Genomic DNA, 63555 nt, shown 5'->3' on the forward strand with positions numbered 1-63555 from the left:
AATATCAAATGTGCTGAACTACTTTTCCCTGGAGGTGTTAGAGGAAATATTTGTAATAGCTGTGATGTAGAAATATTCTTAGGATGGTCAAGGACCTCCATGGAAATTTCAGTCCTGTCCTATGCTAGACACCCGGTGTTTCCCAAGGACTTAGTGCAATATATGTAACCCTTCTAAATTAATAATGCCCAGAAAAATCCCATGAAAAGATTTCTATAAGGTGTCATGTCTCAGGTTGCTTTTAATAAACACACCAAAGCTTCGACATCATGGTTTGCCATGATGCAATCTGTTTGCCAGAAGCTGGGAATGGCGACAGGGGATGGATCTTTTGATTACCTGTTCTGTTCATTCCCTCTGGGGCCCCTGGCATTGGCCACTGTCAGACGACAAGATACTGGGCTAGATGGACCTTTGGTCTGACCCAGTATGGCTGTTCTTATGTTTGATGTTAGTCTGTTTGTTCTTTACATACGTTCTGGATATGTGCAGAATTGCTGGTGGTCTACACGCAAACCAAAGAAAACTTTCAGTGTCTTGTCCTGTGAGCTCGTCTTCTATCTATCTAGGTATTAATATGTTCCCCAATGCCATAGTGTCTGATGTGTTCTCTGATCAAACCTGGGATGGATCCTCTGAGGATCTTATTTGGTTTCTTATTTGGTTGTTCCAAGGACGTGATCAGGAACAAAAGGTGAGATCTTGCTCCCTTTGAAGCCAATAGCAAAACTCATACACTTCAATGGTGCAGGACCACAAAGGGTATCTTTCCAGGGTACAACACAAGGCATATTTGTTTGCAGCAGAGTGGCCATGCTAAGGCCATCATTTCTTTTCAGCATCTGGCTGGAATATGGCGAGCAGTGAGAAAGAGAGAGGGCAGATCAAGACCATACCCACTGAGAGCTCTAGAAGCTAACCAGAACAAATCTCCAGTAGAGGCACAAAAAGGCCCATTACAGCTTCTGAATAGTTATCTATTGAATGTAACCTGGCAAGCAGGAAGGATCTTTTCTTTTCTTTTCTTTTCTTTCCTTCTATAGCTGATCCCATTCTCCTCTTTTCTGGGAGCCGGGTTCAAAGATATGTCAAATGCATTGATACCTCAAAAATAATGCTGCCACCATGCCAAGAAAATCTAGGAAGCATTTTGGGAGCTCTCAGAATGTTTTTCAGGACTAGGCATGGCAAATCATTTGCACAGCTACCATTAACAATGAGGCAAATTGTGCATTTAATTCCCTGGAAATTAAATCTTCAGCTGTTCAGAGGAAAACAGGAACCAAAAAAGATTAAAGATTGGAACAGGGAAAATCTTTTTAAAAACATGCTGTCTTTTCAGATAGGAAATCTCCCAGTCCATCCACTATCCAGCTGTTGAGTTTACTATTTGAATCATAGACTTAATTCATTGTTTAAAATGAATTTTGCGATACACTGCTCAGAATGTGATAACACGAGATTAGGAAAAGTATCCGGACTCTTTCAGTGTCTTGAAGTGGTAACGATCCACCACGGGAGCTGAATAATTAAACAGGAGTTAGCGTGGGTAGGGAGCCCTGTGAGGGTATAAATTCCCTTCTTCTTCATCTTGCTCCTGGACCTCATAGCCGGAAACTTTTCTGTGCTTGTGTCTAGCCAGAAGAAAGATATTCTCTTTCTGACCTTAAACTCTGTTTCAGACTCACCTTCTGGACCCTGATGCTCATCCTCTTTTTCTATTAGTGAAAATTTTTGCTTCAGAGCTCTGCACCCAGTATAGGTGTGAATGGCTCTACCGCATTACACCATTCCTACCCCATTAATTTCAGAGGCATTCCAGTGTCAATGAGGGCAGAACTGGGATGGAAATGTTCTTACCTCTATTATTATTATTTATTAAATATTTGTATTGAGGTAGAACCTGCAAGTCCTGATCAGGGCTCAGTTGTGACAAGCACCAGACACATACAAAATAAAAAGACATTCTCTGCTTCCTAATATCTCTATTCTTCGTAGTGCTTCTTTTTAAATGATGAAAGACAAAACTATAGTACTGTTTTCTAAAAGCAGTTCCCCATGCATTTTACTGAAGAAGCCTAGAGCTTCCCCTATATGCTTTATTTTTTCTCTTTCCTCAAAAACGATCGTTAGAAGCAGTTTCACTGCTGGTTAATCAGGAGAGTGATATGACCTTGCATTTTAATGCTAAACCAATTAGCAGGATTTGACGACATGCCATTCCACTGCTTGAAACAAAAATCAGGGAGAGTGCAATGCACCTCAAAAAGAGTAATAACTCTCAGCAATGCCCTGGGGAAGGGGAAATCAGAAATTTGGCTGTGTGTGTAATTTCCAAACCTGCTCCCCACAAACCCTATGCATTTGAGATGAAGCAGCTAAACAATAAGGAGATGTGTAATTCTTAGTCCCAATCAAATTATCTTTAAACACATTGACTTCTAACACAGAAATCACCATTGATGTTTCTGAACCAGCACAAATTATTCACTTTCTAAAACCAATTTGAGTCAAAATGGTCCCCGAGAAATGTCCATTGCATCATTTTCTATCCTATATTTACCCAATGTTACATGCAGAGCATTACACCTATAGGGAGCTGTTGTGCTGTCAGTTTGATATCTAAAGGAGCTGTACCATTAATCTAGTTTATCTTGATCAGTGGTTCTCAAACTTTTGTTCTGGTGACCCCTTTCACATAGCAACCCCCCCTTATAAATTAAAAACACTTTTTAATATATTTAACACCATTATAAATGCCGGACGCAAAGCGGGGTTTGGGGTGGAGGCTGACTGCTCACAACCCCCCCCCCCCCACAATGTAATAACCTCACGACCCCCTGAAGGGTCCCGACCCCCAGTTTGAAGAACCCCGGATCTTGATAATGCACCAACATTTGGAATCCCCAAGAAACAAATTAAAGTATGTGACAATGTGTTCTAGGTTTAAAGCACAATCTCAAAATGCAGTTGATTTGTTTAAATTTATTTTAATCTAGTTTCCTTTTACTTTTCCTTGCAGAAATGTGTTTTAAAGTTCATTAAGGGCCCGTACCCACAGACAGTTGCCACCAACAGGAGCGTTGTCTACAATGAGTAGTCCCTTCCGCCAACTCAGTAGGGACAACTCCAGTAGCAAGCAAGCAAACACGATGCTCTGGGTAACCCGAAGATGTCTGCAGTGCTGGGAACCCAGCTGTATGAACATGCTGTACATAGGTAATAACCTTGCTACAATGTGCAGTTACAGTGAAGCATAGGCAGACCCTGGAGTGTGGTATTTGAGGCACGAATGCCTCCAGCACACAGATGACTCTACTCCTCACTATGGCCACATGGCGCGGAGACTGCTGCTATACAGCTTGGCCATAAGTAAAACACAATAACTGCTCATCAAGCAGCATATGGGTAGAGCACATATGGATAATTTTTATGTTCTGTGCGATACTTCCACTGATATTTATTGTGATTTAATTTAGCTAATGTGAGGTAAAAATTAAATTGCCAATGTGCTTTTTAAGACCTGATCGGATCTGAACATTTTTAGTTATTTTTAGCACACTGGCAGCAATTTGTACAGTGGGTGCCAACTGCAAGTGTTCAAAAACCCTGAGTCAGGCCCCTGAAAATCATGGGATTTACTTAAAAAGAATTAGATTTTAAAATAGAGTCAGTGTTGGGTTCTTCTAATAACCTTCCGGGGTTTGAGTCTTTTGGAGTCATATTTTCAAAGCTTTTCTGTACAATCGTGAGTGCTAGAAACTTACTTCTCCTGTTAATGAAAGCTGAGACTCTGCCATAATCACAGGACTCCAAGGGCACGGAGCTTTAAGAAAAGCACCAAATGTCATGAGCATCACAATAAAATCGCCAGAGGTGACAACACTCACCACTTCCAATTCTGACAGAATGGTGACTGAAGATGGGGTAGAAGAGCAGAGGACAGATAGTCCAGTGGTTAAGGCATGAGTTTTGAGGCCGTTGGCTCAAGGCCCTGCTCTGACACAGACTTTTTGTTTGACCTTGGGTGATTCACTTAGCCTCTCTGTGCCTCAATTTCCCAACTGTAAAATGGGGATAATAGCACTTCCCTACCTCACTGGGGTGTTGTGGAGATAAACACATTAAAATCTGGGAGGTGCTCAGATACCACAATAATAGGGGCTATGTAAGTACCTTGGAAAGATCAGTGGCTCAAGAAGAATGCAGAAGTTTTTCCCAAAACTGGTAGCACTTAAAAATATCCTACTTCTTTCTCTGCAAACACACCTTCAAAGGTCTATCAAATCTCCATTTTGATAAGAAAGGATGAGAGGAAGCATGATGTTGTGGTTAAGGCAAAATGTTGGGTAGGGAGGTCTGCGTTCTGCCCAGGGCTTCCTTTATAAACTTCAGCAAGTCACTTAGGAACAAATTTTCAAAAACAGCCATTGATATTTGGGTGTCTAGCATAGGTGACTACCATAGTAGTCCTGTGCACCCTGCAGGCCCCAGGTGTCTCTCACTGACCATCCAAAAATGCAGGCATCCCAAATAGACTACTGATGAAAATGTGGGCTTTTATCTCTCAGTTCCTTCATCTGTAAATATGGGAGTGAAATATTTATTTACTTCTATAGGTGAGTTTGAGGCAAAATTCTATAATGTTCAGAAGGCATTTGGCTATCATTGAAGGGAAGCCACCATAGAACTATACTGTATTAGAACAATGTTTTTTAACATCTCTGGGAGAAAACTGCATTCTCTCTAAACTCAATCAATCAATTAAACACAGCCTCTTGACTTGACACTGCTGCCAGGATAGCAAAAAGAACTACAGATAAGAGGATTTCTCAGTGTCCTAAAGTCTGTAAAGTATTTGTTTAATTTGTGGTACATTCTAAAAGCAAATCTGTAGTGAGCACCTAGGTTAGATGTTTTGTTTGCTTTTCTTTTAGTAATAAAATCTGTTTACATGACTCTCCCTGGGTTTGCATAAAACGCTTTCTAACCATTTTTAACTCATGCTATTATTTATTATTTGTGGTATCGTTGCACTTGGGAACCCTAGTCATGGATCAGGACCTCATTGTGTTAGGCTTTGTACAAACACAGAACAAAAAAACAGTGTAAACCTGCCATCCAAGTGTTTACAATCCCAGTTGTTCCATGTTAATTTTGGCAGCATGCTGATAGTGAATGAGAACAAAATAACCATGTTCAGTCAACAGTCGTTCCCCTACTATGCTTAAAGAGACACTTCCTGCCACATTCATCTCTCAGCTACATTGGTGTAAATCTGGAAGTCAATGGAACAGAATTTCGCCCTCTCTGTATGATTCTGTGGCCTGGTAAAGAGGCCGCTGGTGTATCTTCTGAAGGGCAAGCAGTCAGCATGAGAATCTGCGTTGGTAGTTTTCAGTAGGCATAATCATATTAATGGATGATGCCCACTCAATGCTCACAAGAAACCTTAATTTAAAAAAGAAATCCTAGCCAATGTATCTTAGGAGGAAGAGTTTTTCCTGATCCCCAATATGGCAATCGGTTAAGGCAAGTGAACATTTCCTTTGTGTTCAGCACCTCAAAAAGCCCTCACTGTCATAACCCAAAGCAAAACACCTACCCATGGAAATCTGGTGGTTGTACTTTAATCCCCCATGCCTATGTTTTATTTGCTCCTGTCATTTAATTTCCCACCACAATATGAGGTAAGATCTTATCTGATAACCCCTTTCTTTCCTTTATTAGTAAAATAATAAAATAATAATAATAATACTTTGCACTTATCTCTATCTTAGGTGCCTATCATCAACACCACAGTGTGTATAGATAGCACATTTCCATCCAAAAATGACCCGTCAGTAAAGTTTCAGAATATTTAAAAGGTCAGAACACTACAGGACTATCACTTATATGAGGCATAAAAATTGTAACAGTGGGAAAGGTGTAAAATGTAAGCAGTGTCTTAGGGGTGTCACTGTGCACTCCCCTTTGGATGGCAGTTGTAATCTCTACCATGGTTTTAAAGCTCTCGTTTTTTTCGTAGATTATAAGGCCAGAAGGGACCACTGTGATCAGCTAGTCTGACCTCCTGCATAAAACAGGCCATAGGATTTTCCTCACTTTAGTGCCTGTTGGAACGGAGCATGTCTTTTAGAGAAACACCCAACCTTGATTTAACAATTGCCAGTGATGGAGAATCCAACACAATCTTTGGTGAGCTGTTCCACTGGATAATTAGTCTCACTGTTAAGTGCGTATGCCTTAGTAGAGGGCCATGATGTTTCATTCTAGAGGGTACTCCGTGCATGCCTATTAGTACTTCACCTATGTGCAACTTTTAATTCTTATAACTAATCTATGTCTTTAAATCATTTAAAAGCCATCAAAATAAGCACAAAAGAATTACAGCAACAGCTTCTGTGCTCTGGAGGAGAAAAAAAACCCCTGTGTCCTAAAGAGCTCTCTTTATTAATCTGATATGGCAAATGTTTTTTCTGTTTATTAAATCATATGAAAGGTTAATTATGGTTAGCGACTGTGGGTAGAAAACAATTCTTGGAAGATGCTTTTGTAACAACAGGTTGGCAGTTTGCCGAAGCCATCTGCTTCCTGCAAATGTGAAGGTACAATCTCAAACTTGTGAGGTTAAAAATTACAGATTGCATAGTAGTTTGGTAGAAGGAAAATCCATGTTGTGTTGATGTAAAGTTTCTGAATCTCCTTGACACACAGTCTGGAAGGAATGCCAAGTTTCCTAAAGGACTCTATTTGGTTGTAGAGGATCTGGCACAAGGGTATTTTGTACTCATGCTGACTGTCTCCTAACCTAATTAAACTGTTTTTGTACTATACTGTTTTGTTTTAAATTTGGTTTTGTCTTGACCCACGAAGGAGAATAGACAGTAGATACAATATTTGTTTCTTTTAAGCAAGAATTTGGTTTTCTCCATAAAGGAACATAAAATGTTGCTCTGAGTATCGAGGTGAATTGCTTATAAGACTTGTTGCTAGTTTGAGATGCTGTAAGCTCACCCTGGTTTGTAAACTCTTCAGGGAAGGGGTGTCTATTTAAAAGGACAGACTATTCATGCTGTTTTACATGGTACGCTGACGCAGAGCGAGATTAAGTGATTTGTACAAAATCACACAGAGAGTCTGAGGCAGGCTGGGAATTAAACCTGGATTTCCCAACTCAGTCAAAAATGCTAATGCTTCCTCTCTGTGGATCAGGTATGGTAGCTTCAAAATTTTACCTGGATCTTCAAAAATATGTATCTGCCTTCAAAAATCAAGTTAATAACACAAAATTTGAAACTTTGCATTAGTCCTCATCCTTAAAGATCCAGTAACAGAATTAATATTGACAGGTTTCAGAGTAGCAGCCATGTTAGTCTGTATCTGCAAAAAGAAAAGGATTTTTCTTTAATTAATTAATTAATATTCTCCCTCTTCTTTCTTTCAGAAAGAATTTGCAGATTCAGCACACAGTAAGACAAAGAATTTGTTACTGTGGCTGCCATGTGGCTTCTTCCCAGCATCCTCTCTGCACCTTTCTTGTGTGGGAAGAAAATCTTATCATATGCTCTGTACATCAGATGTCTCAAGTCTGGGAAAGGTAACTTTTCGCTCTCATTCACTGCAGGTCGCCTTTCCTTGCTGCTGTCTCTGATGCCTGAGAACTTCACTATACCTATCCTGCTGGTCTGAATGCACACTAGAATGCAGTAACACTGGATTGAGTTGAAGAGCACATTCCGTAACGTCTCAGACAACTCAGCTGTGGCTGCCAAAATGTTTTCCATGAAATGAAGAGGAACAGGGCCTCGTTTCTCACAGCACAGCTATGGTAGAGGCATGGTTTTTAAGTGTTCTTTTCCCCTAGTTTTAACCAGAACATTTCCAGGTGCAGATTTTAAAATTCCTTTTAGAGTACTTCTGTACCTCCTATTTCTGCTTTGTATCTGGTGTGCTGCTCCACCAACCCAACCATCTAATCTGTTTATTTTTTAATGACCACAAACCTGTTCTCCAGGAAAGTTGATACTTGCAGCTTTACTGTCCTTGCTAGGATCAATACCAATAAACCCTGCCTTAATCTACTGTATCCTTCAGTGCTGCAGCAGCCTTGGTCTGCTTGATCAGGATCGCTGAACTTCAGGTATGTGGCAGCTTAAGAAATCTTCCAAGCCTGGGCCAAATTCCCTGCTGGTGTAAATGGAAACAGCTCCATTGACTTCCATGGCTTTTCATCCATTTACACCAACAAAGTCTGGCCCTCTAGTTTTATTTTTGCTCTTCAATCGCCTTTTACTCAGAGATAACAATGGATAATACTTGGCACCCAAAGTGCCCCTTTCCTCCAAGGATCTCAACACACACTACATAAGCAGGTTTGTGCCATTGCCCCTTTTTACAGAGAAAGAGAAACTGAGGCACAGAGAAATCAGGGCTGAGATTTTCAGAGCTATCTCAGGGATTTGGATGCCCAATTTCCATTAATATTCATGGAGATTAGCTGTCTCCCTAGGTGGCTTCAGCGCAAGTGATAGCAAGTCTGTACCGGTTAACGCATGGACACGTGTGCTTTCAGCCTGCAATTCCAGTTCAATATGCTATTTTCAGGCAAACTGTGCAGCAGTGTCCAACAAACACATCTGCCCTGTTCTGCTGCCCTGCTCCAGCCCACCAGTTACCCCTCCTGTGGCAGCACAGGGTTTCTTTCATCTCTTGCCATTTCTACTGTACAGGGAGTACCATGACAATTGCTAATGTGTTGGTAAGTTAGTGAGTGATGTAAAAGGTTGGTCATCCATCATTATAAAGGTCCTTCAAAAAGCGACAAACAGTTGTGCAGGTCATTCTGCCTACACTATATGAGGACATATGAAGTGGAGTAAAAGTTTGGCATAATCATATGCATGGAAGGTATGCACACAAATCACAGCTGCTGTTAATTGGGTCCACAAATCTAAGTGGTCCCTCGTGATCAACCAGTGGCAACATGCTGATAATGCTAGGTCCATGGGGTTTTTCATAGCAGTTACTATTCTTGGCAGGACATGTGTGAAAGAAGTGCAGATAGATACAGTTGGGGCTACTTGTGCGCTGATCAGTAGACTTTTGGCTGCCAGGGGCACCTTTTCTGCATATCCAGGGGTTTGGGGCTTCCAAGAACAGCTTGGGTTGCTTTGTTTTTAACTCTCTGGCAAACTGGGCTGATGTTTGCAGGCCACACCATTTTGCAGAGGGCTTATTTAGTCACCTGGGGTTCACTGGGAGGGTCTGGCATTGGGACACTTAGAACAATGCCTAACCCAGGAAAAGTATGTGCAAAGGATAATAGATTTACCATCCTTGCAATTCTGTTTGTCATCCACAGTTAATAACTTATCCAATTTACTCTGGATCCATACAGGGACAATGACTCTGTAGAGTGCATGATCCCGTAAGTATCTTCAGAACAAAGAATTCATTGAACAGCCTGTGAGCAACTACACTGCACTGAGGGACACTCTTAATGAGCACCCATGCAGCTATGACACATTATAGTGCCCTGCTGTAAGTTTTGACCCACTGCTGACTCTGCTATGGGCCATTGTGAGCTGCGTATCTACTGAGAAGAATGTTGTCCTTTATCAAGAGTCTTCTTGTGGCTGAGGGTGATGTCACAGCTGCAGTAACTTCTTAGATTTACACGAGTCCAACATACAACATAAAGATCTGGAGTCAAACTTTCCCATAGTGTTTGGATCTAGGGTTTAACTTCGCCCAGTAAAGAAATGAGGACAGCCACAACATTCAGCCCCAATTCTATTGAAATGATCAGTTCAGATTCATTTTAATCTAAGGAAAAGGTTCGTGTCTATTCTTATTTTATGCAAATGGACTCATCCAATCCTATTTTTCAATAAAGTTGGTAAATCATTGTACCACAGCCCAGGACAAGGGTTTATGCTACAGTTTTTCTTGAAGTTGTATTCTTAAATGAATTACTGTATGGATAATTTGACTTAAATTGGGCACGGTGAACTCTCTTTAAAAGAAATAAAAAAACCCTTAGCAAGTTATAAATAAGCTCGAGGGGGAAAAGATGGATTTCTACAAATTGTCCATATTCTTTTTATAAGCAGCACCGTAAAGGTCAGGTTTTCAAAGGGGAGCTTAGCTTGCACAGGTAAGCTTCATTGTAGCATTTCCTACCTTGAAAACTTGACTTTGTAACCTTAAAAATATTCTTTTAATATATTATGTATATGTGTGTAATATGCACCTACACAAATAAATTTACCCACTGCTGAAGTGCAACCATTTCTGGGGTGAAATGTGGCAGCTGTTTAACACCTTACCACAACACAAAAACACATGTTTTATGACAGGAAGAAAATAAAAATACCATTCACTTGCTATACCCTTCTATCAAATTACCAATGACTCCACCCATTCTTCTTCTCCTTCGTGTTTGTGGATAGTTCTATAACTTTCTAATTGTTTCTTCATATGCATAACAAGAACCTTGATGCCCTCAGAACGTTCCTTTTAACTTTTGAGAACAGTTAACGTTTTCATGTACTTGAAATTAGAGCCTAAAGTTTATAGCAGAAAAACATTTTCAAATGCAGTTTATGTTCACATGAACAGTTAAAAGTGATGAAAGTTAAAAAAAAATGGACAACCCACTGGGTTGATTTTCTTCTTGAGGGGAAAAGGGGGTTTTCACAATGCTGCTAGACAGCCCTACCCTCTTGTATGTTTCACTCTATTTTTTTGTTTGGATCTAATGTCACTGGAAAGAGAACCCATTGTAAGTGGTGTGAGGATATGCCACAAAGGTGATAGCTTGTGGCAAGTGCTGCCTGACACAGCTCACACAGATATGAAAATTTAATGAGCCAGGCCTTTCAATTTGCTGTTTGCCTTAAGAATCAAGTTCATTTGGCAGACGTAGGAAACTATGTGCAAATCATCTGAGCAGCTGTTAACTTCTGATGTTAGCTGGTTCACAAACAAAGCAGAAAACACATCTCACGTCGTGCATCTGCGGGAAATTTGCATTGTGAAAAATACTTCAGGGTACATTTGGCAAAATTCTTGAGGCCCACTCCCCCCATTTTGCAAGGTACATTTCTACCCACAACCTGAATTGTAGGCGTAGGCGCTGTCAATCCGCACCTGTTTTGACCATTTGCTGGTGGCATCTCACACTTACACCAACCCAGGTCTGAAGCTCTTCACTGGCTCACTAATCTGGATGTGGTTATTTGAACGTTGTAGTCATCTTTACCTGTTCTATACCAACCATCAAGCAGATTGTAAATATCAAATTCAACTGTGAGTGCACAACTGCCATTCAAAATTATGCTTGTGAAGCCGGGGCTGCAAAACCTGAATCCAGTCTCTTTGTGCGTGTGCATTATGATTGAGTCGTTAGCTACATGATATTATGTAATAATTTTTCAACAGGACACGTGCAGTCTGGCATGGGCAAGAGCAGCAGAAGGATAGAGCATGCTCTGTGGTGATGGGGCATGCGCAGTGTGGTCTGAGTCTCAGTCTCCCCCATTACTCCCAGTCTCTCCTTCTCCCCATACTTAGTCCTGTCTTCTGGCTCAGCCAAACCCAGTTCTCCCTTCTCAACTCCTCTTGTGATCTGTCTCTCCCCTCTGCCTCCCTGGGTTTCTCATTCAATCTCAGTCTTTCCCCACAATCGCTTCCCTGGCTCCTTGGCTCAGTGTCCCCCCACCCCTGGCTCTTTGTCCCATTCTCAGTTTCCAGCCATTCCCAGTTCTCCCACACACGCCTTGTCAGATCTATCACCATTACCTGCATTGGTTCCTAATCCCAGTCTCCCTCCTCCCCCGGCTCCTCTGTCAGTCTCATTGTTCCTGTTCCCAGCCAACTGGCTTCCAATCCCCTCCCCCTTACCCTCCCCAACTCCAAGTCCCAGTCTCTCCCCGCATCCAGCTCCCAGTCTCCTTGCCCAGCCAGTCCGTGTCCACTCCAACCAATTCCCAGTCACACTTGCTCTCCTCCCCCTCTAGTCCCAGTCTCACCAGATTCCTTGGTCCAATCCACTCCTTTCCCTCTCCCCAGTTTGACTGTTTCCCCCTCTTCGTTGGAATCAAATGGCTTCGTCCTCCGTGTTGCCTGAGCACCAGCAGAGAGGTCACTGAGAGCCGAGAGGAAACAGGCTCCCTGCTTTCAGTACCAGTGTCCAGCCCAGAGCCAGCTGGGAGAACCAAACAGGGAGCCCTGGGCTAGAGCATGCTCAGCTGGATGGCGCATAAGCCAGGTCATCAGCACTAGGAGCTGTAAGTGGCTGGAGCATGCTCAGTAAGGATGGAATCTTCAGAGATTTTAGCTGCTAAAATGAAAAGTCTCTCCTGAGCATGTGTGAAGTGTGATCTTTCGAAGGCCTGTAACTCGGACAAATCTGGAAAGATTTTCATCAACGGCAAAAGGGGTAATACTCCCTTTCCCCACCGCCAAATGTCAAAGCATGGGTTGCTACAGCAGTTCAAAACATAGGTCTCAATAATTTTTTAACATGGTCAAAGCAACATATTTTTCCCTAGCCTCATTCTTGGAAATGGACCTGTTCTAAGTGAAATTTTCCAAAATAATAATAAAAATATTTGTTTGTTTGTTTTTTAAATCAATCTGAGGCTGATGCATGGCATGGAAAACTTCAGCCAAATGGTTGAAGTTTGCCAAAGTTATAAGCAACTGAAAATGGGGACTTATGATGGCAAGTATCACGCAACCTTAATAATGGACAAGGCTAGGTTTTAGTCACGGGTATGTTTAGTAAAAGTCATGGACAGGTCACGGCAGTAAACAAAAATTCATGGCCTGTGACCTGTCCATGACTTGTACTATATACCCCTGACTAAATCTTTCATGCTCAAGGGGCGGGGGGAGAGGGCGAGCAGCAGTGCGTGGCCTGGGACCCCCGCTGCTGCTGCTGGGGGGGGGGGGGCAGAGGGCCGAGACCCCCGCTGCAGGGGGACGGGGGAGTGCAGTGGCCTGAGACCCCCCACTGCTGCTGCTGGGGGATGAGAGGGCGCGGTGGCCCGAGACCTGCTGCTACTGGGGGTGAGGTAGCGGTGGCCCGAGACTGTCCCAGCAGTAGCTTGTGCAGCTGACTCCGGGGGTGCTTGGGCACCCCCTGAGCCAGCCGCACCAGCTGCTGCAGAAGTCATAAAGGTCCCAGAAAGTCACGGAATTCGTGATCTCCATGACAGACTCGCAGCCTTAATAATGGGCCATGCTTCCAATCCCACCTATGATATATATAATACACACACACACACACACACACACACACACAGAGTAAAGCAATTTAAAATCCTTTGGGGGAGAAAAGTACTATGTAAAATGTAAGATTATTTTATTTTGTCAAATGAAAGTTCAATACTTATTTTCAAAACATTCCCACCAAATATTCTAGCAAATATATACGTGGGAAATTATCATGAACAGCATCAAAGTGGTAAACTGGACTTTCAAAAGCAATGATATGCAGATCAATACTGCCCTTCAACTTTACGTTCCTGTACATGTGCCAAGGTAAAGCTGAAAAGGCTGTGATTTCATGGTTTATAAAAGATTATAACTGAATACTGTGTTTCGGCCACCTCTGAATTTCCAGACTTTTATGTATTTAAAATATTGTCTGAATTCAACTATCATTTTGTTATAGAATTTATTTTAATTTTCCAGGATTACAAATGCTTGGCAACCTTTCTGAGTAACTGCTGTGCTTTTGTAGTGAAAGAAAATGAGTTTTGTATAGAAAAAGCTAAATGGTTGCACAATTGGAGTGTACATTAGCTCCTTATAGATGTATTCTTTTGAAATGGGATTAATGAGCTAACAGTAGATTATATTGTTTATATATAAGTGCTTTCAATTAAGAAAGATTTATGTGCTGATGATCATAGAAAAATAATAAAAAATCATATGTTTTGGGCCAAGTATTTTATTACACGATATTTTTCTGTGGAGTAGTAACATACATACACAAAGAATCCAGAAAAGAAAATGATTTAAATTGCCCATTATTCATGTAACCATTATGTTTATCAAGTTTAGATCAGCAAATGTATCAAATGTTACATTACAATATTTCACATTGCATATGCCTTCATCAAATTCTAATCTGATTTTCTTTTTTGGTCGAAATTTCTATTGTAGTGCCATCCAGTGATCAGAACTAGAATTGCAGTTTCCAGTTTCATAGTTACAAACACTTTATTGCATACTTGCCACTCATTCAAATGTAATGTATAATAGACATGAGATGCAAAGGCATTTTCAATTAATATTGCATGGATTGGACCTTGACACTAAAAATGGCTGCATTTGTGGAAAAGGAAAAGCATGCTACCAAGCTGTTTTGTAGGTGTTCTGGGAAAATCTTAATATATGCTATTATATTTGCAATCTAATATTGATCCGGATATTTTTCTGGCAGGTCTGTCTCAGCTGATCCAGGCATATGACCTATTTTTTTTTTCTGGGGAGGGGATGTTGCCTCATTTTTATAGCAGAAGCTGCCTATGTGATTCCCCCTCCCCCTCCATGTCTTTTCTATAGTGTTATCATAGCTTTTCTATGGATTAGCAGACAGGAAGTATAATAAGAGTAACATTTTCCTGATTCAATCACCAGTGGTTCTCAACCTATTTTCCATTGTGGGCCACATATGCGGCTCACAAAGTGTTATGTGGGGCGCATCCAATACTACCTATATGGCCCTGAGGATGTCACATGGGCCGCAGCTCCGGGCCACAGGTTGAGAACCACTGAATCAGTCCCTGAAGGGCAGAGACTGGGAGGCAGAGTCATTCATGAATCTGTCTTCTCTATAAAACACAGGACTTGCTGTCCAGCACTCTGGAAAAGGACTGAACTGTGATTGCTAATGAACTTTCCTCAGATGCTTGGTTGCTCATGTCATCATCTATTACATTAGAAATGTCCAAAACTGGGACTGGATATAGTTTTGAAAAACTTCATCAGTTAGGGTTTGATTTTGCAAAATCAAAACTTGATCCTGTTTTATCTGAAACCCCAAGTCTGGAAGTTGGTGATTTGCATAAATGGTTCAAGTTGTGGCCCATTGCCGGCTGTATATATTGTGAAAAATAAATCATACTAATCTACTTAGACCAAGGGGAAATCTGGCCTATTGACATAGTAATGTAAGTGTTCACAACATTTTTATTTTACTAATTTGATAACTTTGGGCTGCACTGAAAGTTCCAGTAGTAAAAGAAAGAACTGGCTTTTAACAATGATCTGTTACAAGGGTGCTGGCACAATTTTTATAGTGAGGGTGCTGATGATGGAAACGGTGGAATCACGTATTTGATGTTTGTTACTACTACTACAAGCTAGCTGCCGCACCCGTAGCCCCCTTAGTTCCAACACCAGGGATCTGTTATGTCTGTTTGGCTATTATTATGGCAATGGTATTAGCTGCTTATCTGGAGGAAGTCAACGTGCCTTCTAGTCAGTGTTTCTGTTTAAGAAAAAAATGCACTTGTCAGGAAACCATTGCAAACTTACCTTACACCTTTGGCTCTCTGTGCATTCCTTACATGTATATGCTTGTCAAAACCTGGAATGTGCTGTGTTCTTTGCATTGTGGCTTTAACATCCGTGTTTGTTCACACTCAGCGCAGACTTCATCCCAGTGTGAAATATCCAACCTTTGAAATGGATCTGTAATTAAACTTTCTGGAAGAACAGTTTTCATAACTGCCTGTAAAGAAATGTGTTGGATTTTGACTTTTGTACCTCTCCCTAGGAGTTGGATTTCTTTTTATACCTAGTCAATTTCAACAGGAAAGGGGAGGTTTAAAATGGGCTAATTTTTAATTCACTTGTTACTACTGTTCATCTCCTTTCCTTTTAACAACACGTGGTAAATGGAGTGTGCTCAGTGAATGCTTTTTCCTGGTGACTTATAGTGATGCTGCTCCAGGTCAGGGATTCAATAACAAGGATGAGGGTCTATCCCTGGGCCCGATTCTGCATTCTTGTGCACCCCAAAATTCCCATTTGAATTTAGTGCCACTAATAACCTCAAGCCCTGATTCAGCCAGCGTCAGCCTCTGTCATAAATATAAAGGGAAGGGTAAACACCTTTAAAATCCCTCCTGGCCAGAGGAGAAACCCTTTCACCTGTAAAGGGTTAAGAAGCTAGGATAACCTTGCTGGCACCTGACCAAGATGACCAATGAGGAGACAAGATACTTTCAAAAGCTGGAGGGAGGGAGAAACAAAGCCTCTCTCTCTCTGTCTGTGTGATGCCGGGGACAGAACAGGAATGGAGTCTTAGAACTTAGTAAGTAATCTAGCTAGAGATGCGTTAGATTCTGATTTATTTAAATGGCTGAGAAAATAAGCTGGGCTGAATGGAATGGAGATTCCTGTTTTTGTGTCTTTTTGTAACTTAAGGTTTTGCCTAGAGGGATTCTCTGTGTTTTGAATCTAATTACCCTGTAAGATATTTACCATCCTGATTTTACAGAGGTGATTCTTTTTACTTTTTCTTCTATGAAAATTCTTCTTTTAAGAAACTGATTGATTGCTTTTTCATTGTTCTTAAGATCCAAGGGTTTGGGTCTGTGGTCACCTATGCAAATTGGTGAGGATTTTTATCAAACCTTCCCCAGGAAAGGGGGTGTAAGATTTGGGAGGATTTTGGGGGGGGAAAGACATTTCCAAACGGACTCGTTCCCAGTAACTGGTGTTAGACGTTTGGTGGTGGCAGCGAAAGTCCAAGGGCAAAAGTTCAAATAGTTTGTCCCTTGGGGAAGTTTTAACCTAAGCTGGTAAAAGTAAGCTTAGGAGGTTTTCATGCAGGTCCCCACATCTGTACCCTGGAGTTCAGAGTGGGGCAGGAACCTTGACAGCCTCCCTTTAATTTCTCTGGGCTCTGGGTCAGACCACAAGAGCAGATCTGTATGAACAGGTTTGTGCCTGGATGGGGGGGAGACGTGTGTTTTTGGTTCGGTTCCCTAGACGTCCCACCTGGGCGCATGCACGAATCCAGGCTGGTCCTGTCCGGGGGCGGCTAGTGCATTGGGTGGGCTGCCTCCGCTCCGCTGGCCGGCCGGCCCGCGCGAGCCCGGCACGGGCCCGGGGTGCCGGCGGCGGCGCGAGCTCCGGCTCAGCTGGTCTCCCCGCTGCCTCCCGGCGGCGCTGCAGCCTGGGCCCGGCCCCGCGCCCCTAGCAGCCGCCGCCTCCTGCCAGGCAGCTCCCGGGATAGCCCGCGCCGGCCTCCGCGGGGCGCCCGTCGGCTCTCCCCCGGCTCGGCGGCCTCTGCGGGGCGGCGGCCTCTGGCCAGAAGCAGCCAGCTAGGGGCTGCAAGCGCCTGGTGGGGAGGCAGAAGAAGCCTGCTGGTGAGGGGGGGTCCAGAGGTGTCTCACTGGGGATGACCCACCTGGGTCTGCCCGGGCCCTCCCCGCCCCTCTGCCCCGGGCCGGGTCGCACCGAGAACAGGCCAGGCAGCAGCGGGGCCTCTGTTCTTTCCTCTCGCGTGTGGGCAGGTGAACAGCTTGTGGGAGGGAGGGACTCAGGAACGGCCACGTCAGGGTCCCCTGCGAAGCTGAGCCTCACCTGTATGCCAGCTGCCTTTGTGCCCTGTAGTTTTCTTCCCAGGGAAAACCATTCCGTCCTCCTCCTACCCCATGAAACATCCTGATATGATCTTTGCTCAGCTGATTCCTCCCAGGGCTGCCACCCTGACTGCTGATCAGAACCGGGGTTTTGTTTGTTTATTTATTTATTTATTTATTTTTTCCCTTTCCAGACACTTTGGATTTGAATTGGCAACCCAGGTAGGAGTGAGTTTGTACAGGCACTCTAGGCAGCTGGTGTAAATCTGCATAGATCCGTCCAAGTCAAGGCAGCTACACCAATATACGCCAGTCGAGGCTCTGTCCCCACCCCATTTTCAATTCCGTTCATAAATGGAGAGAGGTGACTTACTCGATCCCGCCATCCCTCTTACCCGTCAAACACAGTTGGTGATGACATCTTGTTTAATGTTACAGGAGAGTGGGAATGGACAGTATATAGACTGATAGTTGTACTTGATGCCAATCATGTCTTCAGTCAGGAATGTTCCCTGTGGGGCTGATACACATACTGAGACCATTGTAAAAATCATTGGGAGCAAGTACGTCCGGTGCATCGTGGAAAAACCAAAAATGTAAGTATGATGCTGAAGAACTCTACAGCATATGAATGTAATTGTTTATTTGTTTCAGGAAGCATCACTGAAGGAATTTGAAATGCTGGATGGGTTTAAGACTACAATAAAAATAAAAACAAGACCCCAAATTGTAGCCTATAAGTACTTAGGGCCAAGACATTTTTTTTAAAGTGGGTGCTTAATGTTAGGCTCATAAGTCCCTATGTAAACATCTAAGTATGCATCCTGATTTTCAGATTGTGCAGATGTTATTAAATTCCAGGGGAGCTACTGGGTATTCAGCACTTTTGAAAATCAGGTGCCTTGCATGCCAAAATATGGTCCAGGTTACCAAAAGAGCTCAGCAAAAAATGAGGTTTTCAAAAGTATTCAGCACCCACCAGCTTCCACTGAGACCACTGGGAGCTGCCAAAAGCTGAGTACATTTAAGGAGCTGGCCACTTAATTTAGCGACCTAAATGGGACGTAATCTGCTCTGAAAATCTGGCCTTTAGGAGTTGAGTTTGCAAAGCTGCCCAGGAGATGTGGAAACCCAGGGCAACATTTTCAAAAGCACCTAAGTGATTTAGGAGCCTACATCCCATTGAAAGTAAGTAGGCGTTAAGCACTTTTGAAAATTGTAACCCCCATTTATTTCTAATGGGAATTAGGTGTCTGAATCCCTAGTGACTTTGAAAATCCCACTTCTAACTTTAGGCCTCCATTTTTGAAAACCTTGGCCTAAAAAAAGAGACAGCTGGATGACAAATAGGAATTAGCTACTTAAAAAGAAAATGAAAAGAGAGATGTTAATATCTAACTTCTAAATCTAGCAATAGAAAACATTTTATAGTATGTGCAAGTAAAACTAAATAAATCAAGCATTAGTTAGGTAGCATTATAGGCAAAATAGCAGCACTCACAGGAAATATTATAGATTTCCTGCAGTTGTGCTTTAAGAAAACCCTCCACCGACTCGCTTTTAAAAACCCAATCCTATATTTCTCTTTGTGAACTAGACTGGAAAATGTGAACACCATGACATTTATTAAAATTAATGACTTATCACTGGTTCTTCTCATCTAGTTGATAATATATCACATGTAGTAATTTGATGGTGGTGTTTAGTTAACTTGTTTATCGTGCATAAAAAAGAAGGGCATTAATAATAGATTATCAATGGTAAGAATTTTCCATGAGCATTGCCTTTCTCCCTTTGCCGTAAGGGCTGGTCATCAAAAAGAGAAAACAGAAGAATTTGAGTGGTCTGTCTTCCAATTCAGTGTAACCTGCAGTCTTAATTAAAATACATTTGATGATCTCGCCCAGTCAGCAGTGAAGAGTAGTCCCTTCTTCCAGGACGTTACAATGGGGTATAATAAGAAATAACCTGCTTTACACAGGAAACCCAACTTGATGATTACTAACAGAATATGTGTCTGGTTGTTGAAATTCCAATCTAAAATCAGTGAAAGAGTGAGGGAAACTGTATAAACCCAAAGGAACATTTAAGCAAAGATCCATTTTACACTCTAGAACACCCATAGACAAGTGTGTTTGGCTAATCTATCTGTGCCATCTGTGTGAGGTCAAAATCTTTCCTGGGATAGGATTAATACCATTCCAGTTAGGTCAGTGGTTCAGTGACGTTCACTAGACCTGAGCCAAATTGACACTGGAGCTGAACTTGTCCCATGGTGCGGTAAATGTTCATTTGAGTCAGCCCTCCTAATACTGAATCCTAAAGCCATAGCAATTCCAGCTTCCTAACGTCTCCTCCTCTACAAGCAGAGGTGAAAGTAAGCTGGTACGGGCCGGTATGGTGTACCAGAAAGAAAGTGGCTGCCGGTATGGGCCGGCACACAGCCGATGTTAAAGTGCTGCCACGGCAATGCTTTAAGCACCGTACCAGCAAGGCCGCTGATGGGGGGAGGGACAAAAGAGGCAGCTGCCGGGGCCCGGCCATTTAAAAGGCCCCGGGGCTCCAGCCGTTACTGCAGCAGTGGTTGGAGCCCCAGGCCCTTGAAATTGCTGCCAGAGCGCGGGCTGGGCAGTGCTGAAGGGCTGGCTGGGGAACTCTGGCCCCAGTCCTGCCCCTTCCACCTGAGGCCCCGCCCCTTCTGGGGGCCCAGAGCGGCCCCCTCCACCCGCCACCTTGCCCAGGACTCCGGCCACCCTGCATACTGTTAAGTCCTTTAAGTAACTTTCACCCCTGTCTACTCAATACAGGAGTAACTGGATGAAATTCTCTAGCCTGTTACACAGGCGGTCAGACTAGATGATCTAATGGTCTTGTCTGGCTTTGAAAGATATGAATCTAGATTCCACTGATAATATCTGAGGGCTTCAAATCCAAGCAACTAACTTTCTAAGAACAGAATATGTATGTTACTGTCTAAATGCAAATGGAATATATATTTGCATAAGGCTATATCTCTGCTCCTGTTTTTCGCAGCAAGGCAAAGGAGGGCACGAAAGTGGAAACTCAGTCTGCACTCCGGAAATTGCCTGGTTGTAATACAAGACAGACACATGGAAATCCTCCAGGTCTCAATAACCCCCTTTGTCAACAAATCAGTTATGACCTAGATTATGAAAGACGGAGCACAGACAAACAGGAAGAACACGAGTCTAAACAAGCGCAAACAAGCAACAGCAGATTTTTGGATGGCAAAGTGAGTTGCTATAAACTGTAGCCGCAACAATTTGAATTGCACAATCAGTTACAGGGGAGATCCATGGATAATACTTAATATTGAAATAACCAGGTCTCTTTGCAGCAATATAAATATTATGTGAACTAGGAACCTAGTAATGCAATCCTTATGTTTGTGAGCACTTGCTCATGCAAATAGTCCTGCTGAAGTCAAGTTGAATAAGAATTTTGCACTCAGGTCTTTAGTATCTTGAGGATCTCAAAAGGCATTGCTGATGTTAATTTAGCTGCACTGTGTCCCATGATATAAATAAGCAGGATTATACTCATCTCACAGATGGATAAACTGGCTCATAGAAGTCTGAACAAGATTGAGGCATAATTTTCTGGTAGGGCTGTCGATTAATCGCAGTTAACTCACGTGATTGACTAAAAAAAATTAATCACAATTTAAAAAATTAATCTTGATTAATTGCTGTTTTAATCACACTGTTAAACAATAGAATACCAATAGAAATGTATTAAATATTTTTGGATGTTTGTTTACATTTTCAGATATGTTGATTTCAATCACAGCACAGAATACAAAGTGTACAGTGCTCATTTTATATTATTATTTTCTTACAAATATTTGCACTGTAAAAATGGTAAAAGAAATAATATTTTTCAATTCAGCTCATAAAAGTACTGTAGTGCAATCTCTTTATTGTGAAAGTGCAACTTAAAAATGTCAATTTTTTTGTTACATAACTGCACTCAAAAACAAAACAGTGTAAAACTTTAGAGCCTACAAGTCCACTCAGTCCTACTTCTTATTCAGCCAATCGCTAAGACAAACAAGTTTGTTTACATTTACGGGAGATAATGCTGGCCGCTTCTTATTTACAATGTAACCTAAAAGCGAGAACAGCCATTCACATGGCACTTTTGTAACTGGCGTTGCAAGGTATTTATGTGCCAGATATGCTGTACATTCATGTGCCCCTTCATGCTTTGGCCACCATTCCAGAGGACATGCTTTCATGCTGATGATGCTTGTTAAAAAAATAATGCATTAATTAAATTTTGACTGAAGTCCTTGGGGGAGAATAATATGTCTCCTGCTCTGTTTTACCCACATTCTGCCATGTATTTCATGTTATAGCAGTCTCGGATGATGACCCAGCACATTGTTCATTTTAAGAACACTTTCACTGCAGATTTGACAAAATGCAAAGAAGGTACCAGTGTGAGATTTCTAAAGATCGCTACAGCATTCGTCCCAAGGTTTAAGAATCTGAAGTGCCTTCCAAAATCTGAGAGGGATGAGGTGTGGAGCATGCTTTCAGAAGTCTTAAAAGAGCAACACTCCCATGCTCCCATCTTCATAAATGATCTGGAGGATGGTGTGGATTGCACCCTCAGCAAATTTGCAGATGACACTAACCTGGGAGGAGAGGTAGATACGCTGGAGGGTAGGGATAGGATACAGAGGGACTTACACAAATTAGAGGATTGGGCCAAAAGAAATCTGATGAGGTTCAACAAGGACAAGTGTAGAGACCTGCACTTAGGATGGAAGAATCCCATGCACCGCTACAGACTAGGGATCGAGTGGCTAGGCAGCAGTTTTGCAGAAAAGGACCTAGGGGTTACAGTGGAGAAGAAGCTGGATATGAGTCAACAGTGTGCCCTTGTTGCCAAGAAGGCTAACAGCATTTTGAGCTGTATAAGTAAGAGCATTGCCAGCAGATTGAGGGATGTGATTGTTCCCCTCTATTCGACACTGGTGAGGCCTCATCTGGAGTAGTGTGTCCAGTTTTGGGCCCCACGCTACAAGAAGGATTTGGAAAAATTGGAAAACATCCAGCAGAGGGCAACAAAAATGATTAGGGGACTGGAACACATGAGTTTTGAGGAGAGGCTGAGGGAACTGGGGATGTTTAGTCTATGGAAGAGAAGAATGAGGGGAGATTTGATAGCTGCTTTCAACTACCTGAAAGGGGGTTCCAAAGAGGATGGCTCTAGACTGTTCTCAGTGGTAGCAGATGACAGAACAAGGAGTAATGGTCTCAAGTTGCAATGGGGGAGATTTAGATTGGATATTAGGAAAAACTTTTTCACTAGGAGGATGATGAAACACTGGAATGGGTTACCTAGGGAGGTGGTGGAATCTCCTTCCTTAGAAGTTTTTAAGGTCAGGCTTGACAAAGCCCTGGCTGGGATGATTTAATTGGGGATCGGTCCTGCTTTGAGCAGGGAGTTGGACTAGATGACCTCCTGAGGTCCCTTCCAACCCGATATTCTATGTGGAAACTACAGAACCCGAACCACCAAAACAGAAAATCAACTCCTGGTGGCATCTGACTCAGAGGATGAAAGTGAACATGCATCGATCTGCACTGTTTTGGATCATTATCAAGCAGAACCCTTCATTAGCATGGATGCATCACCTCTGGAATAGTGGCTGAAGATGAAGGGACATATGAATCATTAGCGCATCTGACATGTAATTATCTTGCGACGCCGGCTACAACTGTGCCATGCGAATGCCTGTTCTCACTTTCAGGTGACATAAACAAGAAGCGTGCAGCATTATCTCTTGCAAATTTAAACAAACTTGTTTGTATGACTGGCCAAAAAAGAAGTAGGACTGAGTGAACTTATAGGCTCTAAAGTTTTACATTGTTTTATTTTTGAATGCAGTTATTTTTTGTACATAATTCGACATTTGTAAGTTCAACTTTTATGATAGAGAGATTGCACTACAGTACTTGTATGAGGTGAATTGAAAAATACTATTTCTTTTGTTTTCTACAGCACAAATATATGTAATAAAAATAAATATGAAGTGAGCACTGTACACTTTGTATTCTGTATTGCAGCTGAAATCAATATATTTGAAAATGTAGAAAACATCCAAAAATATTTAAATAAATGGTATTCTGTTATTGTTTAACAGCAGAATTAATCGCGATTAATGTTTTTAATCGCTTGACAGCCTATTTTCTGGACAAAACTTTTTTCAGCAAAAAAATTAGATTCAGTCTAACTGTAATGCTTTGCCAATTCATGTTGGTTTTCCCATATTGTTTGTGTTGGAACCCCTACCCCTGCCCCCCAACATTCAAAAAAATCAAACTTCTTCCATTTTATTTTTTACAAAATGCAGAAACATTAAAAATGCTTGAAATTGAAATGAAACATTTTGTTTTGGGTCAAAAGAAATATTTTCTTTGACCAGAAATTAAAAAAAAAAAATCAGAAATGCCAGCGAACCAAAAAAAATCCATTATTTCCCCCACTCTAGCTGGACCCTAGATTTTTAGAAATGTTCAGTAATTTTGGGTACCTCGCTTTATGGGTGCACAGCTTGGAATGCCCAGCCTGACTTTGAAAGGTGCTGTACACCCCTGAGTCAAACTGTGTCAGTCCTAGAGGTTGTGCTGAGGGGGAGTATGCTTTAAAAATTTAGACTCTGCCTCACACATGGGACAGCGCATAACTGCATTGTCCTAGGGGCAGGAATTGTGCCTTTTTGAGTGCTGCTCCCTTGCTCGGGGGAAGTAACTCACTGGAGCCCTTTACTACGTACGGCTGACTTCCCCATTTGTGCCAGCTCAGCATGTTAATTCTGCCTACTTCCTGCCTCTTTGGCCTGCTCTTAGCTCCCTGCTTGGAAGAAGTACCAGATTCACAGTCCGAGTTCTATCCCCCATGTTCTATCCTCAGCACCAGGAGCAAAAATGAAGGGAGCGCTCATGTGGCCATATAGGTGGAGGGGATCTTATTCACCTTTATTCCACTGCACAGGATCACAATCCTGCCCTTCAGTTTTAAGACCAGAGACAAATTTCCACAGGAGAAGATACACATTCTCTCCCTGGGGCAGGAAGAATCAGTATCTGTTTCCTGTTCAATAACTTTCCAGTCAGGAAACGTATTTCTCCCTTCTCTTCCTCTCTCCTTCAGTTTGCAGTGTTGTTTGCTAAATACCTAACAATACTCTACGTTGTTCCATGTACAACTCTGCGGTCTTTGTGCAGCTTCTCCTCCATCCCTAGGAATTTCATAAATAAACCACTTCATCCCTTGTTTTGGAAGGCTGATATTTGGGTCATTGTTTCTGTATTTGGGACCTACTGTATTTTTGATGCAAAGCAAACCATTTCAGGTGGTAGGAGATTAGGAATACAGTGCATGGGGAGGATGGTCGATTGTGCAGTACAAAGAAAAGAAGGACTTGTGGCACCTTAGAGACTAACAAATTTATTTGAGCATAAGCTTTCGTGAGCTAGAGCTCACTTCATCGGATGAATTCAGTGGAAAATACAGTGGGAAGATTTATATACACAGAGAACATGAAACAATGGGTGTTACCATACACACTGTAACGAGAGTGATCAGGTAAGGTGAGCTATTACCAGCAGGAGAGGGGAACCTTTTGCAGTGATAATCAAGGTAGGCCATTTCCAGCAGTTGACAAGAACGTCTGAGGAACAGCTGGGGGGTGGGGAGAAGAATAAACATGGGGAAAAGCACAGGAACAAATCCGCACAGACACACCCCAGGAACCCCAATCAAGGGTATTCTATCTGCTACCCAAGATCCATAAACCTGGAAATCCTGGACGCCCCATCATCTCAGGCATTGGCACCCTGACAGCAGGATTGTCTGGCTATGTAGACTCCCTCCTCAGGCCCTACGCTACCAGCACCCCCAGCTATCTTCGAGACACCACTGACTTCCTGAGGAAACTACAATCCATCGGTGATCTTCCTGAAAACACCATCCTGGCCACTATGGATGTTGAAGCCCTCTACACCAACATTCCACACAAAGATGGACTACAAGCCGTCAGGAACAGTATCCCCGATAATGTCACAGCAAACCTGGTGGCTGAACTTTGTGACTTTGTCCTCACCCATAACTATTTCACATTTGGGGACAATGTATACCTTCAAATCAGCGGCACTGCCATGGGTACCCACATGGCCCCACAGTATGCCAACATTTTTATGGCTGACTTAGAACAACGCTTCCTCAGCTCTCATCCCCTAATGCCCCTACTCTACTTGCGCTACATTGATGACATCTTCATCATATGGACCCATGAAAAAGAAGCCCTTGAGGAATTCCACCATGATTTCAACAATTTCCATCCCACCATCAACCTCAGCCTGGTCCAGTCCACACAAGAGATCCACTTCCTGGACACTACAGTGCTAATAAGCAACGGTCACATAAACACCACCCTATACCAGAAACCTACTGACCGCTATGCCTACCTACATGCCTCCAGCTTTCATCCAGAACACACCACATGATCCAATGTCTACACCCAAGCTCTACGATACAACCGCATTTGCTCCAACCCCTCACACAGAGACAAACACCTACAAGATCTCTATCAAGTGTTCTTACAACTACAATACCCACCTGGTGAAGTGAAGAAACAGATTGACAGAGCCAGAAGAGTACCCAGAAGTCACCTACTACAGGACAGGCCCAACAAAGAAAATAACAGAACACCATTAGCCATCACCTTCAGCCCCCAACTAAAACCTCTACAACGCATCATCAAGGATCTACAACCTATCCTGAAGGACAACCCCTCACTCTCACAGATCTTGGGAGACAGGCCAGTTCTTGCTTACAGACAGCCCCCCAACCTGAAGCAAATACTCACCAGCAACCACACACCACACAACAGAACCACTAACCCAGGAACCTATCCTTGCAACAAAGCCCCTTGCCAACTGTGTCCACATATCTATTCAGGAGACACCATCATAGGGCCTAATCACATCAGCCACTGCAGGGCTCGTTCACCTGCACAAGGCTCGTTCACCTGCACATCTACCAATGTGATATATGCCATCATGTGCCAGCAATGCTCCTCTGCCATGTACATTGGCCAAACCGGACAGTCTCTACGTAAAAGAATAAATGGACACAAATCAGACGTCAAGAATTATAACATTCAAAAACCAGTGGGAGAATGCTTCAATCTCTTTGGTCACTCGATTACAGACCTAAAAGTTGCAATTCTTCAACAAAAAACTTCAAAAACAGACTCCAACGAGAGATTGCTGAACTGGAATTAATTTGCAAACTGGATACAATTAATTTAGGCTTGAATAAAGACTGGGAGTGGATGGGTCATTACACAAAGACTATTTCCCTGTGTTTATTCCCCCCCTCCCCTGCTGTTCCTCAGACTCTTGTCAACTGCTGGAAATGGCCCACCTTGATTATCACTACAAAAGGTGTTCCCCCCCCCCCCCCCCCCAGCTCTCCTGCTGGTAATAGCTCTCCTTACCTGATCACTGTCCTTACAGTGTGTATGGTAACACCCATTGTTTCATGTTCTCTGTGTATATAAATCTCCCCACTGTATTTTCCACTGCATGCATCCGCTGAAGTGAGCTGTAGCTCACGAAAGCTTATGCTCAAATAAATTTGTTAGTCTCTAAGGTGCCACAAGTCCTCCTTTTCTTTTTGTGGATACAGACTAACACGGCTGCTACTCTGCAACCTGTCAGTATGTGCAGTAGTTATAAGGAAGGGTAATATTTGGGGACTGTCAGCACTGAAAGTAGCTAATCATTTATGTTTGTTTTAAACCTATTGCAAAAGGCAGCTCCTGGCATTTGTTTCTTTCTGCATCAGGGTAGGTTTAGATTTCAGCAGAGGAATAAAGGAAAGACATGTTATCCGTTCAGATATTTGTTCAATGAACTGATTCATTTATGCCAGCTTGCTTTTAGAAATGTTGGGCTTTAATTAATCTCTTGCTGAAAATAATGTGGACTGTTAACCCTAATCTCTAATGCAGGAGAGCATTTCTAATGCTCAGTATGAAATACTAAACAATGAGACTTACTAACCCTGCTACTGGAAAGTTGAATGCATTCCATGATTGCAACAAACTGGCTAGTGTTTGTGAGCACCACTGCCTTCTACTAGGTGGAATTAGAACTGCACATCTATGAGTCATAGGCACTATAATGCCAACAGCCGATGGAGAGTTTCCTTTCATCTTAAGTGGTAGGGGAATGTTTTCAGAGCTGGAGGAGCTAATTATACTAATAAAATGAGGTATAATTTAATAGCTGTTCCAGTTAAATATGTCTTCAGGATGTATTATTGTTGGAGTTTAAACATGTTTGCTTTCTGAAAAGGAATAACTGGCATATATTTTGTATGATGAAATATTTGTGCATGTCAATATTTGTACTCAGAGTATATTTTGTTTAGAACACAACTATTTGTTTTTCTTTGATTGCCTTATGTCTAATTCCACATTTGTCCTTCAAGGTTTTAAAACCACCAAATATTCATTGTGTGTCTGTCCCATCGGGAGATCAGTCTTTGTCCTACATTCATGCCCTCCAAAAGCCATCTCTTAGAGCTTGGTCTTTAAGACAACATGTAGGACATCACCAGGTAAATGTAGTGAAATATTGCCACAACTGGTCATCTATTAAATATTTTCAATGACAATTTTGTTCAAGTGTTGGCCTGCTAATGATGGGCTCAGTCCTCAGCTAGACAAAGTTTACACTCTGAATAAGTGAGGAAAAAGAGCAGGAAAGGAGCCAGGGGGTGGGGGACTCTAAGCCACCTGTTTATCTCCCTAATCCCGAGCCAGACAAAACAGCCTTTGGTGTAACTGAGAGCAGCTGCAGGGCTGCTCTAAATTACATCACTAGCTGCTGAGAATCTGGAAACCACCACAGGCTCTCATCCTCCAACGTTTGACCGTAGCATGCCCCCTATACCAAAGAGGGGAACTGCAGCTTTGCCCGCCTTGTGCAACCCCAGGATTCCTCTGTGGCAGATGGAATCCTCAGCTGTCCATGTAGGGCAGCTCTAGCCCTGTTGCGCAGCTTTAGCATGCAGCCAGGGGGCTGAGTGGACTGAGCCTGCTGTTTTGCTCAGTGCAGCCATTGTAACAACATTATAAAGCAATCTCCCTTCAACCATCTGCTTTACCATTCTTCATTTGAGTTACTGTATATTAGATAACCAGATGTTTCTTTTCTAATGATTTCCAGCATACTATATGCAAAGGGCCAATGGAGTCACCCGAGGAAGAGGATTCTCTCCTGGCTCTCGTCAGAAATGAGCTCAGTCTGGGTCCTGTTAGGTTAGCCGGGTTAGAAAAGCTGCAGAGAGAGCTTAAGACTCTGGATCCCATCTCCGGATTTCTTCCTCAGTCGCAGCTGAGCTCCCTCCTTCTGAAGCATGAAGTCCCTTTACAATTACCAACTGTCAAGCTCCTCTTTGAGAGGTTTTCTGAGTCAAATGACTCTGAATTGGTATGTTCATCTGAATGTCTTAACTGGGGGAAAATCAATTAGTCTTTTTCACTTTTTTTTTCTTTTTTACTTATCCATGCAAGTCCAGTAAATAGAAGAGAGAGTTTAATACGCAGTAACTTCCTTAGCTTAGAGATGCTCGTATGTTAGGCTTTGTTTTCTGTTTGAGGATTAATCAGCAAATGTGGCCGAAACAACCTCTGCGTTTTAGACATTTTCTGTCTTTTAATATGCCTCCAGTGTTGCTACTGTGATTGATTACAGTAACTGACAGCAGAAAGGAAGTTGCAATATACTGGCAATTTTGCTTATGTATCACTGCCCATAATGATTGAACTACAGATGTAATCAGGTGGGATTTTCAGAATCATTCAGCATTGTCTTAATTCTGGAAGTTTTACCCTTCACTTGAAAGGGAATTGAGTTAGTCCAACATTGGTTTTTTGCAAATCCCACCCATTGGCTCCAACACAACCACGAATGGAGATTCTTCTTCAGGTCAGGTAGTAGAGATGTGTATTTTTTTAGGGAATGGTTCTGATGTTCCACCGCCTTGCGCTTTATGTGCTAAGTATCACGCTACTACGTCCAGTGGTGCTGGACCAATTTTTATAGTAGGTGTGCTGAAGGCGGAAACCATGTATTTGGGTTGTTGTTACTACCTCAAGCCAGGGGGTGGCAGCACCCCAAGCACTCCTAGTTCCAGCACCTAGGACCACTGTCAACATATTCCACTCTCTCCCATACCAGTCATAGCATTTACAAGCTACTTTGCACCCTTTTCACTGTCCCCCCAAATGATGCCTTCTCTTTTGCAGGGGACACAGGGGTAGGATTTGCTCCTCAGTTTTAACATTAGCACTTTCTAAATAACAATTAGCAGGAAGGCAGGCTGTGCTGTGCGAGTGCTCAGCCAGCTTAGCGGTGCAGTGGGTATTGCGTCTTGTTAGGGGTATGCTGAATGAGGCACAGGGGAGCCCTTGTCTCATGGAGTCATTTCTGTAATACTGAGTATTTCTGATGTAGCCCTATAAATCAGTCCTCCGACGCACACCCTCACCCAGCTCTTCCTGCCAGATCTCCCCATACACACACAAAACCTCCTGCTGCCAAACTCTTTCTTATCCCCCTAAATGCTCAGCTGCTAATCCACTAATCCTAGGGACCTGTCTTCCTCTTCTCCTCTTGCCCTCCACTGGCCTATAAGGGCCTGGTCCAAAGTCCAGTGAAGTCGGAGAAAAGACTCCCATTGATTTCAGTTGACTTCAGTGGTCTTAACTGTTCATTTCAGGGGATTCATTATACATCATATACAAACATAAAAAGGCACAAATCCAATATTTTTCATGTATGAGATACCTTTTAACTTTGTAAGTAAAATTAAATGTGATTTTGTTCCCCAAAGCACTTTACTTTCACTTTAATTTTCTCAGGAAGATGCAATTTATGAGAGAGGTTATAACAGACTGACATTTTCCTATGCACTTTGCTTGTGTTTATACCTATCTGTTTTTTAAGGTAAATTCTGAAAAGCTGATTCAGTTTCTAAGACTAGCTGCAGCAGTTGAAATGCAGAATATCAAGACATGTGATCTGGGTCTTCAAGCAAAGAGTGTAACTTTAAAGGATCAAAGCAAAAGGTTCTATTTTTGTTTTTTTAAATGTATTTATTACTCTAAACAAATGAGAAAAATATCTGAGAAATCCTCTTTTTTTTTTTTCTTTGGTAAAAGTCTTGTAGGTGTTGTATTTTCAGAATGTTTTCAAGCCTGCTCTTTTCATTGAGGATTCTGAAAGCAAAACTGGTTCTTCAATTATGAAATTAAAAAGTATTTTACATAGCGTAGAAGAGCACAGATTTTCTCTTGCATCCATTCAAACCACTACGTGTTTTGGGTCATTGATCACCTATACTACATACTGCTAGAAGGATCATTTGAGATTATGCAGACTCCCCTTTACTTAACCTTGGCAAGGAAAACAGTTTCAATTAGAGACAATTTTAATAATTACCTTTTTATCCTTGTGTGTGTAATTGCGTGCGTATATATAAGATAGATAGATTAGATATATGTATGAGATAAATGCTCTTTTGAAATCACTGAAGACTGAAGTACTCTATGCACAGAATAAGTACAGTACATACTCCCCCATCAACATAACTTACCTGGATGAGGCAGGCTCCCACTGTCGGAGCAAATGATCACGCTGCTGAAATTGACAACAAGGGTGTTGATAGAGACTGTGATCTTATGTGATGTGAACATCAGCATGCCAGAAATTGGATTTGAGACCACGATCTCATTGCTTATAGTCCACTGAGCAGCCAACAGAGGGCAACAGACTTCTGCCACGGTTAACCAAGGCTGGATTTTAGAACCTGAGGCCGAGTGGTGAAATCTTTTGTAGAGCTGGGAGAAGTTTTTACCAAAACTCTTTTTCAGCAAAAAATACAGATATGGGTTGATCAAAACCTTTAGTGAATTTGTGTCAAACTCACCAATTTATTTTAATTGAATAAACAAAAATTATGAAAAAATGAAAAGGACTTTTTGTCTTGATATTTTTTAATGAATTATTTTGATTTTTTTATTCAAAATGACTTTTTGGTTTGAATTTCCTTCAATTTTATTTCATTGTTTAAAAAAAGCTCAAAATCAAAACAAAATATTACGTTTTGGGACAAACAAAATGTTTCATTCAACCCAAAACATTTTTTTTTTTTTTTTTTAACTTCGCTGAAAATTTCAGAAACTTTTCATTGTGGGTGGACCTGAAATAATTTTATTTTACTTTTTTTTTTACTTTTTTTTTTTTTTTTTTTGCAACTGACAGATAATCAAAAAACTCAGTTATTGATTATCTTTTGCTCTATTATCAATCGACTGAGCCATCCCTTCTACTGTACATTCCAGTCACTATGTGGCACAGCAGCATTATGCGGTACCAACAGCGTTACAAAGTTAGGAGCCATACACACGTATGTGACTTTATTTACACATGTAGTAAGCTATGCTCTACCAGAAAAAGCCTGAGGCAAAGATTAGGCTGGTATTTATGATATACAGTCTTCAGCCACATCAGCTCACCTATGCTTTGATCAGATCCTAAAAACAGCAGGCCTGGCTGATTACTGAATGGGAAACCTCCAAGGAAACCCCAGGAAGCATTACTAGTGATTCAGTAGATGGCTCTCCTTCTTTCTGAGTCAGTCTTGATCCATGCCCCAGCATGTAGACAGGAGGTATTTGGAAGTACTCTCTTTTAGGTGAAACAAAAAATCTGAGGTATGTATACCATTAAAAAAACTTAAGGCATTTTTCAAATGAATCACAGCGTTAAGCCTGATAATCTAGCCAAAACCCAGTTTAGGTCATTATGTTTTCCTTACCACGGCATTTTAGCTGGATTTGCTATTTTTCTTTGCTTCCTACCCAAGCCTGTTTTGTTGCATTGCTGTGATCAGCTCAACAGCTGCCCCAGAACACCTCAGAGGTTCTATATTGCCAGAGGGCAGTATACTTGTCGAACACTTTGGGATCCTTTGTGGGGCAAGGTGAACTGTAAAGTATAATGTATTATTTTTATGGTAATCTGTATATTTTGATCCTCCAGCGCTCTGGCTCCCAAAGACCCATTGCAGATCTTGAAGCAAATATTGAAGGAATATAAGGGGGAACTAGACATGGAGAAACTGACCCTGAGTTTTCAAAAAGAAGATAAGTCTTTCTCCGGCCTCCTCTCTCTATATGAGGTAAACAGGACCCAGAACAGGGTTCAGTCTAGTCATGTAATCACAGGTAGACCGTTGTCATTTAATAGCAGTGTATACACTTAAAGCCACAGATGGACAATTTGTTTCAGTTATATGCATAGATCCTGTTACTATTGCAGAATGTATTTCAAAGCTATATTTTTATGCTTAAAAATAAGAAAAGAATGTGAATCCTGCAGAACTGGTCTAAAAGGATATGTCTACACTGCCATTAAACACTGGTGGCTGGCCCGTGTCAGCTGACTTGTGGTCACAGGGCACGGGCTGGAGGGCTATAAAACAGCAGTGTAGACATCCAGGCTTGGTCTGGATCCCAGGCTCTGGGACCCTCTCCCCTTGCGGGATCTCAGAGCCCAGGCTCGAGCCCGAATGTCTACACGGCAATTTTTATAGCCCCACAGCCCAAGCCCCACAAGCATGACTCAGCTGACCTGGGCCAGCCCCAGATCTCTTAGTGCAGTGTAGACATATGTAGAGACACAGACTTTAAGAAGTGGGAAGACTCTCAAAAACCAATGAAGTCAATGGGAGTTGAGAACACTTGATACTTCGCAGAATTTGCTGGGCTTATATTGCTTTTGGTTACTGCTCTGCACTATCCCAACAGCAGTGATCCCATGTCTTTGTTAAGGTAAAAAACTGAAAGTGTGTGGAGTGGGAAGAGCTCAAGAGAGGGAGGGGTGAAGAGGCTAAAAGCTAAATCCTGGATTTGTTATACTTTGTGGCTTCTGTAAAGTTTAGAGCATTCCTATATGACACCCATGAGGTTAAAATAATAGAAAGACTTTAGAAAACAGTACATCATTTTGAATGATAAATGACGTGCCTCATGCCTACAGGTTGGCTCCTTGGAAATTCAGTGGTGAATCTGAGGTGAGTTTCTAAGCACAGTGAATGCTTGAGGCTTCATACCATTCAGGAGGCAGTAATGAGCAGTGGGCCATGGTGTCACAGGTCTGAAAAAAGGAGGAACGGACGAATTAGATGAACTGTGTTGAATGTTGTTCAGTTTGGGGGTATTCAACACAGAATTCTGAGCTCATCTGTTTTAAAAAATAGATTTGAGTTATGTTTAAAAATTATTGTAGAGCTGGTTAGAAAATGGGATTTTTTTTTCTGCCGAAAATTTCAAGTTTTATCAAAAAACCAAAAACTGAACATGTCTGGCAGAAAACTGCCAAATCTTCTCAAACTTTGGGGTTTTCAGCTTTCCAATGACAAAACAAAAATGTTTAAGGAAATTGGATGCTTTCTGTGAAAACTTTCATTTTAGCTGAAAACCCATTTTCCATCCAAGAAATGGTTTTGAAGGAAAATTTTCAGCCAGACCTAATCCTTAATAAGATCTGCTGGTAATCTTTTTGCACAGTCACTTGATTCTGCTTGCAGAATTTGCACATGGAGTTTAACATGTTAGATGACTGCAGAGTCAGGCTCACAAGAAGAAAAGGCTCAGTCCTGGTCACAACTGCATATGGTCATTAATGATCTGGAGGATAGCGTGGATTGCATGCTCAGCAAGTTTGCAGATGACACTAAACTGGGAGGAGTGGTAGATACGCTGGAGGGTAGGGATAGGATACAGAGGGACTTACACAAATTAGAGGATTGGGCCAAAAGAAATCTGATGAGGTTCAACAAGGACAAGTGTAGAGACCTGCACTTAGGATGGAAGAATCCCATGCACTGCTACAGACTAGGGACCGAGTGGCTAGGCAGCAGTTTTGCAGAAAAGGACCTAGGGATTACAGTGGAGAAGAAGCTGGATATGAGTCAACAGTGTGCCCTTGTTGCCAAGAAGGCCAATGGCATTTTGGGATGTATAAGTAGGGGCATTGCCAGCAGATCGAGGGACGTGATCGTTCCCCTCTATTCGACATTGGTGAGGCCTCATCTGGAGTAGTGTGTCCAGTTTTGGGCCCCACACTACAAGAAGGATGTGGAAAAATTGGAAAGAGTCCAGCAGAGGGCAGCAAAAATGATTAGGGGGCTGGAGCACGTGACTTATGAGGAGAGGCTGAGGGAACTGGGATTATTTAGTCTGCAGAAGAAAAGAATGAGGGGGGATTTGATAGCTGCTTTCAACCTCCTGAGTGGGGGTTCCAAAGAGGATGGCTCTAGACTGTTCTCAGTGGTAGCAGATGACAGAACAAGGAGTAATGGTCTCAAGTTGCAGTGGGGGAGATTTAGGTTGGATATTAGGAAAACGCTTTTCACTAGGAGGGTGGTGAAGCACTGGAATGGGTTACCTAGGGAGGTGGTGGAATTTCCTTTCTTAGAGGTTTATATGGTCAGGCTTGACAAAGCCCTGGCTGGAGTGATTTAATTGGGGTTTGGTCCTGCTTTCAGCAGAGGGTTGGACTAGATGACCTCCTGAGGTCTCTTCCAACCCTAATCTTCTATGGTTCTATGATTCTATGTGTATATGCTGTTTTACTAGACTGTTTGAAAACACTTTGCCATGTATCTTTTATACTGGAGCTGATGGCTGTGATGTGCACTGGATTTATAATAAAATCTGCTCCTCTCAGTTGCTTTGCTGAAGATAATGATACCCCAAATTTCAGTGGGAAATTTTATCTTGTTTCCAGATTGAGACCATTTGCCAGAAGCATAGACTAACTCTAACTCCTTTATTGCTGGAAGCTTTGCTCAACAACCACGATTTGTGCAAACAAGGCAAAATACAGTAAGTTTTTAATACCATCCACACTTGATAATTCCTTCTAAAATAGACATTTGATTGCACAGGGTCAGCCTCGCACACAAGCTACAAAGTCAGCTGCTCTGTGCGTGGGCTTCTCCCATCTCCCTGTTTTTAGGTGTGTCATGGAGACTTGCAAGTCACAGGCTGGCCCAATCTTCGCTCTGGTAGAGACACTGAAATGGGAGATCGCTCAGTGATTTTCCATATCCCCTTCCTGGGAGCTTGAGGTCCCACTCTTCGTTGGGATTCCTGCCAGTTATAAGGTCAAAATCGGGCTGACTTTGGTCACAGATACAGGGTAGAGCTCCTCATAGGATGACTGGAAGGAAGAAACCAACCCAAAGTCCCTTTCACATCAGCAGAACCTAGGAGAACCTTACAACAAAATCAAAGTACCTTAGCTCATATGAGGCTAATTTGCCCTTATCCTGCAGCAAAGACCTTAATCTAACTGTAGAGGAGTCTTTGTATGGATTCTCGTGTCTTGATTTAGCAGGACTCTCTTGGCTCTCAGCAAAGCACGGACTTCTCAAGGCTTACCTTTCCGTGCTGTACAAGCCATCCATGCATGGTGTGAGATAGGGCACCTTTATTCCTATGACCTGCAGTGAAGAATTACATTTGTAAAGGATAAACTCTTCCACGCACATACCATCTTTGGCTAAGGCCTTGCCTGTTAAATTAAAGCTATTTTGTTAAGGGCTTTAAACGCACTTGCCCACAGACTGAATTACGTCTCTTTAGAGATTAAAAAATCCAATATAAACAAAATAAATCTAGGAAGCTGAATGCATGAATCATTGTTTTAGTATATACTGTCCATTCTAATCTGCAGTCCAATTGTGAAGTCATTCAGGGGGCTGTTTCTCAAGTAATTAGCAGGAATCTAGCTCTAAGCCACTTTCTGATTAAATGTGCTTAAAATCAATAAAACACCATGAGTGATTACAGTCACGTGAGATTAGCCTTGTTGAACAAAGCAGAACAAGTTATGTCCTCTCTGTAACTTGTCAAAAAGAAAAATGGGGGCTTGGAGGAGGAATGCCTGATATTTCTATGCAGATTTTTCTACCTCTCTTCTTTAATTTGTTTTTCCTGGAGAAATGAGGGGATCAGTTCAGTTTCTGGAAGTTACAGGATTGGGGAGATAAAGCTTTTGTAGCACCACCAAAAAGCCACCTCAGGTTAACTAAAACTGGTGGAAATCGGCATAGGTCTGTTAATTTCAACTCTCCCCACTGAGGATGTGGCCCATAAAGCAAAGTTTGTGTCCATCCTTTGTGTCAGTTGTAGATAGATAGTATTTTTAAAAATCACAGAGCTCCAAAATGCACTGGCAAATACAGAGTTTGCCGTTTGGAAAATGTTGTCCTGAATGTGTTGCCAGTGTATCATGTGATGTATTACATTTATGTACACAAGCTAACCTTCATGCTAGTGATTGTGGTATGCTCTGCTGCATATTTATAATGTGATTTTTTTCTTTATTTCAAAAAACCTTTTCATAAATTTATTGTTTATTTTTAATGATGTCTCTGACCTCCATTACATAGATCTCAGAAGTCAGACTGTTTGGGGGACTGTTTTCAAATATTATATTTCCTTTTAAAATGTTTGCACATGCAGGTGGAAGAAATTTGTGGAGTTGCTCAAGAAAGCTCATTCTGATGCGATTCCAAATTTGCCTGTTCCTTTGGGTAAGTGTCACTTTGGCTGTCACTTTAAATCACACCCATGAGATATTACAAGCATCCTGAAAACACAACCTTTTCCAAGACCAAAGATTCCTGAAATATCTTCATCCTACATAGTGAGCTTTTTTCCAACAAGTGTCCTGCTGTTGATAATGCCACCCTGTCAAAGTGCCATGCTGAGCATTGGCCTTGTTTTTAAGAAATGAAAAGGTCTCACAAGTCTGGAACTACAACAAAAAACCCCACAACCCACCACCACCAAAGCAAGTTCAGTAAATGTTTCTGTTCACTTTAAAGAGCAGTACAATGTATAGTCTCCAAAGGAAAATTGTGCATAATAAATCCCCACTCCTGGATTCATTCTGTCAGTACAGGAATTTCACTAGTTTGATGCATGCACCTGTTTGGCTGCATGTAACCTCTCTTTTTTTTTTTCCAGTTTTTCCGGTTTTTCCAGTTGCTGTTGCAGAATTTTCAACTTAGAGAAAATGAAGAAATAGTGCAGAGTATAGGCCAGATCTGAAGCTGGGATAAATTGATGTCACTCAAGTATCCTTAAGGGAGCTACCCTAATTTAAACCAGCTGAGAATCTGGCTCCATTATGGTCAGAAAATAATTGTCATCCTGGCTTCAAAGAAGACATTGGGCTGTTACTCCACTGCCTGACACCTTATGTAGGCATTTACACCAGTCCCAAGTGGGTGTAACCTGCTATCAAATCGTGAGAATATTTTACATTCACTTTGCATTGGTGCAAACAACAACACATGGTGCAGGTCAATGCAGAATCAGGCCCTTTCCATGCAGAGGAGCTGAGCAACTACGTAGGCATCACTGGGAGCTGTTGGTGCTTGGCCCCTGTGAAAACAAGGCCCATATTTACAATGGCAAAATAAATAGATTCATAGATACTAAGGTCAGAAGGGATGATTATGATCATCTAGTCTGACCTTCTGCACAACGCAGGCCACAGAATCTCACCCACCCACTCCTGCGAAAAACCTCACCTATGTCTGAGCTATTGAAGTTCTCAAATCATGGTTTAAAGACTTCAAGGAGCAGAGAATCCTCCAGCAAGTGACCCGTGCCCCATGCTACAGAGGAAGGCAAAAAACCTCCAGGGCCTCTTCCAATCTGCCCTGGAGGAAAATTCCTTCCCGACCCCAAATATGGCGATGAGCTAAACCCTGAGCATATGGGCAAGATTCACCAGCCAGATACTACAGAAAATTCTTTCCTGGGTAACTCAGATCCCACCCCATCTAACATCCCATCACAGGCCATTAGGCCTATTTACCATGAATATTTAAAGATCAATTAATTACCAAAATCATGTTATCCCATCATACCATCTCCTCCATAAATTTATCGAGTTTAATCTTAAAGCCAGATAGATATTTTGCCCCCACTGCTTCCCTTGGAAGGCTATTCCAAAACTTCACTCCTCTGATGGTTAGAAACCTTCGTCTAATTTCAAGTCTAAACTTCCTGGTGGCCAGTTTATATCCATTTGCATTGTTTCAGGGAGAATCTAGCCACTAATTAAGGATCTGTTGTTCAGGTAGATTCCATTTGGCTGGCGCATCTGCACAGGGGGTCTGCCGACTCTATATTCTAGTGAGGTAGCCCATGTTTGGAAATCTTCAACATGTTTCTCTTGTTCCAGTTACCTACGCTGTCTGGGTACCGTCAGGGATTCATTTTCAATCATCTTTTCCTGTGTTTACTGATGATTGGTACTTTTTTAACACTCTCCTTGATCCCACAGTGTAATCAGCCTCACTCAGAACATGTGTATTCTGCCTGTGTCTGTTGCTCATTCAACAGCCTACAAAATGCTAGCAAAGTGCAGCCGTGTTGCAGATTTCCCTTCCAAGCTCCTCCTACATGCGACAGGCCAAATTCTAGACTTGGATGTATTGATGGAGCCCTCACTGAAATTCATGGTAGTGACTCACAGGCAAGTAAATCCAGAATTTGGCCTAAGTGAGCCAGATTAGGAGAGGAGTACATGGGATTAAGTATATTTTACATGCCAAGAGATAGCAGAGAGCAGTGCAAATGGCGTAAATTACAATAGCCCTACCTTTTACATTTGTAGCTACTTACACTCTCCTGTTAGTTGCTTTTGCTCCTACCAGTCCTCCCTTCTAGTCTCTTGGTAGGTGAGTCAAACTAGTTTAGACTCGCTCAGATTCCAGGGACAAATTCTAAGGTGTGTAAGTGACACCTGGGTAATGGGCTTCATTCGGAGGGAGTCTGTTAGTAACTTGCACACTGAGGGGGCTAAAAGCAACTGTAAATCCCACCAGCTTCGACTCCTTTAGATTCTTCCACGCACACTGACTCACTTCTGAATTTTGATCTTCCTGTCCAGAGCTTATTTCAGACAGTTAATTAGCACATTCTTGGCTGTCAGTAGCTGGACTGTGCATTCCTGAGAGGCACATGTTTTATGCACGCAGATAATCACCAGAGCATTTATGTGCATAGATAATCACAATAGTTTACAAAAATTCACTGGGCCCTGATAATTACTCTAGTTTGCTTTTTCTCTTTCATTTGTCTTAATGTGGTCTCCTTCTTCCCTGCTCTAACTTGGCTGAAAATACACAGGTAGATTTCCTTCAGACTGACCAATTCCTTTTGGTTCTACTGAATTTTTGACTGGCTGTAGTCACAAATATATCAGGTGAACCTGAGCTGTATTTCAGGACCATAGTTTTGTGTGAAAAAGGTGATTGTTTCAGGTGAGTTTTGCTTTGAAATTTCAGATTCTTTCAAAGAGAAAAACCAGGATGAAGACAGAATTTTTTTTAAAAAAAGTGGAATGCTGAGTTTTCAAAATTTTTCAGGAGATGTTAATACCTCCTTATAGTTTGCCCTGTTTGGAAAAGCTATTTCCAAACTGTAGTGTGAAACAAAAATTATTCATTTAAAAAGACTTGAATAATATATAATATATAATTATTAATAATATAATATACACAAATAATATAAAGTCTAGTTGAATAATTAGTGAAGATTGTCTCAAACCACAAAATTTATATCCCAATCCAGATTTTAAAACCCCAACATGCCTGGGATGTTTTGTAAGGAGGGGTTTGGTTCAGCTAATGACTATTTGCAAAATTTGGATTCAGCTCCACGTTTAGATTTTGAATGTCCTGAAGGACCCTGATGTGTTAGGTAGGATCCATCATTTGGATTCGGGCCCAGCTTTAATAATGAATGTGTTTGCTTATATAGAGGCAGCTGGTTTTTGAGGCTACTTCTTCCTGCTTCTGGTTTTTCAAAGCTGAAATGAAGGCTGGATTGTGAGCTATTGACAGGGACACTACATTAATCTAATAATCTTTAGAAAGTGTTATGGGGTTTTTAATATTCACATGATGGCCAAACCCTGTGTTCAGCCAATCATAATCATAGCATAGGAGCATATTCAGGGTTCTAAGTTTGGACATGAACGTATAACCATCTGGTTGGAGACAAATCAGCTGTCTGTTGAACTATAAACACCCTTCATTCATAGTGATAATTCATCTTTCCTACCATTGAAATGTTATGCTGCAATCTATCTTGCTGTGCATAAATCAGTGTAATCTCCAAATAGATGGTTATTAAGCAGGTATTGGAAGAGAATTGATTTACAGTACTTAGCCAGAGAATCGTGTACAAGGGCTTGAATTTTAAGCTGTAACAGCGTAACTGTGAAAACACAGGGATGGGTTGAGCCTGTTAGGCATTGATCCCCTTGCATAGGGGACAGCTTACTGGTGTGTGTAGGTGTGGGGGACAGAGAGGAGAGAGCATGCCTGGATATAATCCCTTGATGGGGTGCAGTATGTGCAGTCCTTTGTAGCTGGCCAGCTCTGGAAAGTGAACACACCTGAACTAAAACTAGGGAAAAAACTGGCCTCTCCAAACCCTTGTACATTTTACACGTGCAGGATAGGACACATACAGCAGTAAAATAAAAGATGGTAACAGAGATTAGAAGCTGGGAATAGACACCACTGGTAACAAATTAGTGATAGGTACCCGGATGCCATGGTAATGAGTAGGATTTGAGAGGCTGAGCCAAATTCTGTCCTGAAGTGTGTCTATCACTGGAATTGCATGGGGTCATCACAGAATTTGACGCAGGGGAAGTGGGATACGTACAAAGGCCAGATTTTCCCTTAAAGAGAGGGGGAGAAAGAGGAGTTTTAACCCCACTCTTGGCTGCATTGTATGTCTGTCTATAATCTTGAATTTAAAAAAAAGTTCCCATAAAACTATACCAAAGGCAATGAAGCGAGGCACAGAATTCACCAATGCAAAGTATTGAGATAGATGAGGGTTATGAGACAGTCGACTGCCCTTCTATTCAGTGCACCTGGAAAACTGTGTAACAAAATGAGGGTTTGAGCCAGTTCCCCCCACAGAGAAGGGAATATATCTGGTAAAAGTAGGGAAAAGAATTTTTATGACTCCTTATGATTTTTTTAAAATTAACATTAAAACTCTATCCTTCTCCACCCACTCCAACACCGAAACGCCTGATCCTGCACTCAGTTACACCAGTGTAAATCCATAGTGATTCCATGGTGTTAGGTGGAGTCAGTATGGATTTATATATGTGTAACTGGTAGCAGAATCTGGCTCTGGAGACTTTAGGAGCATATGGGACCCTAAAGCGTGGCAGGTGCTGTTTGGAAAATGGTATTCACAGAGCCCAGCTGGTAGCCACAGCTGAAATCTGCATAATCAAAATCTTCAGATTCAGCTGCCTTGCCTGGTTTCATTTCCATGGAAACAGATGCAGGACTGTAGAAAATTATGTACAGGTGTTTCCATTAAAAGGTCATTGTTCGCCAACAGCTATAACACAATGGTAACTGACATGCCTCAGTTAGTTCCCTGTATTTAGAACAGGAAATGGTCGCCATCTCTTAGATATCACTGGGTAGTAATTTTGGGCAAATGCTGCTGTTTCATTAATGGTAACCTCTGTGGGCGATTTATTATCACACTGTTTCTACAGTATCCAGGCAACACTTAGATGTGTTTTGGCCCATATCTTTGTGCCCTCCTCTACCTTTCTGCCCAAAGCAACCTTGCATAAACTCCTAGTTCTGACATAATTTCCTTCAAATGGGTCTGCCAACCATTGTTCTGTTAGGACTGGCTAGGAAATGGAATGTTTCTCTGACAGGAAACATTGACATTCCAAAGTTAGGTTTCATCCTGAATCGGCCCAGAAAGTGGAAATACTGGAAAACTTCACTGGATGAAATGTGGCAGAATATTTCAGATCAGAAATCTCAAAATGAAGCCTTTAAACACGGCAACATATTTTGTTTTAATTCTCATGATTGGAAAATTACAAACAATGTCCACATTGCTGTGTCCTCACCCAAAATGTTGATGAAGCCATGTTTCCAGAAGGAATATTTTTGCGTGAAATTTTTTGACCAGCTGCATTTACTCCAAAACATCAACACAATTCTGACTGCTTCCTTGCTGAAATTCACTCGGCTTGAGCTGTAACCTACCTACTTTACATCAATTGGAACGTAACTGCCTGCAAAGCGTTTTGTGGTTGCTTTGCATGAAAGATACCATACAATTGACCAGTTGTGTTTCTGCTGTGATTGGCTGCAGCGAGACTGGATTCCTGTGTGACCCACTTGAATGGGGGAGGGATTTCTCACCATAAGCTGAAGGTGCAGAGCAGTAGCAGAGCTGCTCTGTAGAGACTGCTCCATCCCCGTTACTGGAGAATCCTTCAAAGTCCTTGCCCATACAGGGATCCCCTCCAGAGATACTCACTGAATTTATGGAGTTGGTACATGACCACCTCACTTGCACAGCAGAACAGAACTGGTTCTCAACAGTGGGGGAAGCTTTTGCCTTTGAGAGAAGTTAACTTACTAGAGTGATTGAAAAACTAAAAGTAGCACTTTCGTTCCCTGCGCAATGGTGGGCAAATTGAGTATCGAGATCATCAATTACAGCCAGGCCAGTTGGGCATTTGCTCATATTTTAAAAATGTACTTGAAAGTGTGTATTGCTCTAAGTGTTGGTGACATAGTCCTTCATGTTTATTCAAGCCCTGATCCAGTGCTTGAGTGAGGTTATTTCCATTGACTTCAATGATCATTGCATTAGGCTCATCATTTCCAAAACCCATCATTGTGATTATTTTTATGGAGCACGTAGATGCAAGAAATTCTTACGAATGTTTCCATTTTAGGGGAACTCAAAGAGGAAATCAGCGATGATGTGGCTGCCCGTCTGGTATGTTCAATAGAACGGATATAGCCAAGTAGCTGATAAGTATCTTTGGTTGGTATGTTACAGATGATCTTTTATATAACGGTCTCTGCAACGGAGAAGGCAAGTCTGTAACTTGTTTTTTCTTAATTAATAAACCAAATATTAATATCCAGTCAACAGCATGGGCCAGATCCTGTGCCTTCTGAAGTCATTAATGGTTTTTCCTGTGCCTAAATACCCTAAAACTCAGCCCAGCAAAGCACCGAAGTGCATGTGTAACTTTAACATATGAGTACTCCCATTGGCTTCAGTGGAATGACTTTCATGCTTAAAGGTGCACAAGTTAGTGAACTGGGGCCTTATGACTTAACGAGAAAGGACATCCCCAGTCTTTCCTTTGTGTTCTCATTTAACATTGATATGAAGCTTACTTTTCTGGGGCCTGGTGCACAGCCATTTAGAATCTTTGACTTTCCCATTGGAATTCTGTCATGCTGCAGCTAGGTGCAACTGACCACATGGAAAATAACAATATACTGGCTCTTATTAAAGTAAGGAGTGGTCATGATGTTAGTGTCAATGTCTTAAGGTCATTGTGCGTGAGAGATAATGACCTTCACCCACAGATGACAGGATTTGAAATGTAAATCTAATGGACTGAGAAGAGCCTTTGTTTCTGGTAGCCATTTCGAAGAAATTGTTATTTTCCCAGTACTTTGCCTTAAGGTTCCAACAGAAATGAAAACATTGTTTTTCAGTTAAGGAATTTAGCACAATTGAGATGTACTGGTGAAAATGTGCTACATAAGAGCTAGCTATTTTTGTTATTATTTATTATTATTAAAAGTGACCCAGCCTCTCTCTACACTTGCTTCCTGCTGTAAAACACTTCAAAAAATAATATCAATATTGGCAGCCGACGTGAAAGGAAATAATGACAAAATCCCCTCAGTCTTGGCTTGAGAGCTGTCTTCTGACTACTATTGCAAGTGAGGTTGTGGAAAAGTGCAGTGATGCTACATGGTTTAACGGCTGATAGCCAAAGCTACACAAATTCAGAGTGGAAAGAAAGCATATATTGTTAACAGTGCGGGTAATTAACCACTGGAACAACTTACCAAGGGTGATGGTGGATTCTCCCTCACTGACAATTGTTAAATCAAGATTGGACATTTTATTAAAAGATCTGCTCTAGGAATTATTTTGGGGAAGTTCCCTGGCCTGTGTTATACAGAAGGTCAGACTAGATTATCACAATGGTCCCTGCTGGCCTTGGAATTGATGAATCTATGAAAAAATACCTGCTCCTTGGTAAGAAATGGAGTAATCACAGCTCAGCTTCCTTAACCCATCCCTTCGTGACTATCAATTGACAGAGAGGAGAATGCCTGTGGGAAGGGAGAGCTCCAGGGTCACTGGGTTTCATCCCAGGACAGGGGATTTTTTTTTTTTGTTGCTTTGTTTTTAATTTTCTTGTGATTTAATATTTGGTCATCAAGGTGATTTCAATGGGATTTAGGCACCTAAACATCTTTAAGGATCTGGGCTCCATAATCCATATTTAAGAACTTCACTGTGGGTTTAGGAGCCTATCTTTACACTCCCAGGTTTGAAAGTTTTGGCCCATTATTCCTTGAGGGTAAACACTTGCTGGGCTGTGTTTCTGCTGAAGCCTCTACCAGCTGGCGAGGATGTCTTAAGGGTATCCAGACTTGGAAATTGCCCTGACTCGGCCTTTGGTGGTCAGCAGTCAGTGCAGCGCACCAATGCATACCCTGGAAGCATAGACAAAGGCTACTGACTGGGCAGAAGTCAACCTCAGTTAGTGAATCCAACCCCCCTTGTCTACATGTGCGGGGTCAGCACAACTGCAGCTTCAGCAATGGCTGAGTTGGGGCTATTTCCGGAGGTAGACAACACTCTAGACCAAGCCCACGACTGTGGTGTTCATAGCTGCCTTAAACACAGAAGTATTCTGTGGTTGCCATTTACCCAGCATGACACTGTCACTAATAGTTTTAATCTTAAGTTTCCATTTAAATTTCTTATTAGCGACTTGTGACTGAACAGCAGGGACTTAATTTTCTTTGCACTCACCATTGACTGAAAATAATTCTCGTGTGGAGGAAACCGCTGCTTTAGACCCCATACAGTGCTACCAGTTACTCCGTAGGCCTCATTCTTTCACTTGGCACCATACCATGTATTACTGTGAGTGGGGACCTTCCCAGCATAACAAATTGCTTTTATGGCACCCCTAGTGGAAACAGGATGCTAATTAGCCATTCATCATGAGACTCCGCCATTCAGAGGAATACTTGCTGAAGGAAAAGAGAGGAACTTCACAGATAACTTTAAAAACAGCCATTGTCTGAACTGTTAAAATGGGGAGAGGGTGGTCAAAGAAAAAACTGAACGTGACGAATTTGTTCAGTAGCCAGGGAAGAGGCAGGAACTGAGGGAAGGGAACAGAGTTGGCAAACGTATGTTGGCTGTCTTCAGGTCACAGCTCTAAACTATGGTGAGTAGGCTTGAAAATAACCTGTTGTGCCAACTATGCACTGTAGCTAATCACTGAAATGCAATGCACTGGCAACTGTCCTAGTGAAGTGAGGAAGCTGGTTATCAGAAAACCCATTAAGTGAGTTCTGGGCAACGATGGGAACTTGGTACATTTTTCTTCCAAGTAAGGATGGTCAGACTGAGAAGGAGGGGTGTACTGTGTTGGGCAATGCCTTGTGGTGGTGTCACACCAGCCTAGGGAGATCTGTTGTACCTCAGTTCTCCTCTCCCTGGGATCAACTCTATCTTCCCTCTGTAGAAAACTATTCGTGGTTAGTCTTTGATTCACACTGTTCAGGCCTTTCCTTTGCAGGAAAACACCAAAGAGCATGAAATTCTTGCTTACAAGACTTGGGCTCGAAACTATCCTGCCACTGAAGGAAAAGAAAGACCAGTGATCCAGTCTTTCTTCAGTCTGACTGACGGCAGTGACTCTGAAGAGCAGGAGGCCTGGATAGACCGGTTCAGAAAACTAGAGAGAGCTCTTTATTTGTGTGATATAAAAAACACAGGTAATGTTTTAAAAGACAGCCTGTAGGCTTTACTCAATGGACCACCCACATGAGTAAGGGATCAGAGCTATTATTTGAAAGTAATTCGCTTTCTAAAACACTCGAGGTCAGAGGGATGTCAGTCTGGGTTCTATTCCCATCTCCACTATGAACTACTTGCATGACACTGGGCAAGTCACTGAAAGTCTCTGTGACTTATTTTCCTTATAGGTACAATAGAGCTAATAATACTGCCCAATGTCAGATGGGTGTTGGGTGCACTTGAATATTCTGCCAGTGACTGCCGTAGGAATGCCTGTGCATAAATACATCTCAAAAGAAAAATATTAATGACTATTGAAGCCAGAAGGAAGGGTCTGAAAGTCAGGAGGGTCATATTCTGCTTTTGGGTGCACATATGTGGCTCCTTTGGCTTTACAAGCTACCTGCTGTCATCTCCATTGCAGTTTCTCCCTGCCACCAACCAGACGTCGTCCTGATAGATCCCCTTAGCTCCTTGGCTAGTTCCCAGCTTGAGGGAGGGCTGAAGAACTGACAACAGGGTGAAGTGGGCAGGCTGAGGACAAGAGTTGTTGCCAGTAGGCAAGAGGGGTTTTGCACCAGTAACAGATTCCCATCCACACTGCCTAGTGCCCAAATGGCCTGCCTCCTCCTAATATAGCCTCCCCTCCTGGCTGAGCCTTAATGTTTAAGAACTGGCCAGTCTCCAAGTTGTTAAATACCTGATGCTTAGCCAGTGTCCTCAGGATTAATGTATAGATATTTGCCAGGCAACGACTGTATCATAACAGAGACTGTACATAACAACATACCTCTCTTTCACCTTTGGTCACACAAACAACACCCCCCCAGTAAAGAAAGAATTTCACTGGCACAGTTAGGCAGGGCAGGAAAAGGCGAAGACTCAGCCGTTCCCTTTTGGTGACCAGTCCGCAGTGGTTTGTTTGTTGGTTATTCCCTGGCTCTGAATGTTCAATAATTTCCTATCCAGGGAGTGTATTGTGATTTTCCATAGATCTCTCTGTTTCACCTTGTCTTTTGCTAAACCTATGCTCTTAGTCTGCTATGAGACCTTTCTGTAACTTCCCCACCTTCATAGGAATCACACTCCACAGTGCTCAAAGATGAGCTTGAATCAAATGTGCTAACATTTAGGCTTCTTCCCTGTACTGTCTGCTTGGGTCCGATCAGTTCTCTCTGATGGAACAGGATATTCACCTGGCTCCCATCACGCAGTATCTGAGCTCTGCAGGTTTTACCAAAGTCCTCTTTGGTTTGGTGGACTTTGGCTTTTTGGCAAAATGAATTACATGCTTTGAGTACATGCTAAGTAACAATTTACTATGATGGCTTCTTTCATGCCTCTTTGACCCTCCTATAAATGGGGAATCTATAACCTTTATGGTATTTGGGAACCATATTCTAATAAGGAACAAGAGTCATCAAAGTGTTTGATTTTTGCTGAAGGAAATGAGTTGATAATCTGTAGAAAAATGAACCAGGCTTTTTTTAAGTCTTTTTTATTTTAAATGTAGGCATGCTGGAAAAGGAAAAAGCAAAGCGTCTAATCCACAACTACAACCTCATCTATGATCTATCTCTGAGTCCTCTGAAAATTGATCAAGCTTTCCGAAACTTCCGTTCCGGAGAAAACATGCCATTGCAGCCGGTGCTGCAGTATTTAAAAGAGTTGTAACAAATACTTACTGTACCATTCTCATGAGTTCCGTTTTTCACCCAATGACAAATTTCTCACAGACTGAACATTGGTGATGTGCTAATTACTACAGCATGTTAATAACTCTCCATACTCTAAAAAAGAGGAAGCAAAAACAGAAACAGCTGCATCTTATACCTGAGTGAAATGTTAATAAAGTTGCTGGGTTTGAAATAAAACTAAATGGCCATGTAGAGTCAGGGCTCTCTCTCTGATACTTAGAGATGAGCTCAAGCTTCAGAATTCAGAGACTGATGTAGTTCTGGACTTCTAACCCCAAAGCCTGAGAATATCTGGATTGGAATTCTGGATCCACTCATTATAAAGATAGCAATATTTGGATGAAGGGCTACATCTGGATTTTGAACACTGTTGATTATGGTGATAAAATTGATAGATGATTTCAGTGAGATTTTAAATCAAGAAAATGGGAAAGTTGTCACTCTTAAGAACATCCACCTGTTTGAAAGATTCTACTGGTTCTAAAGGAATTCTCCATCTTTATAACTGAGAACGTTCTCTAGAACTGATAGACTCTTTCAAACCAGTGAGACTTTTTAAGCACATCCACTGTGGGTCATTCAAGCAGGGCTATAAACTATAGTCTTCATATATTAGCATTGCGGAAAATAGCCCAAAACTGACCCTGAAGACTCACCTAAGTGCCTAAATGATTTTATTGTCCTTAGCTTCCTCTTCTGCAACCCCAACCCCTCTCCCTAATGATGTCTCCTGTTCTTGTCTTTACTCTAGGGACAAATTCCGAAAACCTTACTTAGCATGGGCCTCAATTCAGGAAAACCTTTAAGTACATGGTGTAAACTTTAAGCACATGCTTAAGTCCCATTCACTTCAATGGGACTTAAACACATGCTGAAAGTTAAGCATGTGTTTAAGCGCCCGTACCAAAGAGGGATGTTTTACAGGGTCAGGTCAGCACATATTCCACAAACAGTCACCGAAGTGAGTGGGATACTGTGCTTTTGGGAGTATGCATTAGACTTGGTAGTGAGCGGCTGCAGCATCATGCCCATAGATTGTAAACTCTTTGGGGTGGGGAATCTGCAGAGCATCTTACACATCAATGGTGCTAAATAGATAGTCATAATAACAGGTTGCATAGCTGCTGTTCTGCTTAATTCATAACATGGTGGTGAAGTGTGTGATGTTTCCTAGAGCTGGATCTAACAGTAACATTCTTTATCTACATAAAGTTTAATATGTGTCATTATTTGGGTGTGACATTTACATTTAAGATTAAAGGGTGGGATTTTCAAATAAGTTTAGGGGAGTTAGGTGCCCAACTCTCATTCAATTCCAGTGGGATTTGGAACATCTTAGCCTGAAAGCTTGTGGGTCAGAACTGAAAGAAATGAAGTTACTAATATTGAAATTACTTGGGATGCACAATATATCGTAGAGTCTGGTATTCAGTGTTCTAAAGCCGTGTTAGACCCTGAATTTACAACTGTAACTCTATCTTCCCTGCTTTAAAACGCAGATGTTCTTGTCCCATGGGGAGTACCTCTAGTTCGTATGAAAATGTACATGTTCTGTTGTGAAGCTATGTGATGTTCTCATCTGAGAAATAGGTTTTCTTAAAACCTTATGCTTGAGCAATTGTCTACCTGTGTTTCTGTGCTGTGTACTTTGAAAAACAGGTTTTGTCTTTTTGCTTTATAGAGTGTCAATCCAGGAGAGGTCTGAGTGCCGGACACTCAGTGTAGCCTTGGGAAAGCTTGGAATTGAGCTAGTCTGTGAACCTATTGCTCAATCTTAGCCTCTGCAATGACTCATGTGGATAGTGCTCTCCCATAAGGAAGGGGTTCATAATTTCGCCCATAGAAATTAGAGGTGGAAGAGACCTAGGCCCAGATTCTTTTAAAGGCATTTAAGCATTGTTCTGCTCTGCGTTGCAAGGTCTATGTGACTTAAATGGCAGATTCCCGTTTTCAGAAGTGACTTAGGCACTTAGCCATTTAAGTCACTTGGGCCTTGTATTGCTGAGTGGAGCAATGCCTAAATACCTTTACAAATCTGGGCCCCAGAGCCTAATTCTGGTCTTTATTACACTGGTGTAAATCAGGAGTAGCTCCACAGACAGTAACAAAATTACACTGTGTAAGACAGATGTGAAATCGGCACCACCCTGGTAAAGTCCATTATCATGTCAGCCTCAGTTTGTCCCATACACTTTGTTCTCCATTCTTTGTCTCGGTCTTGTTTAATGGGTCAGATGATGGGTCTCAAGTGCTGGGAAATCATTGCTCTGGCTCAGGGTATCACAAACTTTATTGCACTGCGACCCCTGAGCCCTGCTTCCCCAGGTAGGGGGGAAAGGGGGCCACAGGTCAAGCCCTGCCACCCCAGGTGGAGGCAGAGGGGGCTGCAGCGGGTTGGGGTGGATCAGGTCCCAGCAAGTCTAATACTGGCCCTGGCGACCCCATTAAAATGGGGTCGTGACCAACTTTGGGGTCCTGACCCACAGTTTCAGAACCGCTGCTCTGGCACATAGATCTCCTCATTCAATAATTTTCCTTGATATCCAACCTACATTTCCCTTGCTTAGTGTACACTGTAGGGCTCCTGGGCCATCCTAAAGGATTCCTCTCCCTACATGATGTTTGTATCTTTCATATACTTCTAAGATTTCCTCGTTAGTCACTCCCTGCAGGACCATTAATCACTGTGAATTCCCAGTCTGGAGGCCGCAGTTACATAGTTCCTTCTAACAGGCAGCTGACATGTAGCAATTAAGACAGTTGAACATAGAAATAACAAGTCTGAGGCTCCCACAGATCTCCGTCCCCCACTTTTCACACTTCAGGAGCCAGCATCTCTGCAGCTTGTACAACTCAGCAGGCTTTATGCTCTATCCACCAGTTGCATTACAGTGGCTCTTACCCCAGCTGCAACTGGTGGGGGGGTATGGGGGGGGGCTACCCAGCTCCCTTCACTCCCTTCCACTTCATCTCTTCTCTGTAGGACGACCTGCATTCTTCCCCATTTCATCTCTCCACTTCCTGGCTACAGCAGTGCCCCCTCCTCATTTGTGCACCTCCTTTTCCTCCTGCCCCCCGACAGATCCTTTCCTCCATTTCCCCTTCTCCCTCCCTACCTGGTGTGCAGGATCAGGCCCTGTTAAAGTATATGATCCATGCAGCATGCAGCCAGTTCCTGCTTCAGTTGGCACATTTACTCCTGTTCCTTGAAGAGTTGCACAGGCATTTGGCCTCACGACTCTTGACTTTTGTGTGCATCGTACGGCCACGAAAACAAGAATTACTTTGCTTAATTTCTCTCCTTTTTTGCCCATCATCACTGAGCCCGATCCAACTCCCACCGAAGTCATCGGCTGCAGCACCTGTAAGTTTAAATGAGGCCTCTCTTTAGACTGGTGTCTTGCTTCATTGATGGTATTTAGATCACACTGTAGGAAATAATAAATGTTTTTAAATTGGGTTTACAAATTACAATCACAAACATTATTCAGGAAGGATTTGACTGCAGACACCAGACACATCTTGACAGACCAAAGGGCCATTTTATGTCCATTTTTAATGCTAATATTTTCTATTCCTTTCATTTTGCTGCACACTCTCTTTCCCTGCCATCTCCAGTATTTTTAGGGCAGTCCTTACCCTCCAAAGCACTTCACACGAGTTGCTTTTACCCACCACTGAAATGTAGCCATTGCTGGGGTGAAAGATAGTAGCTGATTAGCAGCCCTACAGATCATCTTATAAACATATACCCCTGTGCTTCAGGGTATAAGCCAAGCTTTGAGAGTTAGGAAGAGACTTCTCTTGTGGGCAGGTCATTCGATCACTTCCTTCTCCAATTTTTTGTGCCTTCTTCTGAAACAGCTGGTGTTGGCCACTGTCAGAGACAGGAGATGGACCACTGGTCTGATTCATTCTGGACATTTCTTTTTTGCTATATGGGGAATGAAGAATCCTGTATCCAGTTGAAACTGCAGGGGGAAGTTCAATGGGCAGGAATCTGCACGTTGTGCAGGACTATTCAGAAAGTGATGGCAAGATTTCACTGGCACCCTGAGCCCATATTTCAAATGTGGGTGTATAAGGGGAGGTTTCCTTTTTTTTCATTTATGAGCCTAATTTGGATTTCCTAAAACTAGAGAGCGGTTTGAACAAAAACCTCTGAGCTAAAAACCTTACACTATTGAGGCAGTCAGCGTCCGGTCTGGCCCTGACCTCTGCCGCTGAAGTATAAATGCCGAAGTGTAAAAATGTGGCCCTACAGCAAATTCTTTCTCTTTCTCTGTCATTAGCAGATGAATCTTTGGCATCCCTCCCCTTTGATGTGGAGCATATGTGCTAAAGATGCTTTAAAGTCACAGAGGCCCATGCAGGCCAATCTGCTAAGACCCAGATATGGGACACAGTCCTTAAAAGCCCTGGGTTGCCTGTAAAGAAGTGACCCAAAATAAGTGACACACCAAACAACAACAAAATGCTTTGTTGGGGGAGTTGGCTGGGGGGGGGGGCGCTTGAGCATTATATGGGCTTCACCTTTTAACACTGGTAACGCTTTCACAGGGATCCAGCACATTTAACGGTTTTTAAACCACTGCTCAAACACTTTTAAATCCACATGACACCTAACTAGCTTTTGCATACTTAACTCATATGCCCTCGTGTCAACTCATTGCTTTCATTATCCACCCAAGAGGGGGGATCTGTAGGCTATGACCGGATGATTGGGGCCTTCAGAGGCTCCGTATGGGCTGTCAGTTGCCCCAGTATAACTCTGGAGTAATTACGCTGAAGTTAATGGAATTACAGTGGGGGTAACCAAGAGTACAATTTGGCTTTATATCTCACCAGGTCAGATTATGACTGGGCCTTAATCCTGTTTAGCAGAATTATATCACCAGAAGTTAAAACTATTTCATCTGCCCCTCTCCTCTTAGTAACAGAAGGTAACACTAGTTCATCTGACAACCTTACCAAGTTGTTTTGATATATTTCAAGAAAAGAAAGACATACGTAGACTGGCAGATCTGACTTAATGGAAGAATCAATGTATCTCATATTGTCGGTGGAATTGGTAACATCACCTATATATATATATATATATATATATATATAAAGCTGCCCAAATCTTCCCATTAGAAGACCTTGTTTTCAGTTGCTTGTAACTTTAACCATTTGTGTTGAAATTTTCCAACCAGGCAGATTGGGGGGGGGGGGGGGGGGGGGGTTAAGCTACAATGTGTCAGCCATTTCCAAGAATGAGATTTGGAGAAATATACTACTTGCCCATGTTAAAATTATTCTTACAACTGTTTTGTTGAGAAGCTTTAGCAGCTGCTTAACTTAGAGCCAAGATATGAAATGTAGCAGAGGGATTGCCCTGGATGTGCTTTTTGCTGTCCCTGAGGAAACTCACCTAGGAGCAGGGTGGTGTAGGAGGCTGGAATGGAGTGAGAGGATCAGGAGCCAGGGAAGGGGGTGGATAGGAGTGGGGGCCAGGAGAGGGAAGCAAAAGGCAGTGTGGCTGTGGGGTGGATGAGAACAGAGGCAGGCTGGGGTTACAGGGGTAGGAGAACCTATAAACACAAAAGGACATGCCCTTGTAGAACCTGAAACGGAACTAAGGAGTCCTCAGCCTCTACATTCCTCTGCTGTCAGCAAATAGCTGTGAAACCCACTGACAAAATTGTGTCTCATCCCCCGTTGCCCCCCAAGACTGGTCCATATAGAGGATAACAGCCTACTACTGCTACTACGTGACTAGTTCAAGTAGTAGAGGTCTGTGTTGCGGAGCTGAGGGTCTGAAACCTGCCGATGACCTATATTTTGTCAGTAGGAAGTCAATATTGACTTCAATGGCAGCAGAATCAGGCCCTATTTTTGAGTTTTTATGGTTCATTTTTTTCTTCTTGTTTTTATATAATGAAGATATAAAAAGGCTGAAAGCTATTTCTCCAGGAAGTGAATAAGAAATGGACCACAAGCACTGCAAAGAAGACATGTGAATAAATATGTAAATATGCAGAAATAATGCAAATAGGCTGTTTGAAAAACACACATTATTAACCTGCCTAAAAGAACTGCCATTATATCCATCTAAGAGGCATGAAATTACGTCCCCCTTATGAATTGTACGATGCCTCAGCTCCCTAATTTTGAAACACTGATTCAAAGCAGCTCCAGTTTACACCTAGACCTTTTTTTCCTTTTCATTCCCCCCAGAAACAGTGTTTCCATCTGTTTGTCCCATTTTCCCATCTGTTCCTGAAGTCTCAGGGTCTTGTTCAGCTTGTTTATAAGGGGTGACTGAAAAGGAATATTTTCCCCCTCCCAGGACTATTGTATGTGACAAGGCAGTTCGTTTTTTTAAAAAAAATCCCTTTGTGAAATGGTTTTGTTTCTGTTCTGACCTAGGGTGTTTATCTACCTCTTAAATGCATATGTTGAGCCTGATTCATTGAAGTGAATGGGAGTTTTGTGTGGGCAAGTAATGCAGAGCTGGGCCTAGAATGCTGGTTTAATTTTCCCCTTCCTTTCATGTCTTCTGTCTCAGTTAAATAATTCTTCCCATCTGGCTGTGACATCTGGCCACAGCTTGTAGTAAGGGGCAATGCTGGCTGGGGCCCTTGAGGGCCACTGGTAATGTTCTGCCTCCCTAGAGGAAGCACAGTAGAGGACACCACAAGGTGTCCTCCCTGCATGGTTGGGCATCTGCTGGGAGCCTTGGCTACAACACGCCCAGCTAACGTACCTCTAGAGAAGTGTTAAGGTGTGTTCACATGCGTGCTCCTGTGCTGAGGGTGGTCAGAGGTTTCAGTCGTGTTATCCTATCTGAACTGAGCGAACCTAATTTAAAAGAGCATCTTTTGACACCCTTTGTTACACAGGCCATAAGAAAGCATGAAGATTAGGCAAGCTAACCAACTATTTATCCAAGGACAGTGGGCCTGGCCACCTCCTGGCTGGGACTGAGTAGCATGCCATAGGAAGTGCCGGGTGGTGTGTCACAATTCCACCACTTCCGGGCCAGCAGTGCAATGAGCTACCTCCCTTGCCCCCATCAGCGGAGCCTGAAGATTGTCCTTGTACTGCTGCTACCCCAGGCTCTCAGTGCCCAACAGAGCAGTCGGAAATCAGCAGGACGTAGGTGCCTCCTAGCCATGTTCCTTCTCCCAGCTACACCAATGTTATGACAGCGTAGGTTCTCTCTCCACCAGGGTAACCCCCTGCGGCCAGTTCCAGGGCAATTTCGTGCCAATGAGGTGATCTTAGCATAACCCAGTGGGTTTTTAATTGCTTCGATGTAGTTACACAATGACCTTGCCAGTCCATTCGGAGATTCTAGTAGTGCAAGGCAAGCAGGAATGGATCTGTAGCGGGGTGCTCATCTGCTCTGGCCTGAAAGGGCATAAAACAGCCCAGGAGAGGGCTGTGGCTGGGAGCAAGCAGTTCCCAGGCTGATTGGGGGAAGTAGGCTCAGCTGTGGCCATGTCCCAATCAGGGCTCAGCTGGCCCTTATAAGAGGGCAGTGGGCCAGGAGTAGACAGTCTCCTCTAGTTGCTGGGGAGCTTGAGAAGGTACCTGGAGTAGAGCAGGATGGGGAAGGCTAGAGGAGCTCAGGCCTAGTGGAAGGCCAAAAATAGGTACTGGGGTTGCAGGGGGCAGCCCAAAGGTAGGCAGAGGCAGCAGGTCCAAACCCCCCTTCCCTGTAATGACTGGCTTATATACTGCAGTCTGCCCTAGTGAATGGGGGCTAGATGGTGACTGGGTAGTAGCCAAAGCCTAAGGTGAGGTGGGGATAGTGGGTGGGGGTTCCCCTGGGAGGGGGAGACCCAGAGGCTTTGGGGGCACAGCCAGGGGGCAGTACCCTGGACAAAAAAGGGCACCGGGGTCTGGGAGGGACACAGTGGCAAGTGGGACACTGGCCTGCAGAGAGTGCTCTGGAGGCTGGAAGAGCAAATTCCCTGAGACTAGCAGGAGACACCACAGGGGGTGAGTTGTGCCCTGTTACAGGATCATTTTAAAACTAAAAATAAATTACCATCAAGGTGAAGACCCCTTCTCTGCAGAAATCTGCACTGAGCCACCTTTCAGGATTTAATTCCTTCAGTTACTGAGGAAAACATAGCCTCTATGCACTTTTTAGCTACAGATTAAAGTGTTTCTAGCAATCCTCAGCCCATATCTGATCAATGAGGAAAAACTCTTTAGACTCACTTATTACAGATAGATCAGAAGTTGGATTTCAGTCATCCTTCTCTAATTGCTTTACAGACCCAGGTAAGAGCTCTTCTAAGGACTAAATATCATTTTAATTACAAAAAGAGAACAAAGCAGTGAGTCACTTTGCATCTCTCCAGGCCCAAAGGGCTCTTTGATTTGTGGAAATACTTCTTTCAATAGAAGAATTGAGAATTTGGAAAATACACAAACTGTGTTAATCTACTATTTTTAAATGTCCCTTTTATGTGATGGGGAGAGAGAATAAAAGCTTGTAAATCATGTCCCTAAGAGATTTAAAAATGCATTGGGGAAAGTCTGCCACCTATCCACATGACATTATTTTATTTTATTTTTTTGTATTCCTATATGTGATTACCTGCAATCATTGCCATCTAAAGGTTGCCAGCAAGGGCAAGTTTTGAGTGATTCTATTGTTGTGATAGTCTCAAGAATTCTAAATGCACTTTTATTATTGTTCTTTCCTTTTCTTTGGATTGTGATTGGATCCTTCATTTAGCTAAGGAGAGGAAAGACGTTTTATTTTAAGGATGTCAAGTGTCTGTTTTTTCCAGATGTAACTAGAGACACAGCTATTTGTAGAAAATGTTTTTTGTTCAGCGCAAGGTTAAAAACATCCATTCATGAACTGCCAAGGCAGCTGGGCTCCACTTTTCAGCTAGAATGGCCCAGGCTAAGGCTCTGTGGTGCCAGGAGAGAAGCATTTTCAGTTGCAAGACCATAGCTCAGGGCTACTTTTCCAGATGAAATCAGGCCAAGCTCAACCCTGTATGGATCTTGCCTTTATACATATCTCTAACAAGGCCTTCCCCCAGTAAAAGCATCTTGCAAGGGCTAGTCCACAATTGGAGGGATTAGAAGTGCTAGGAAATAGGAAAGAAGAAAAAGCAACCCCCTGAAGCTCTGATCCTGCAAAGGGAGCTACATGGGCATTAATTTTGGGGGGGCTTTGCACAGATGTGAGCATCCAATTATGTTGCAGGACCGGGGGCTAAATGTGCATGACAGGAATAAGAGAGGCTATGGGACCATCCCCTATAGTGTGCAGTCAGTGCCACCTTAAGGTGATACCCTAAGGCATTGTGGTATGTCTACACTGGCAAGTTTTTGCGCCACAAGTTATACCATTTCTGTTAAACCACTGTTACATGTCCACGCTGTGCTCCTTGTGGTGATGGAGCGCATCCACGTTCGCAGCTCTTGCAATGACAAAGACCGCAGTGTGTGTGTGCCAGCAGGAGCATTCCACGTTAATGGTTTACTTTGTGTCCCAGGTCAGGTCAGCACACAACAGCTGTCAGAAACAGTGCTTTGAAAGGGGAGGGGCGCATGTCTCCAGGGCAGCCGAGTTCAAAACAACGAGCGGAGCGGTCACTTGAGGCATTATGGGCCAGCTCTGGAGGCCAATTACAGCGTAGAAAGCAATCAAGTGTCTACACTGGCACTAGAGCGCTGGAGCCTCTGCGCAAATAGCCTTACGACTCTCATCAAGGTGGGTGTTTTGCAGGGCTGCAACTGAGGAGTTTCTGCGCACAAAGTGGCCTGGCCGTGTGTACATGGCTGCAGTTTGAGCTCAGAAAGCTGCTTCACTGCGTAGGAACTTGCCAGTGTAGACAAGCCCTCAGTTTGCCAGGCCAAATTAGAAAATACACACAGATGTTTCTTGATCTTTACCGTCCCTCTCTCTTCTTTACTTATTTTATTTTACAAAGCTGTTTCTAAGGCCTTGATCCTGCAGTGGAATCCACTAAGACATAAGAGGCTGCAAGCTTGAGAACTCATTCTTTGAACTATTGTTTAAGTTAAATTCTGCAAGACATTGAGGTTACTGAGCTCCTATGTCTTAGCATATTGTGACAGGTCAGGCCAGATGGCTACAGAAGAGTGATTGAAGGCAGATATATTCGTCCCAGACTAAGTAGATCCCTGTTCCCTGGGTAAAGTAATCAGGGCAGTTCCAGAACAAGCAGGAACTTACTGGAACCAGTTAAGGCAGGCAGGCTAATTAGGACACCTGGAGCCAAATAAGAAGCTGCTAGAATCAATTAGGACATGCTGGCTAATCAGGGCACCTGGGTTTAAAAAGGATGCCCCTTCAGTTAGGGAGAGGTGCGTAAGGAGCTGGGAGTGAGAGGACATGCTGCTGGGGGACTGAGGAGTACAAGTGTTATCAGACACCAGGAGGAAGGTCTTGGGGTGAGGAGAAAGAAGGTGTTGGGAGGGTGGGGGAGGCCATGGGGAAGTAGCCCAGGGAGTTGTAGCTGTCACACAGTTATTACAGGAGACACACTCTAGACAGCTACAATCCACAGGGCCCTGGGCTGGAACCCGGAGGAGAGGGCGGGCCTGGGTCTCCCCCCGCCCCCACTGCAATTTCCCAACTCCTGATCAGACTCAGGAGGAGTTGACCTGGACTTTGGGTTCCACCAGAGGGGAAGGTCTCTGGGCTATTTGCTGATCCGGGGAGGGTCAGGGGAGACTGCACGGGGTTGTTCTTCTCCTTAACCTCACCACTGGCCAGCATGGGGAAATCTGGGTGAATGGCAGATTTAAGCCACAAAAGAGGCCAAACTGAGGGCTGCTCTCAGGGGTGAAAGTAAGCTGAGTGACTTACCGGTACTCTGGGGCCAGCTCTGGCCGGTAGAAGGGGTGGGATTGAGGGGGTCAGAGCCAGCCCCAGCCCCACCCACCCTGTAAGGTAAGTGCCCCTCCTACCAGGGTAGCAGCAGCAGCCCTGGGGCTCTGGGGGCTATTTAAAGGGCCTGCGGCTGCCCTGCTTCTACCACCCCAGTCCTTTAAATAGCTGCCAGAGCCCTGCAGCCGCTACCCCAGGGCTCCAGCAGTGGGGCTCTGGAGGCAATTTAAAGGGCCTGGGGCTCCAGCCACTGCTGGGAGCCCCAGGCCCTTTAAATTTCCCCCTGGGGAAGCCGGGCTGCCCCAGTACGGTGCACCGGCTCTTGCCGGTATGCTGTACCAGGGCTTACTTACACCTCTGGCTGCTGTGAACCTCTGAGGCGAGCAAATCTGCCAATAACTGTAGGACCCACCAAGGTAGAGGAGGAACTTTGTCACAATATATAAGAGCAAGTGTCTATATAGGTTACAGATTGATAGGGTATTTGCTGCTATATTACCCTATATTTGTCCCTAAAATAAACAGTGTCATTTGAATGTATTGGCTGAGAGTGAGTAGTCAAAAATTCTGCAGTGCATTGAACAACCCATACAAAGGGAAATTCTGGCCTCATTGAAGTCAATGGTCACATTCCCATTGACTTCAATGAGCCCAGAATGTCACCTGCAGTTCTTATAGTTAATCTTGCTGCAGTCAACTGGCTTTTAATGCACAGTGTATTCATGAAAGCAAATTTATGAAGGTTGATTGCAGTGGAGAGTAGAGCCTTTTAGTCATCCAAAGACTACGCACCAGAAGGGCAGCTGCCCCATGGCACATTTTTCCATGCTGCGCTGCCAACATGCATCTGCTGTGACCTGGTGGTCAAAAGGTTTTAGAGTCAAATTTGTATCAATGGAAGCCACTCTTTGCATTTCACCCACTTGGACTGAGTCAGTGGATGACTTCTCTGTAATGGTGGCCAGTGCTACTGGTTTTTGTTTTTTAATGTGACTACCTGTCCATTGGCAACTGCACTCAAACCACATGTTCAACCATTAACTCCTGCAGTTGGATCACTGGGGTTCCACGAAGGCACAAGGTTCTGCCCACATGGATTTGATTGCAGGATTAGGGCCTTAAATTAGACCATTTCATAGTTTGGTAATGAGTTTCCATCGCTACCAGCCTGCATTAGGTTTGGGCCTGTGAGCTAGAGTTAAAAGGCATCTCATCCCACTGCTAATTCCACGAGCCAGTTAGTCCCCATAAATATATCTTTTTTTTAAATTAGCCTGATAAATGAGAACATCAGATCCCTCTAGGCAATAGTGCAATACATTTTCTCAATTTACATTCTTCATGATATTTTGTAAAACCAACAAATGGATGAATAATTCAGCTTCCATAGTCAATAAATGCTTATGTGCAACATTAATGCCCTCAGTGATGAATTTCTTATGTGGCTGGTTAAGAAAAATCTTTTCTAATGAACCATTTGAATGACTGTATAATCTTTAATACTGATTAGAAGCACCCATAAAGTCCATACTAACTAAACAAAGCCTTGCCCCTGCTCTCCCCTCCCCAGCAAATCAACTATTTAAACAAAAGCATTGTAACAAATTGTTTCCATCAGCCAAGTGCTTTGTAGCTTGTCTGGTTTCAAGGTAAACACATTTGTCCTGGGCAGCAAGTGGCAAAAATGAAGCTGTTTCTTTTCTTTGTTGCCTTCTTCAGAGGCTCACTGGCAGAGCACCAAGGAAGTGCAACTGTGCCATAGGAGAGGTGAGGTTGCTTGTTCCCCATATCCATGCAGACCATGTGCCCGGACTAGCCAGTGAAGAGCAGACAAGCTGCACTGATACTAAAATCTGAAGAAAATAAAAAGTGAAACCTACTAGAAAGATTTGCAATCAGGTCATGCCATTGGACACGCTGTTTGCCATCTCTATTTTCATGCAATCCTTCCCTTTTTCATCCTGGTAAACTGTTCTAATAGGTAAAATCATTATGGGTCCACTTTTCAAATGTGAGGTCCTAACTCCCACATTTGGACACTTCAGGTAAATCAGCAAGCTGTTGGATTAAAAACACAACTTTATGTGCCAAAGAGCTGATCTGGGTGTAAAATATAAGCCCCAAAGAAGGCAGCCAGATAACACAGTTCACCAGTTAGGCTCTGTGATATTATTATTTCTATTGTGGTAGCCCATAGAAACCCCACTTGGGTGCCTCAAGACCCCATTGTGCTAGGCAATATACAAGCAGAGACCAAAAAGATGGTCCCTGTCCCAAAGAGCCTGCAATCTAAGTATAAGACATAAGTCTTAGTATAAGTGGAGACATATGAGGAAACAATTAAACAATATTGGTTGTTGGCATGCTAGGCTGTGACTGAGTGTTCTGAAGCCATCCTGATGTTTCAATAATACAGTCAAGCCAGGTTCTGATCTTGGTTACATTCATGTAAATCTAGAGTTAACCCCATTAATGAAAGAGAACCAGGTGCTACCTCTGTGTAAAGGAGATCAGCACCTCACCCAGGGGGTTCTCTCTCAGCTGTGTATCACTAGCCCGATCTAGAATTTTACCATCTATGGTTCATGGGTTTTTGTGAAGGCTTCCAAAGCCCTTGTGATGTTTTTTTAAACTATCCTGACCTAAAAATCCTTTTCAATGTTTATGAAACACACAAAGGAAAGAAACAAAACAAGGAAGATTGAAAATACTTGAAACAAGATTTTCAAACTTGAATTCCTAACAGGGGGCTCCTACATCCAAATATAGCCAGTACCACTTCAATAAATGGTCTTGCCCTCAAGAGCACCCTGCCACCAACCGCACGCATTCACTACAGTAAGCACTCTTGGGTTTGCATCACTTTTGAATGTCAGGCCATATTTTTGGGTGCCTAGATATGGATGTAGGAGCCTAACCTTAGGCTGTTCTTAAACTCTGGGCCCTGGAAATTAAAAGTTACGGCCAAGATTTTTCATAGGTGACAAGGGGTTGTGGATGTCTCAATATTTAGTGCCCAGCTTGAGCCCCCTTACCCTCTGTAAATCAGGACCACCCTGTAACTCCTCAGCACTCTCTGAGAATCAAGCCACTTTAAGGGATCTCAAGTTGGACTCCCACACTCATGAGTCATTTTAAAAAATCTTGGGTGGCATTTTTCATCATTTTGGAAAGGTTCCGCCTTCTTTCCTTTGGCAGTTGCATAAAGCCTCTTGCTTAGGATTTTCGGTTACTCTTTTCATCATAAACATCTTTTTTTGGCAGAAGGAGCTGGTCAAATTTGAATTTTGGCTTAGTAATTCACTTAGTCATAACACACAGGAAGAGAAAGGGCAGAGAAGAAATAGAAAAATGTCTGCCTGATATATGTTCTGTGGAATGAAGCAAGCAAGATGAAACCTGGCGCAAGGCACCCTCCCTTGCTTCACACAGGTTGCTTTAGCTCATGAATCCCAGCTTGCTTCCTGGTCTAGTATTGCATCTGGCTGATAGGATCTGCTCTCCTCCCACTGGTTCTTTCTTATACCAGGACATGGTGGTTCATCCTGATTTCAGCCTGCTGCGCTCATTACAGCAAGGGCATAATGGAGATGAGGCAATCTGAATGCCAGCCAAGCTTGGAAAATGATTGGACAGGAAATAGAAAAGGATAGGAAAGAGTAGAGAAAATAGACCAGTGCTCAGGACCTAATGGATTTGGTGCTAACTATACCCCCTCCAGTGCCCAGGGCAGTGTAACTCCATTTCCATTCTCATGTAGCTCTGCCTAAAGGGGCATCATTTTGATCTCTGGGTATAAAGAGAGACAACTGCCTGGAAAGGGAAGAATATTCCTATTGTGTATGGATTTTCAGACTGACTGACTGGTTTAGAGTATAGCTGAGGAAAAGGTAAGGCTACTCCACATCGATCAACTGAATATTCTAATTTGCATTTTGAATATTCAGAATTCATGCTGTAAATATGCCAAACATCTGCTCTGGCTTTTCAAAATTCCTTGGTGACAATCACACTCCTGTATATCATCAGCACCAGGATTTGTAATAATCTGTGTCATTAAAAAAAAACAAAAAACCCCAAACACCCTCAAACCTGTGAAAATCCAGTTGTAAAATGATTGCATTTGACACTTCCATCCAGGCCTGCACAGATGCCTGCCTAGCAACTCATCTTTTTCTTCCTCTCCTATAATGAAAAGGTAGTTAAGAAAGACGCTGTTACTAATAGATTCCACCTTCTGTTTTTTCCTTTGTATGCATATTATTTATTAGCAGTCTAATAAGAGTTTCAAAATGCACTGTG

At 42.7% G+C, this 63555-nt stretch overlaps 1 protein-coding gene across 4 annotated transcripts; it reads left to right on the forward strand.

Moving 5' to 3' along the window:
- The first annotated feature begins 16289 nt into the window (after positions 1–16289).
- C8H1orf87 (chromosome 8 C1orf87 homolog) lies at positions 16290–49587 on the forward strand. Of its 4 annotated transcripts, none has more exons than XM_037907459.2 (12): positions 16290–16336; positions 18051–18208; positions 20646–20865; positions 28146–28274; positions 28886–29149; positions 30668–30789; positions 32765–32903; positions 35516–35613; positions 37258–37328; positions 43565–43608; positions 46448–46661; positions 48197–49587. In XM_037907459.2, exons 2-12 carry the CDS (start codon positions 18093–18095, stop codon positions 48355–48357), a joined length of 1578 nt encoding a protein of 525 aa, XP_037763387.1. In that variant the 5' UTR covers positions 16290–16336; positions 18051–18092; the 3' UTR covers positions 48358–49587. The 4 variants fall into 4 exon arrangements, with proteins under 4 accessions (XP_037763387.1, XP_037763388.1, XP_043376768.1 ...); XM_037907460.2 differs by lacking the exon at positions 16290–16336 and adding an exon at positions 17119–17396; XM_043520833.1 differs by lacking the exon at positions 16290–16336 and adding an exon at positions 17122–17396 and having other exon boundaries at positions 46463–46661.
- The last annotated feature ends 13968 nt before the right edge of the window (positions 49588–63555 follow it).

Source organism: Chelonia mydas, chromosome 8, assembly GCF_015237465.2.
Source record: "Chelonia mydas isolate rCheMyd1 chromosome 8, rCheMyd1.pri.v2, whole genome shotgun sequence".
In the NCBI taxonomy this organism is placed as follows: Eukaryota; Metazoa; Chordata; order Testudines; family Cheloniidae; genus Chelonia; species Chelonia mydas.

Bases quoted from the DNA above. Each gene is read 5' to 3' on its own strand.
- C8H1orf87 (XM_037907459.2), top strand. From the start codon at position 18,093: ATGCCAATCATGTCTTCAGTCAGGAATGTTCCCTGTGGGGCTGATACA. The intron at 35,614-37,257 runs GTAAGTTTTTAA...TTGCACATGCAG, and splicing joins TGCAAACAAGGCAAAATACA to GTGGAAGAAATTTGTGGAGT. The intron at 37,329-43,564 runs GTAAGTGTCACT...TTTCCATTTTAG, and splicing joins AAATTTGCCTGTTCCTTTGG to GGGAACTCAAAGAGGAAATC.